A 70,229-nucleotide genomic window follows, 5' to 3' on the forward strand; every position below is an offset into this window, starting at 1 on the left:
GCAATGGGGGGAAACACGCACCCAGCTGATCGGCAATGGGAGGAAGCACACACCCAGCTGATCGGCAATGCGGGGAAGCACACTCCCAGCTGATCGGCAATGGGGGGAAGGACACACCCAGCTGATCGGCAATGGGGGGAAGCACACGCCCAGCTGATCGGCAATGGGGGGAAGCACACACCCAGCTGATCGGCAATGGGGGGAAGCACACACCCAGCTCATCGGCAATGGGGGAAAGCACACACCCAGCTGATCGGCAATGCAGGGAAGCACACACCCAGCTGATCGGCAATGCGGGGAAGGACACACCCAGCTGATCGGCAATGGGGGAAGGACACTCCCAGCTGATCGGCAATGGGGGGAAGGACACTCCCAGCTGTTCGGCAATGGGGGGAAGCACACACCCAGCTGATCGGCAATGAGGGGAAGGACACTCCCAGCTGATCGGCAATGCGGGGAAGGACACTCCCAGCTGATCGGCAATGGGGGGAAGGACACTCCCAGCTGATCGGCAATGGGGGGAAGGACGCTCCCAGCTGATCGGCAATGGGGGGAAGCACACACCCAGCTGATCGGCAATGGGGGGAAGCACACTCCCAGCTGATCGGAAATGGGGGGAAGGACACAGCCAGATGATCGGCAATGGGGGAAGCACACACCCAGCTGATCGGGAATGGGGGGAAGCACACTCCCAGCTGACCGGCAATGGGGGGAAGGACACTCCCAGCTGATCGGCAATGGGGGGAAGCACACACCTAGCTGATCGGCAATGGGGGGAAGCACACTCCCAGCTGATCGGAAATGGGGGGAAGGACACACCCAGCTGATCGGCAATGGGGGAAGCACACACCCAGCTGATCGGCAATTGGGGGAAGCACACTCCCAGCTGATCGGCAATGGGGGGAAGGACACTCCCAGCTGATCGGCAATGGGGGGAATCACACTCCCAGCTGATCGGAAATGGGGGGAAACACACACCCAGCTGATCGGCAATGGGGGGAAGCACACGCCCAGCTGATCGGCAATGGGGGGAAGCACACGCCCAGCTGATCGGCAATGGAGGGACGCACACACCCAGCTGATCGGCAATGCGGGGAAGGACAGACCCAGCTGATCGGCAATGGGGAGAAGCACACGCCCAGCTGATCGGCAATGGGGGGAAGGACACACTCAGCTGATCGGCAATGGTGTGAAGCACACACCCAGCTGATCGGCAATGCGGGGAAGGACAGGCCCAGCTGATCGGCAATGGGGGAATCACACACACCCAGCTGATCGGCAATGGGGGAATCACACACACCCAGCTGATCGGCAATGCGGGGAAGGACAGGCCCAGCTGATCGGCAATGGGGGAATCACACACACCCAGCTGATCGGCAATGGAGGGGAAGGACACACCCAGCTGATCGGCAATGGGGGGAAGCACAGGCCCAGCTGATCGGCAATGGGGGGAAGCACACACCCAGCTGATCGACAATGGAGGGGAAGGACAGGCCCAGCTGATCGGCAATGGGGGGAAGCACACACCCAGCTGATCGGCAATGGGGGGAAGCACACACCCAGCTGCTCGGCAATGGGGGAGTCACACACTCCCAGCTGATCGGCAATGGGGGGAATCACACTCCCAGCTGATCGGAAATGGGGGAAAACACACACCCAGCTGATCGGCAATGGGGGGAAGCACACGCCCAGCTGATCGGCAATGGGGGGAAGCACACGCCCAGCTGATCGGCAATGCAGGGAAGCACACACCCAGCTGATCGGCAATGCGGGGAAGGACAGACCCAGCTGATCGGCAATGGGGAGAAGCACACGCCCAGCTGATCGGCAATGGGGGGAAGGACACACCCAGCTGATCGGCAATGGGGTGAAGCACACACCCAGCTGATCGGCAATGGGGGGAAGGACAGACCCAGCTGATCGGCAATGGGGGAATCACACACACCCAGCTGATCGGCAATGCGGGGAAGGACAGGCCCAGCTGATCGGCAATGGGGGAATCACACACACCCAGCTGATCGGCAATGGAGGGGAAGGACACACCCAGCTGATCGGCAATGGGGGGAAGCACAGGCCCAGCTGATCGGCAATGGGGGGAAGCACACACCCAGCTGATCGACAATGGAGGGGAAGGACAGGCCCATCTGATCGGCAATGGGGGGAAGCACACACCCAGCTGATCGGCGATGGGGGGAAGCACACACCCAGCTGATCGGCATTGGGGGAGTCACACAGACCCACCTCATTGGCCATGGGGGAGTCACACTGTCCCAGCTGATCGGCCATTGGGGAATCACACACACCCAGCTGATCAGCATTGGGTGAGTCACACTGACCCAGCTGATCGGCAATGGGGGAGTCACACTGACCCAGCTGATCGGCCATGGGGGAGTCACACTGACCCAGCTGATCGGCCATGGGGGAGTCACACTGACCCAGCTGATCGGCCATGGGGGAGTCACACTGATCCAGCTGATCGGCCATGGGGGAGTCACACTGATCCAGCTGATCGGCCATGGGGGAGTCACACTGACCCAGCTGATCGGCCATGGGGGAGTCACACCCACCCACCGACAGTCTCTCCTGGTAATGCAGAATGGTAAATCTCTGCCTGTGTCTCTGCCTGTATCTGTCCAATTCTCTCTCACTGTCTGTGTTTCTGTCTGTGTCTCTGTCTGTGTCTCTGTGTCGGTCTGTATCTCTCTCTGTGTCTCCGTCTCTGTCTGTGTCCCTGTCTGTGTCTCTCTGTGTCTGTGTCCCTGTTGAGGCTGTGTCAGTGTCTCTGTCTGTGTCTGTGTCAGTTTCTCTGTCTGTGTCTCTGTCTGTGCCTCTGTGTCGGTCTGTATTTCTCTCTGTGTCTCCGTCTCTGTCTGTGTCTCTGTCTGTGTCTCTGTCTGTGTCTGTGTCTGTGTCTCTCTGTGTCTGTGTCCCTGTTGAGGCTGTGTCAGTGTCTCTCCCTGTGTCTCTATCTGTGTCTCTATCTGTATCTCTGTCTGTGTTTCTGTCTGTGTCTCTGGCAGTGTCTCTTTCTCTGTCCGTGTCTGTCTCTGTATCTCTGTCTGTGTCTCTGTCTGTGTCATTGCCTCTGTCTCTGTCTGTGTCTCTGTCTCTGTCTGTTTCTGTGTTTGTGTCTCTATCTGCGTCTATGCCTCTGTCTGTGTCTGTGTGTCTGCCTCTGTCTGTGTCTCTGTACCTCTGTCTGTGTCTCTGTCTGTGTCTGTGTCTCTGTCTGTGTCTCTGTCTGTGTCACTGCCTCTGTCGCTGTCTGTTTCTGTGAGTTTGCCTCTGTCTGTGTCTGTGTCTGTCTCTGTGTCTCTGCCTGTGTCACTGCCTCTGTCTCTGTCTGTGTCTGTCTGTGTCTCTGTCTGTGTCTCTGTCTGTGTCTCTCTGTACCTCTGTCTGTGCCTCTGTCTGTGTCTCCCTGTACCTCTGTCTGTGTCTCTGTCTGTGTCTCTGTCTGTGTCTCTGTCTGTGTCTCTGTCTGTGACTCTCTGTATCTCTGTCTGTATCTCTGTCTGTGTCACTGCCCCTGTCTCTGTCTGTTTCTGTGTGTTTGTCTCTATCTGTGTCTCTGTCTGTGTCTCTGTCTCTGTCTCTGCCTCTGTCTGTGTCTATGTCTCTGCCTGTGTCTCTGTCTGTGTATCTGTCTGTGTCTCTGTCTCTGTCTGTGTCTCTGTCTGTGTCCCTGTTTCTGTCTGTGTCTCCCTGTACCTCTGTCTGTGTCTCTGTGTCTGTCTGTGTCTCTGTCTGTGTCTCTGTATGTCTCTCTGTCTCTGCCTCTGTCTGTGTCTATGTCTCTGTCTGTGTCTCTGTCTGTGTCCCTGTTTCTGTCTGTGTCTCCCTGTACCTCTGTCTGTGTCTCTGTGTCTGTCTGTGTCTCTGTCTGTGTCTCTGTCTGTGTCTCTCTATACCTCTGTCTGTGTCTCTGTCTGTGTCTCTGTCTGTGTCTCTGTCTCTGCCTCAGTCTGTGTCTCTGTCTCTGCCTGTGTCTCTGTCTGTGTCCCTGTTTCTGTCTGTGTCTCCCTGTACCTCTTTCTGTGTCTCTGTCTGTGTCTGTCTGTGTCTCTGTCTGTGTCTCTGTCTGTGTCTCTCTGTACCTCTGTCTGTGACTCTGTCTGTGTCTCTCTGTACCTCTGTCTGTGTCTCTGTATGTGTCTCTGTCTGTGTCTCTGTCTCTGCCTCAGTCTGTGTCTCTGTCTCTGCCTGTGTCTCTGTCTGTGTCCCTGTTTCTGTCTGTGTCTCCCTGTACCTCTGTCTGTGTCTCTGTGTGTGTCTGTCTGTGTCTCTGTCTGTGTCTCTGTCTGTGTCTCTCTGTACCGCTGTCTGTGTCTCTGTCTGTGTCTCCCTGTACCTCAGTCTGTGTCTCTGTCTGTGTCTCTGTCTATGTCTCTGTCTGTGTCTCTGTCTGTGTCTCTCTGTATCTCTGTCTGTATCTCTGTCTGTGTCACTGCCTCTGTCTCTGTCTGTTTCTGTGTGTTTGTCTCTATCTGTGTCTCTGTCTGTGTCTCTGTCTCTGTCTCTGCCTCTGTCTGTGTCTATGTCTCTGCCTGTGTCTCTGTCTGTGTCTCTGTCTCTGCCTCTGTCTGTGTCTGTGTCTCTGTCTGTGTCTCTGTCTGTTTCTGTGTGTTTGTCTCTGTCTGGGTCTCTGTCTGTGTCTCTGTCTCTTTGTCTCTGTCTCTGCCTCTGTCTGTGTCTGTGTCTCTGTCTGTGTCTCTGTCTCTGCCTCTGTCTGTGTCTCTGTCTCTGTCTGTGTCTCTGTCTGTGTCTCTGTCTGTGTCTCTGTCTGTGACTCTCTGTATCTCTGTCTGTATCTCTGTCTGTGTCACTGCCTCTGTCTCTGTCTGTTTCTGTGTGTTTGTCTCTATCTGTGTCTCTGTCTGTGTCTCTGTCTCTGTCTCTGCCTCTGTCTGTGTCTATGTCTCTGCCTGTGTCTCTGTCTGTGTATCTGTCTGTGTCTCTGTCTCTGTCTGTGTCTCTGTCTGTGTCCCTGTTTCTGTCTGTGTCTCCCTGTACCTCTGTCTGTGTCTCTGTGTCTGTCTGTGTCTCTGTCTGTGTCTCTGTATGTCTCTCTGTCTCTGCCTCTGTCTGTGTCTATGTCTCTGTCTGTGTCTCTGTCTGTGTCCCTGTTTCTGTCTGTGTCTCCCTGTACCTCTGTCTGTGTCTCTGTGTCTGTCTGTGTCTCTGTCTGTGTCTCTGTCTGTGTCTCTCTATACCTCTGTCTGTGTCTCTGTCTGTGTCTCTGTCTGTGTCTCTGTCTCTGCCTCAGTCTGTGTCTCTGTCTCTGCCTGTGTCTCTGTCTGTGTCCCTGTTTCTGTCTGTGTCTCCCTGTACCTCTTTCTGTGTCTCTGTCTGTGTCTGTCTGTGTCTCTGTCTGTGTCTCTGTCTGTGTCTCTCTGTACCTCTGTCTGTGACTCTGTCTGTGTCTCTCTGTACCTCTGTCTGTGTCTCTGTATGTGTCTCTGTCTGTGTCTCTGTCTCTGCCTCAGTCTGTGTCTCTGTCTCTGCCTGTGTCTCTGTCTGTGTCCCTGTTTCTGTCTGTGTCTCCCTGTACCTCTGTCTGTGTCTCTGTGTGTGTCTGTCTGTGTCTCTGTCTGTGTCTCTGTCTGTGTCTCTCTGTACCGCTGTCTGTGTCTCTGTCTGTGTCTCCCTGTACCTCAGTCTGTGTCTCTGTCTGTGTCTCTGTCTATGTCTCTGTCTGTGTCTCTGTCTGTGTCTCTCTGTATCTCTGTCTGTATCTCTGTCTGTGTCACTGCCTCTGTCTCTGTCTGTTTCTGTGTGTTTGTCTCTATCTGTGTCTCTGTCTGTGTCTCTGTCTCTGTCTCTGTCTCTGCCTCTGTCTGTGTCTATGTCTCTGCCTGTGTCTCTGTCTGTGTCTCTGTCTCTGCCTCTGTCTGTGTCTGTGTCTCTGTCTGTGTCTCTGTCTGTTTCTGTGTGTTTGTCTCTGTCTGGGTCTCTGTCTGTGTCTCTGTCTCTGTGTCTCTGTCTCTGCCTCTGTCTGTGTCTGTGTCTCTGTCTGTGTCTCTGTCTCTGCCTCTGTCTGTGTCTCTGTCTCTGTCTGTGTCTCTGTCTGTGTCTCTGTCTGTGTCTCTGTCTGTGACTCTCTGTATCTCTGTCTGTATCTCTGTCTGTGTCACTGCCTCTGTCTCTGTCTGTTTCTGTGTGTTTGTCTCTATCTGTGTCTCTGTCTGTGTCTCTGTCTCTGTCTCTGCCTCTGTCTGTGTCTATGTCTCTGCCTGTGTCTCTGTCTGTGTATCTGTCTGTGTCTCTGTCTCTGTCTGTGTCTCTGTCTGTGTCCCTGTTTCTGTCTGTGTCTCCCTGTACCTCTGTCTGTGTCTCTGTGTCTGTCTGTGTCTCTGTCTGTGTCTCTGTATGTCTCTCTGTCTCTGCCTCTGTCTGTGTCTATGTCTCTGTCTGTGTCTCTGTCTGTGTCCCTGTTTCTGTCTGTGTCTCCCTGTACCTCTGTCTGTGTCTCTGTGTCTGTCTGTGTCTCTGTCTGTGTCTCTGTCTGTGTCTCTCTATACCTCTGTCTGTGTCTCTGTCTGTGTCTCTGTCTGTGTCTCTGTCTCTGCCTCAGTCTGTGTCTCTGTCTCTGCCTGTGTCTCTGTCTGTGTCCCTGTTTCTGTCTGTGTCTCCCTGTACCTCTTTCTGTGTCTCTGTCTGTGTCTGTCTGTGTCTCTGTCTGTGTCTCTGTCTGTGTCTCTCTGTACCTCTGTCTGTGACTCTGTCTGTGTCTCTCTGTACCTCTGTCTGTGTCTCTGTATGTGTCTCTGTCTGTGTCTCTGTCTCTGCCTCAGTCTGTGTCTCTGTCTCTGCCTGTGTCTCTGTCTGTGTCCCTGTTTCTGTCTGTGTCTCCCTGTACCTCTGTCTGTGTCTCTGTGTGTGTCTGTCTGTGTCTCTGTCTGTGTCTCTGTCTGTGTCTCTCTGTACCGCTGTCTGTGTCTCTGTCTGTGTCTCCCTGTACCTCAGTCTGTGTCTCTGTCTGTGTCTCTGTCTATGTCTCTGTCTGTGTCTCTGTCTGTGTCTCTCTGTATCTCTGTCTGTATCTCTGTCTGTGTCACTGCCTCTGTCTCTGTCTGTTTCTGTGTGTTTGTCTCTATCTGTGTCTCTGTCTGTGTCTCTGTCTCTGTCTCTGTCTCTGCCTCTGTCTGTGTCTATGTCTCTGCCTGTGTCTCTGTCTGTGTCTCTGTCTCTGCCTCTGTCTGTGTCTGTGTCTCTGTCTGTGTCTCTGTCTGTTTCTGTGTGTTTGTCTCTGTCTGGGTCTCTGTCTGTGTCTCTGTCTCTGTGTCTCTGTCTCTGCCTCTGTCTGTGTCTGTGTCTCTGTCTGTGTCTCTGTCTCTGCCTCTGTCTGTGTCTCTGTCTCTGTCTGTATCTCTGTCTGTTTCTGTGTGTTTGTCTCTGTCTGTGTCTCTGTGTCTATGTCTCTGTCTCTGCCTCTGTCTGTGTCTGTGTCTCTGTCTGTGTCTCTGTGTCTGTCTGTGTCTCTGCCTGTGTCTCTCTGTACCTCTGTCTGTGTCTCTGTCTGTGTCACTGCCTCTGTCTCTGTCTGTGTCTCTGTCTGTGTCTGTGTCTCTGTGTCTGTCTGTGTCTCTGTCTGTTTCTGTGTGTTTGTCTCTGTCTGTGTCTCTGTCTGTGTCTCTGTCTGTGTCCCTGTTTCTGTCTGTGTCTCCCTGTACCTCTGTCTGTGTCTCTGTGTCTGTCTGTGTCTCTGTCTGTGTCTCTGTCTCTGTCTGTGTCTCTGTCTGTGTCCCTGTTTCTGTCTGTGTCTCCCTGTGCCTCTGTCTGTGTCTCTGTGTCTGTCTGTGTCTCTGTCTGTGTCTCTCTGTACCTCTGTCTGTGTCTCTGTCTGTGTCACTTCCTCTGTCTCTGTCTCTGCCTCAGTCTGTGTCTATGTCTCTATCTGTGTCTCTGTCTGTGTCTCTGTCTGTGTCTCTGTCTGTGTCCCTGTTTCTGCCTGTGTCTCCCTGTACCTCTGTCTGTGTCTCTGTGTCTGTCTGTGTCTCTGTCTGTGTCTCTGTCTCTGTCTGTGTCTCTGTCTGTGTCCCTGTTTCAGTCTGTGTCTCCCTGTGCCTCTGTCTGTGTCTCTGTGTCTGTCTGTGTCTCTGTCTGTGTCTCTCTGTACCTCTGTCTGTGTCTCTGTCTGTGTCACTTCCTCTGTCTCTGTCTCTGCCTCAGTCTGTGTCTATGTCTCTACCTGTGTCTCTGTCTGTGTCTCTGTGTGTGTCTCTGTCTGTGTCCCTGTTTCTGTCTGTGTCTCCCTGTACCTCTGTCTGTGTCTCTGTGTCTGTCTGTGTCTCTGTCTGTGTCTCTCTGTACCTCTGTCTGTGTCTCTGTCTGTGTCACTGCCTCTGTCTCTGTCTGTTACTCTGTCTCTGTATCTCTGTCTGTGTCTCTGTCTGTGTCACTGCCTCTGTCTCTGTCTGTTACTGTGTGTTTGTCTCTATCTGTGTCTCTGTCTGTGTCTCTGTCTGTGTCTCTCTGTACCTCTGTCTGTGTCTCTGTCTGTGTCTCTGTCTCTGTCTGTGTCTCTGTCTATGTCCCTGTTTCTGTCTGTGTCTCCCTGTACCTCTGTCTGTGTCTCTGTGTCTGTCTGTGTCTCTGTCTGTGTCTCTGTCTGTGTCTCTCTGTACTTCTGTCTGTGTCTGTCTGTGTCTATCTGTACCTCTGTCTGTGTCTCTGTCTGTGTCACTGCCTCTGTCTCTGTCTGTGTCTCTGTCTGTTTCTGTGTGTTTGTCTCTATCTGTGTCTCTGTCTGTGTCCCTGTTTCTGTCTGTGTCTCCCTGTACCTCTGTCTGTGTCTCTGTCTGTGTCTCTGTCTGTGTCTCTGTCTCTGCCTCTGTTTCTGTCTCTGTACCTCTGTACCTCTGTCTGTGTCTCTGTCTGTGTCACTGCCTCTGTCTCTGTCTGTGTCTCTGTCTGTTTCTGTGTGTTTGTCTCTATCTGTGTCTCTGTCTGTGTCTCTGTCTGTGTCTCTGCCTGTGTCCCTGTTTCTGTCTGTGTCTCCCTGTACCTCTGTCTGTGTCTCTGTGTCTGTCTGTGTCTCTGTCTGTGTCTCTGTCTGTTTCTGTGTGTTTGTCTCTATCTGTGTCTCTGTCTGTGTCTCTGTCTGTGTCCCTGTCTCTGTCTGTGTGTCTGTGTCTCTGTCTGTGTCTCTGTGTCTGTCTGTGTCCCAGTCTCTGTCTCTGCCTTTGGCACATTTTGCTGCACAGACTGTGTTTAGGTGTGAGGCACCCACCCAGCTGATCGGCATTGGGAGAGTCACACACCCCAGCTGATCGGCCATGGTGGGGGCACACACCCAGCTGATCGGCAATGCGGGGAAGCACACACCCAGCTGATCGGCAATGGTGGAGGCACCCACCCAGCTGATCGGCATTGGGGGAGTCACACACACCCAGCTGATCGGCAATGGTGGGGCACACACCCAGCTGATCGGCAATGCGGGGAAGGGCACACCCAGCTGATCGGCAATGGGGGGAAGCACACACCCAGCTGATCGGCAATGGGGGGAAGCACACCCCCAGCTGATCGGCAATGCGGGGAAGGACACACCCAGCTGTTCGGCCATGGGGGGAAGCACACACCCAGCTGATCGGCAATGCGGGGAAGGAAACACCCAGCTGATCGGCAATGGGGGGGATGCACACACCCAGCTGATCGGCAATGGGGGGAAGGACACACCCAGCTGATCGGCAATGGGGGGAGCCACACACCCAGCTGATCGGCAATGGGGGGAAGCACACACCCAGCTGATCGGCAATGGGGGGAAGCACACACCCAGCTGATCGGCAATGGGGGGAAGCACACACCCAGCTGATCGGCAATGCGGGGAAGGATAGACCCAGCTGATCGGCAATGGGGGGAAGGACACACCCAGCTGATCGGCAATGGGGGGAAGGACACACCCAGCTGATCGGCAATGCGGGGAAGCACACTCCCAGCTGATCGGCAATGCGGGGAAGGACACACCCAGCTGATCGGCAATGGGTGGAAGCACACACCCAGCTGATCGGCAATGGGGGGAAGGACACACCCAGCTGATCAGCAATGCGGGGAAGCACACTCCCAGCTGATCGGCAATGGGGGGAAGGACACACCCAGCTGATCGGCAATGCGGGGCAGCACTCACCCAGCTGTTCGGCAATGCGGGGAAAGACACACCCAGCTGATCAGCAATGCGGGGAAGCACACTCCCAGCTGATCGGCAATGCGGGGAAGGACACACCTAGCTGATCGGCAATGGGGGGAAGGACACACCCAGCTGATCGGCAATGCGGGGAAGCACACACCCAGCTGATCGGCAATGGGGGGAAGCACACACCCAGCTGATCGGCAATGCGGGGCAGCACACACCCAGCTGTTCGGCAATGCGGGGAAGGACACACCCAGCTGATCAGCAATGGGGGGAAGCACAGACCCAGCTGATCGGCAATGCGGGGAAGGACACACCCAGCTGATCGGCAATGGGGGGAAGCACACACCCAGCTGATCGGCAATGCGGGGAAGGACACACCCAGCTGATCGGCAATGGGGGGAAGCACAGACCCAGCTGATCGGCAATGCGGGGAAGCACACACACAGCTGATCGGCAATGGGGGGAAGGACAGACCCAGCTGATCGGCAATGCGGGGAAGCACTCACCCAGCTGATCGGCAATGGGGGGAAGGACAGACCCAGCTGATCGGCAATGCGGGGAAGCACTCACCCAGCTGATCGGCAATGGGGGGAAGGAAACACCCAGCTGATCGGCAATGGGGGGAAGCACACACCCAGCTGATCGGCAATGGGGGGAAGGAAACACCCAGCTGATCGGCAATGGGGGGAAGGAAACACCCAGCTGATCGGCAATGGGGGGAAGCACACACCCAGCAGATCGGCAATGGGGGGAAGGACAGACACAGCTGATCGGCAATGCGGGGAAGGACACACCCAGCTGATCGGCAATGGGGGGAAGGAAACACCCAGCTGATCGGCAATGGGGGGAAGCACACACCCAGCTGATCGGCAATGGGGGGAAGGACAGACCCAGCTGATCGGCAATGGGGGGAAGCACACACTCAGCTGATCGGCAATGGGGGGAAGCACACACCCAGCTGATCGGCAATGGGGGGAAGCACACACCCAGCTGATCGGCAATGCGGGGAAGTACACTCCCAGCTGATCGGCAATGGGGGGGAGGAAACACCCAGCTGATCGGCAATGGGGGGAAGGACAGACCCAGCTGATCGGCAATGGGGGGAAGCACACTCCCAGCTGATCGGCAATGGGGGGAAGCACACTCCCAGCTGATCGGCAATGGGGGGAAGCACACACCCAGCTGATCGGCAATGCGGGGAAGGACAGACCTAGCTGATCGGCAATGGGGGAAAGCACACACCCAGCTGATCGGCAATGGGGGGAAGGACACACCCAGCTGATCGGCAATGGGGGGAAGCACACACCCAGCTGATCGGCAATGGGGGAGGCACACACCCAGCTGATCGGCAATGCTGGGAAGGACACACCCAGCTGATCGGCAATGCGGGGAAGGACAGACCCAGCTGATCGGCAATGGGGGGAAGCACACAGCCAGCTGATCGGCAATGGGGGGAAGCACACACCCAGCTGATCGGCAATGGGGGGAAGCACACACCCAGCTGATCGGCAATGCGGGGAAGGACACACCCAGCTGATCGGCAATGGGGGGAAGCACACTCCCAGCTGATCGGCAATGCGGGGAAGGAAACACCCAGCTGATCGGCAATGGGGGGAAGCACACACCCAGCTGATCGGCAATGGGGGGAAGCACAGACCCAGCTGATCGGCAATGCGGGGAAGCACACACCCAGCTGATCGGCAATGGGGGGAAGCACACACCCAGCTGATCGGCAATGGGGGGAAGCACACACCCAGCTGATCGGCAATGGGGGGAAGCACACACCCAGCTGATCGGCAATGCGGGGAAGGACACACCCAGCTGATCGGCAATGGGGGGAAGCACACAACCAGCTGATCGGCAATGGGGGGAAGCACACACCGAGCTGATCGGCAATGCGGGGAAGCACACACCCAGCTGATCGGCAATGGGGGGAAGCACACACCCAGCTGATCGGCAATGGGGGGAAGCACACTCCCAGCTGATCGGCAATGCGGGGAAACACACACCCAGCTGATCGGCATTGGGGGAGTCACACACCCAGCTGATCGGCAATGGGGGGAAGGACTCTCCCAGCTGATCGGCAATGGGGGGAAGCACACTCCCAGCTGCCCGGCAATGGGGGGAAGCACACTCCCAGCTGATCGGCAATGGGGGGAAGGACACTCCCAGCTGATCGGCAATGGGGGGAGTCCCATTGGAAAAGAGTAAAAACAACAGGGTTGTGGTGATGGGAGACTTCAACTTCCCCAATATTGACTGGGACTCACTTAGTGCCAGGGGCTTAGACGGGGCAGAGTTTGTAAGGAGCATCCAGGAGGGCTTCTTAAAACAATATGTAAACAGTCCAACTAGGGAAGAGGCGGTACTGGACCTGTTATTGGGGAATGAGCCCGGCCAGGTGGTAGATGTTTCAGTAGGGGAGCATTTCGGTAACAGTGACCACAATTCAGTAAGTTTTAAAGTACTGGTGGACAAGGATAAGAGTGGTCCGAGGATGAATGTGCTAAATTGGGGGAAGGCTAATTATAACAATATTAGGCGGGAACTGAAGAGCATAGATTGGGGGCGGATGTTTGAGGGCAAATCAACATCTGACATGTGGGAGGCTTTCAAGTGTCAGTTGATAGGAATACAGGACAGGCATGTTCCTGTGAGGAAGAAAGACAAATACGGCAATTTTCGGGAACCTTGGATGACGAATGATATTGTAGGCCTCGTCAAAAAGAAAAAGGAGGCATTTGTCAGGGCTAAAAGGCTGGGAACAGACGAAGCCTGTGTGGCATATAAGGAAAGTAGGAAGGAACTTAAGCAGGGAGTCAGGAGGGCTAGAAGGGGTCACGAAAAGTCATTGGCAAATAGGGTTAAGGAAAATCCCAAGGCTTTTTACACTTACATAAAAAGCAACAGGGTAGCCAGGGAAAGGGTTGGCCCACTGAAGGATAGGCAAGGGAATCTATGTGTGGAGCCAGAGGAAATGGGCGAGGTACTAAATGAATACTTTGCATCAGTATTCACCAAAGAGAAGGAATTGGTAGATGTTGAGTCTGGAGAAGGGGGTGTAGATAGCCTGGGTCACATTGTGATCCAAAAAGACGAGGTGTTGGGTGTCTTAAAAAATATTAAGGTAGATAAGTCCCCAGGGCCGGATGGGATCTACCCCAGAATACTGAAGGAGGCTGGAGAGCAAATTGCTGAGGCCTTGACAGAAATCTTTGGATCCTCGCTGTCTTCAGGGGATGTCCCGGAGGACTGGAGAATAGCCAATGTTGTTCCTCTGTTTAAGAAGGGTGGCAGGGATAATCCCGGGAACTACAGGCCGGTGAGCCTTACTTCAGTGGTAGGGAAATTACTGGAGAGAATTCTTCGAGACAGGATCTACTCCCATTTGGAAGCAAATGGACGTATTAGTGAGAGGCAGCACGGTTTTGTGAAGGGGAGGTCGTGTCTCACTAACTTGATAGAGTTTTTCGAGGAGGTCACTAAGATGATTGATGCAGGTAGGGCAGTAGATGTTGTCTATATGGACTTCAGTAAGGCCTTTGACAAGGTCCCTCATGGTAGACTAGTACAAAAGGTGAAGTCACACGGGATCAGGGGTGAACTGGCAAGGTGGATACAGAACTGGCTAGGCCATAGAAGGCAGAGGGTAGCAATGGAGGGATGCTTTTCTAATTGGAGGGCTGTGACCAGTGGTGTTCCACAGGGATCAGTGCTGGGACCTTTGCTCTTTGTAGTATATATAAATGATTTGGAGGAAAATGTAACTGGTCTGATTAGTAAGTTTGCAGACGACACAAAGGTTGGTGGAATTGCGGATAGCGATGAGGACTGTCTGAGGATACAGCAGGATTTAGATTGTCTGGAGACTTGGGCGGAGAGATGGCAGATGGAGTTTAACCTGGACAAATGTGAGGTAATGCATTTTGGAAGGGCTAATGCAGGTAGGGAATATACAGTGAATGGTAGAACCCTCAAGAGTATTGAAAGTCAAAGAGATCTAGGAGTACAGGTCCACAGATCACTGAAAGGGGCTACACAGGTGGAGAAGGTAGTCAAGAAGGCATACGGCATGCTTGCCTTCATTGGCCGGGGCATTGAGTATAAGAATTGGCAAGTCATGTTGCAGCTGTATAGAACCTTAGTTAGGCCACACTTGGAGTATAGTGTTCAATTCTGGTCGCCACACTACCAGAAGGATGTGGAGGCTTTAGAGAGGGTGCAGAAGAGATTTACCAGAATGTTGCCTGGTATGGAGGGCATAAGCTATGAGGAGCGATTGAATAAACTCGGTTTGTTCTCACTGGAACGAAGGAGGTTGAGGGGCGACCTGATAGAGGTATACAAAATTATGAGGGGCATAGACAGAGTGGATAGTCAGAGGCTTTTCCCCAGGGTAGAGGGGTCAATTACTAGGGGGCATAGGTTTAAGGTGAGAGGGGCAAAGTTTAGAGTAGATGTACGAGGCAAGTTTTTTACGCAGAGGGTAGTGGGTGCCTGGAACTCACTACCGGAGGAGGTAGTGGAGGCAGGGACGATAGGGACATTTAAGGGGCATCTTGACAAATATATGAATAGGATGGGAATAGAAGGATACGGACCCAGGAAGTGTAGAAGATTGTAGTTTAGTCGGGCAGTATGGTCGGCACGGGCTTGGAGGGCCGAAGGGCCTGTTCCTGTGCTGTACATTTCTTTGTTCTTTGTTCTTTGTTTGTTCACCCACCGATAGTCCTGGTCATGCAGAATGGTAAGTCAGGGTGAGGCTGGCTGGGGAGGGTCAGTTTTACCGGCAGTGCGAGGAAGAGATGCCGAGTGGGTGGGGTTTCCTCTCAGGATTTAATAAATTGAAGAATTGAACGAAAGGGAACTTTCAGCACATTTTTCAACTGCTGCCTGAACTGAGTCTGTGTCACGGCGTAAATCGCAGTGTTTGTGCAGCAACTCAGGAGCTGCAGCATGAAGCCCAATTCCTGAACATAATGATCTAACCATACAGAGTCATACCCCAGAAACCACATCCGGCGGCATATAGAATAAACCATTAACGTTGACCATAACAGGATGAAGTTGGCGGAGATAATGAAGAGTAAGATGATGGATTTGCTGCGACTCTCCATCTCGGGGTCTCTGGCACTGTGCCCACTGCTGTGAGCCCGGAGTCTCCTGCGGGCCCTGCTGCTCAGGACAATGTGTCTGACGGTGAGAACATTGAGCAGCAGAATCAGGGCGAATGGAACACCCGGGGTTAGAATGTGGTGGAGGAACTCGATTGTTCCCCAGACCGGAGAGTACACAGCACCCTTTGTGACAACACAAAACCAGGGGTCGTTCCACAGCTGATACCCACCGGACAGCATCACCCCCCAGGAAATGTCCTTCAGACAGCTCAGCACAGCCACTGATCCCAGAACCACAGCCGCAGTTTTCTCGCTGCAATATTTACTTTTCAGCCTCGGGCAACAAATGGCCACAAATCGATCAAAGGTGAAAGTGACGGTGAACCAGACAGAACAGTCAGTGGCTGCATAAAGCAGGACGGCGTGGATATTACACACGGGGATGGACCACAGGAAATAAAACTGTTCCCTAAAAACAATGGGAATGTGTCTGAATATCAGGTCGAGAATCACGACCAGGAGATCCCCCACTGCCATGGCCAACAGGTAACAAGTCACACATTTGGACAGCCCACAGTTTCTTCTCTTCAGGACCACAATTGTGATGAGGTTCACTGTGAGGAAGGGAAATACACAATGAAATTATACATCAGCCTGGGAAAGACATCACAAGTATGGTCAGCGTGGTGTGGAGGGAGTGAAATAAATATATACTAATACACACACACACATACAGAGACAGTAACACACACTCACACACACACAGACACAGTAACACACACTCACACACACACACTCACACATACAGAGACAGTAACACACTCACACACACACACAGTAATACACTCACACACACACAGACAGTAATACACACACACACTCACACACAGACAAACTAACACACTCACACTCACACACACAGACAGTAACACACACTCACATACAGAGACAGTAACACACACTCACACACACACACACAGACAGTAACACACACTCACACAGACACTGACACACAAACACATACATACAGAGACAGTATCACACTCACACACACACAGAGACAGTAACACACACTCACACACACACACACAGACAGTAACACACACTCACACACACAGACATACATACAGAGACAGTAACACACACACACACAGACACTGACACACAAACACACACATACAGAGACAGTAACACACACACACACACAGACACTGACACACAAACACATACATACAGAGACAGTAACACACACACACACACGCACATACATACAGAGACAGTAACACACTCACACACACACACATACATACAGAGACAGTAACACGTACACAGACACTGACACACTCACACACACACACAGTAATACACTGACACACACACAGACACTAACACACACACACACACAGTAATACACTCACACACACAGACAAAAACACACTCACACATACAGACACTGACACACACTCACACACACACATACAGTAATACACTTGCACACACACAGACAGAGACAGTAACACACACACACTGACAAACACACACAAAGACAGTAACACACACACACGCACACTCACAGAGACAGTAACACACACACGCACACAGACACTGACACACAAACACGCACATAAAGAGACAGTGACACACACACACAGTAATACACTCACACACACGCACACAGACACTAACACAAACACAGACACTGACACACACTCACACACACACACAGTAATACACTTACACACACAGACAGAGACAGTAATACACTCACACACACACAGACACTAACACACACACACACACTGTAATCCACACACAGACACTCAGTGGTGTGCGGTGTGCTGGGTGTCTGATGGGGGTGTGGTACATTGTGTACTGTCAGTGGTGTGTGGTGTGCTGGGTGTCTGATGTGGGTGTGGTACATTGTGTACTGTCAGTGGTGTGCAGTGTGCTGAGTGTCTGATGGGGGTGTGGTACATTGTGTACTGTCAGTGATGTGCGGTGTGCTGGGTGTCTGATGGGGGTGTGGTACATTGTGTACTGTCAGTGGTGTGCGGTGTGCTGGGTGTCTGATGGGGGTGTGGTACTTTGTGTACTGTCAGTGGTGTGTGGTGTTCTGAGTGTCTGATGGGGCTGTGGTACATTGTGTACTGTCAGTGGTGTGTGGTGTGCTGGGTGTCTGATGGGGGTGTGGTACATTGTGTACTGTCAGTGGTGTGCAGTGTGCTGGGTGTCTGATGGGGCTGTGGTACATTGTGTACTGTCAGTGGTGTGCGGTGTGCTGGCTGTCTGATGGGGGTGTGGTACATTGTGTACTGTCAGTGGTGTACGGTGAGCTGGGTGCCTGATGGGGGTGTGGTACATTGTGTACTGTCAGTGGTGTGTGGTGTGCTGGGTGTCTGATGGGAGTGTGGTACATTGTGTGCTGTCAGTGGTGTGTGGTGTGCTGGGTGTCTGATGGGGGTGTGGTACATTGTGTACTGTCAGTGGTGTGTGGTGTGCTGTGTCCCTGATGGGGGTGTGGTACATTGTGTACTGTCAGTGGTGTGTGGTGTGCTGGGTGTCTGATGGGGGTGTGGTACATTGTGTACTGTCAGTGGTGTGCGGTGTGCTGGGTGTCTGATGGGGGTGTGGTAGATTGAGTACTGTCAGTGGTGTGCGGCGTGCTGGGTGTCTGATGGGGCTGTGGTACATTGTGTACTGTCAGTGGTGTGTGGTGTGCTGGGTCCCTGATGGAGGTGTGGTACATTGTGTACTGTCAGCGGTGTGCTGTGTGCTGGGTGTCTGATGGGGGTGTGGTACATTGTGTACTGTCAGTGGTGTGCAGTGTGCTGGGTGTCTGATGGGACTGTGGTACATTGTGTACTGTCAGTGGTGTGTGGTGTGCTGGGTGTCTGATGTGGGTGTGGGACATTGTGTACTGTCAGTGGTGTGTGGTGTGCTGGGTGTCTGATGTGGGTGTGGGACATTGTGTACTGTCAGTGGTGTGTGCTGTGCTGGGTGTCTGATGTGGGTGTGGGACATTGTGTACTGTCAGTGGTGTGCGGTGTGCTGGGTGTCTGATGGGGGTGTGGTACATTGTGTACTGTCAGTGGTGTGCGGTGAGCTGGGTGCCTGATGGGGGTGTGGTACATTGTGTACTGTCAGTGGTGTGTGGTGTGCTGGGTGTCTGATGGGGCTGTGGAACATTGTGTACTGTCAGTGGTGTGCGGTGTGCTGGGTGTCTGATGGGGGTGTGGTACAATGTGTACTGTCAGTGTAGTGTGGTGTGCTGGGTGTCTGATGGGGGTGTGGTACATTGTGTACTGTCAGTGGTGTGTGGTGTGCTGGGTGTCTGATGTGGGTGTGGTACATTGTGTACTGTCAGTGGTGTGCGGTGAGCTGGGTGCCCGATGGGGGTGTGGTACATTGTGTACTGTCAGTGGTGTGTGGTGTGCTGGGTGTCTGATGGGGCTGTGGCACATTGTGTATTGTCAGTGGTGTGCGGTGTGCTGGGTGTCTGATGGGGGTGTGGTACAACGTGTACTGTCAGTGGTGTGTGGTGTGCTGGGTGTCTGATGGGGTTGTGGTACATTCTGTACTGTCAGTGGTGTGTGGTTTACTGGGTGTCTGATGGGTGTGTGGTACATTGTGTAGTGTCAGTGGTGTGCGGTGTGCTGGGTGTCTGATGGGGGTGTGGTACATTGTGTGCTGTCAGTGGTGTGCAGTGTGCTGGGTGCCTGATGGGGGTGTGGTACATTGTGTACTGTCAGTGGTGTGTGGTGTGCCTGGTGTCTGATGGGGCTGTGGCACATTGTGTACTGTCAGTGGTGTGCGGTGTGCTGGGTGACTGATGGGGGTGTGGTACATTGTGCACTGTCAGTGGTGTGCGGTGGGCTGGGTGTCTGATGGGGGTGTGGTACATTGTGTACTCTCAGTGGTGTGCGGTGTGCTGGGTGCCTGATGGGGGTGTGGTACATTGTGCACTGTCAGTGGTGTGTGGTGTGCTGGGTGTCTGATGGGGCTGTCGTACATTGTGTACTGTCAGTGGAGTGTGGTGTGCTGGGTGCCTGATGGGGGTGTGGTACATTGTGTACTGTCAGTGGTGTGTGGTGTGCTGGGTGTCTGATGGGGCTGTCGTACATTGTGTACTGTCAGTGGTGTGTGGTGAGCTGTGTGCGTGATGGGGATGTGGTACATTGTGTACTGTCAGTGGTGTGCGGTGTTCTGGGTGTCTGATGGGGGTGTGGTACATTGTGTACTGTCAGTGGTGTGTGGTGTGCTGGGTGTCTGATGGGGGTGTGGTACATTGTGGACTGTCAGTGGTGTGCGGTGTTCTGGGTGTCTGATGGGGGTGTGGTACATTGTGTACTGTCAGTGGTGTGTGGTGTGCTGGGTGCCTGATGGGGGTGTGGTACATTGTGTACTGTCAGTGGTGTGTGGTGTGCTGGGTGTCTGATGGGGTTGTGGTACATTGTGTACTGTCAGTGGTGTGTGGTGTGCTGTGTGCCTGATGGGGGTGTGGTACATTGTGTACTGTCAGTGGTGTGCTGTGTGCTGGGTGTCTGATGGGGGTGTGGTACATTGTGTACTGTCTGTGGTGTGCGGTGTGCTGGGTGTCTGATGGGACTGTGGTACATTGTGTACTGTCAGTGGTGTGTGGTGTGCTGGGTGTCTGATGTGGGTGTGGTACATTGTGTACTGTCAGTGGTGTGTGGTGTGCTGGGTGTCTGATGTGGGTGTGGTACATTGTGTACTGTCAGTGGTGTGTGGTGTGCTGGGTCCCTGATGGAGGTGTGGTACATTGTGTACTGTCAGCGGTGTGCTGTGTGCTGGGTGTCTGATGGGGGTGTGGTACATTGTGTACTGTCAGTGGTGTGCGGTGTGCTGGGTGTCTGATGGGGCTGTGGTACATTGTGTACTGTCAGTGGTGTGTGGTGTGCTGGGTGTCTGATGTGGGTGTGGGACATTGTGTAATGTCAGTCGTGTGCGGTGTGCTGGGTGCCTGATGGGGGTGTGGTACATTGTGTACTGTCAGTGGTGTGTGGTGTGCTGGGTGTCTGATGTGGGTGTGGGACATTGTGTACTGTCAGTGGTGTGTGGTGTGCTGGGTGTCTGATGTGGGTGTGGGACATTGTGTACTGTCAGTGGTGTGTGGTGTGCTGTGTGCCTGATGGGTGTGTGGTACATTGTGTACTGTCAGTGGTGTGTGGTGTGCTGTGTGTCTGATGGGGGTGTGGTACATTGTGTACTGTCAGTGGTGTGCGGTGAGCTGGGTGCCTGATGGGGGTGTGGTACATTGTGTACTGTCAGTGGTGTGCGGTGTGCTGGGTGTCTGATGGGGCTGTGGCACATTGTGTACTGTCAGTGGTGTGCGGTGTGCTGGGTTTCTGATGGGGGTGTGGTACAATGTGTACTGTCAGTGGTGTGTGGTGTGCTGGGTGTCTGATGGGGGTGTGGTACATTGTGTACTGTCAGTGGTGTGTGGTGTGCTGGGTGTCTGATGTGGGTGTGGTACATTGTGTACTGTCAGTGGTGTGCGGTGAGCTGGGTGCCTGATGGGGGTGTGGTACATTGTGTACTGTCAGTGGTGTGTGGTGTGCTGGGTGTCTAATGGGGCTGTGGCACATTGTGTACTGACAGTGGTGTGCGGTGTGCTGGGTGTCTGATGGGGGTGTGGTACAATGTGTACTGTCAGTGGTGTGTGGTGTGCTGGGTGTCTGATGGGGGTGTGGTACATTGTGTACTGTCAGTGGTGTGTGGTGTGCTGGGTGTCTGATGTGGGTGTGGTACATTGTGTACTGTCAGTGGTGTGCGGTGAGCTGGGTGCCTGATAGGGGTGTGGTACATTGTGTACTGTCAGTGGTGTGTGGTGTGCTGGGTGTCTGATGGGGCTGTGGCACATTGTGTACTGTCAGTGGTGTGCGGTGTGCTGGGTGTCTGATGGGGGTGTCGTACAATGTGTACTGTCAGTGGTGTGTGGTGTGCTGGGTGTCTGATGGGGGTGTGGTACATTGTGTACTGTCAGTGGTGTGTGGTGTGCTGGGTGTCTGATGGGTGTGTGGTACATTGTGTACTGTCAGTGGTGTGTGGTGTGCTGGGTGTCTGATGGGGGTGTGGTACATTGTGTACTGTCAGTGGTGTGTGGTGTGCTGGGTGTCTGATGGGTGTGTGGTACATTGTGTACTGTCAGTGGTGTGTGGTGTGCTGGGTGTCTGATGGGGGTGTGGTACATTGTGTACTGTCAGTGGTGTGCGGTGTGCTGGGTCCCGGATGGGGGTGTGGTACATTGTGTAGTGTCAGTGGTGTGCGGTGTGCTGGGTGTCTGATGGGGGTGTGGTACATTGTGTGCTGTCAGTGGTGTGCGGTGTGCTGGGTGCCTGATGGGGGTGTGGTACATTGTGTACTGTCAGTGGTGTGTGGTGTGCTGGGTGTCTGATGGGGCTGTGGTACATTGTGTACTGTCAGTGCTGTGCGGTGTGCTGGGTGCCTGATGGGGGTGTGGTACATTGTGTACTGTCAGTGGTGTGCGGTGTGCTGGTTGCCTGATGGGGCTGTGGTACATTGTGTACTGTCAGTGGTGTGTGGTGTGCTGGGTGTCTGATGGGGGTGTGGTACATTGTGTACTGTCAGTGGTGTGCGGTGTGCTGGGTGTCTGATGGGGTTGTGGGACATTGTGTACTGTCAGTGGTGTGCGGTGTGCTGGGTGCCTGATGGGGGTGTGGTACATTGTGTACTGTCAGTGGTGTGCGGTGTGCTGGGTGTCTAATGGGAGTGAGGTACATTGTGTACTGTCAGTGGTGTGCGGTGTGCTGGATGTCTGATGGGGATGTGGTACATTGTGTACTGTCAGTGGTGTGCGGTGTGCTGGGTGTCTAATGGGGCTGTGGTACATTGTGTACTGTCAGTGGTGTGTGGTGTGCTGGGTGTCTGATGGGGATGTGGAACATTGTGTACTGTCAGTGGTGTGCGGTGTGCTGGGTGTCTAATGGGGCTGTGGTACATTGTGTACTGTCAGTGGTGTGCGGTGTGCTGGGTGTCTGATGGGGGTGTGGTACAGTGTGCACTGTCAGTGGTGTGCGGTGTGCTGGGTGTCTGATGGGGGTGTGGTACATTGTGTACTGTCAGTGGTGTGCGGTGTGCTGGGTGTCTGATGGGGTTGTGGTACAGTGTGTACTGTCAGTCGTGTGCGGTGTGCTGGGTGTCTGATGGGGGTGTGGTATATTGTGTACTGTCAGTGGTGTGCGGTGTGCTGGGTGTCTGATGGGGGTGTGGTACAGTGTGTACTGTCAGTGGTGTGCGGTGTGCTGGGTGTCTGATGGGGGTGAGGTACATTGTGTACTGTCAGTGGTGTGCGGTGTGCTGGGTGTCTGATGGGGCTGTGGTACATTGTGTACTGTCAGTGATGTGTGGTGAGCTGGGTGCCGGATGGGGGTGTGGGACATTGTGTACTGTCAGTGGTGTGTGGTGTGCAGGGTATCTGATGGGGGTGTGGTACATTGTGTACTGTCAGTGGTGTGCGGTGTGCTGGGTGCCTGATGGGGGTGTGGTACATTGTGTACTGTCAGTGGTGTGCGGTGTGCTGGGTGTCTGATGGGGATATGGTACATTGTGTACTGTCAGTGGTGTGTGGTGTGCAGTGTGTCTGCTGGGGGTGTGGTACATTGTGTACTGTCAGTGGTGTGCTGGGTGTCTGATAGGGGTGTGGTACATTGTGTACTGTCAGTGGTGTGCGGCGTACTGGGTGCCTGATGGGGGTGTGGAACATTGTGTACTGTCAGTGGTGTGTGGTGTGCTGAGTGTCTGATGGGGGTGTGGTACATTGTGTACTGTCAGTGGTGTGCGGTGTGCTGGGTGTCTGATGGGTGTGTGGTACATTGTGTACTGTCAGTGGTGTGTGGTGTGCTGGGTGCCTGATGGAGGTGTGGTACATTGTGTACTGTCAGTGGTGTGCGGTGAGCTGGGTGTCTGATGGGGGTGTGGTACATTGTGTACTGTCAGTGGTGTGCGGTGTGCTGGGTGCCTGATGGGGGTGTGGTACATTGTGTACTGTCAGTGGTGTGTGGTGTGCTGGGTGCCTGATGGGGGTGTGGTACATTGTGTACTGTCAGTGGTGTGTGGTGTGCTGGGTGCCTGATGGGGGTGTGGTACATTGTGTACTGTCAGTGGTGTGTGGTGTGCTGGGTGCCTGATGGGGATATGGTACATTGTGTACTGTCAGTGGTGCGCGGCGTACTGGGTGCCTGATGGGGGTGTGGTACATTGTGTGCTGTCAGTGGTGTGCGGTGTGCTGGGTGTCTGATGGGGGTGTGGTACATTGTGTACTGTCAGTGGTGTGCGGTGTGCTGGGTGTCTGATGGGGGTGTGGTACATTGTGTACTGTCAGTGGTGTGTGGTGTGCAGTGTGTCTGATGGGGGTGTGGTACATTGTGTACTGTCAGTGGTGTGTGGTGTGCTGGGTGCCTGATGGGGGTGTGTTACATTGTGTGCTGTCAGTGGTGTGTGGTGTGCTGGGTGCCTGATGGGGCTGTGGTACATTGTGTACTGTCAGTGGTGTGTGGTGTGCAGTGTGTCTGATGGGGGTGTGGTACATTGTGTACTGTCAGTGGTGTGTGGTGTGCTGGGTGTCTGATGGGGGTGTGGTACATTGTGTACTGTCAGTGGTGTGCGGTGCGCTGGGTGTCTGATGGGGGTGTGGTACATTGTGTACTGTCAGTGGTGTGTGGTGAGCTAGGTGCCTGATGGGGCTGTGGTACATTGTGTGCTGTCAGTGGCGTGTGGTGTGCTGGGTGTCTGATGGGGGTGTGGTACATTGTGTACTGTCAGTGGTGTGCGGTGTGCAGTGTGTCTGATGGGGGTGTGGTACATTGTGTACTGTCAGTGGTGTGCTGGGTGTCTGATGGGGGTGTGGTACATTGTGTACTGTCAGTGGTGTGTGGTGAGCTAGGTGCCTGATGGGGCTGTGGTACATTGTGTACTGTCAGTGGTGTGCGGTGTGCTGGGTGTCTGATGGGGGTGTGGTACATTGTGTACTGTCAGTGGTGTGCGGGGTGCTGGGTGCCTGATGGGGGTGTTGTACATTGTGTACTGTCAGTGGTGTGTCGTGTGCTGGGTGTCTGATGGGGGTGTGGTACATTGTGTGCTGTCAGTGGCGTGTGCTGTGCAGTGTGTCTGATGGGGGTGTGGTACATTGTGTACTGTCAGTGGTGTGCTGGGTGTCTGATGGGGGTGTGGTACATTGTGTACTGTCAGTGGTGTGCGGTGTGCTGGGTGTCTGATGGGGCTGTGGTACATTGTGTACTGTCAGTGGTGTGCGGTGTGCGGGGTGTCTGATGGGGCTGTGGTACATTGTGTACTGTCAGTGGTGTGCGGTGTGCTGGGTGCCTGATGGGGCTGTGGTACATTGTGTACTGTCAGTGGTGTGCGGTGTGCTGGGTGTCTGATGGGGCTGTGGTACATTGTGTACTGCCAGTGGTGTGCGGTGTGCTGGGCGCCTGATGGGGCTGTGGTGCATTGTGTACTGTCAGTGGTGTGCGGTGTGCTGGGTGTCTGATGGGGCTCTGGTACATTGTGTACTGTCAGTGGTGTGCGGTGTGCTGGGTTTCTGATGGGGGTGTGGTACATTGTGTGCTGTCAGTGGTGTGTGGTGTGCTGGGTGTCTGATGGGGGTGTGGTACATTGTGTACTGTCAGTGGTGTGCGGTGTGCTGTGTGCCTGATGGGGGGTGTGGTACATTGTGTACTGTCAGTGGTGTACGGTGTGCTGGGTGCCTGATGGGGGTGTGGTACATTGTGTACTGTCAATGGTGTGCGGTGTGCTGGGTGTCTGATCTGGCTGTGGTACATTGTGTACTGTCAGTGGTGTGCGGTGTGCTGGGTGTCTGATGAGGCTGTGGTACATTGTGTACTGTCAGTGGTGTGCGGTGTGCTGGATGTCTGATGGGTGTGTGGTACATTGTTTACTGTCAGTGGTGTGCGTTGTGCTGGGTGCCTGATGGGGGTGTGGTACATTGTGTACTGTCAGTGGAGTTTGGTGTGCTGGGTGTCTGATGGGGCTGTGGTACATTGTGTACTGTCAGTGGTGTGCGGTGTGCTGTGTGTCTGATGGGGCTGTGGTACATTGTGTACTGTCAGTGGAGTTTGGTGTGCTGGGTGTCTGATGGGGCTGTGGTACATTGTGTACTGTCAGTGGTGTGAGGTGTGCTGGGTGTCTGATGGGGGTGTGGTACATTGTGTACTGTCAGTGGTGTGCTGTGTGCTGGGTGCCTGACGGGGGTGTGGTACAGTGTGTACTGTCAGTGGTGTGCGGTGTGCTGGGTGTCTGAAGAGGCTGTGGTACATTGTGTACTGTCAGTGGTGTGCGGTGTGCTGTGTGTCTGATGGGGGTGTGGTACATTGTGTACTGTCAGTGGTGTGCGGTGTGCTGGGTGTCTGATGGGAGTGCGGTACATTGTGTACTGTCAGTGGTGTGCGGTGTGCTGTGTGTCTGATGGGGCTGTGGTACATTGTGTACTGTCAGTGGTGTGCGGTGTGCTGGGTGCCTGATGGGGGTGTGGTACATTGTGTACTGTCAGTGGTGTGCGGTGTGCTGGGTGTCTGATGGGGGTGTGGTACATTGTGTACTGTCAGTGGTGTTTGGTGTGCTGGGTGTCTGATGGGGCTGTGGTACATTGTGTACTGTCAGTGGTGTGCGGTGTGCTGGGTGTCTGATGGGGCTGTGGTACATTGTGTACTGTCAGTGGTGTGCATTGTGCTGGGTGCCTGATGGGGGTGTGGTACATTGTGTACTCTCAGTGGTGTGCGGTGTGCTGGGTGCCTGATGGGGGTGTGGTACATTGTGTACTGTCAGTGGTGTGCGGTGTGCTGGGTGTCTGATGGGGGTGTGGTACATTGTGTACTGTCAGTGGTGTGCGGTGTGCTGGGTGCCTGATGGGGGTGTGGTACATTGTGTACTGTCAGTGGTGTGCGGTGTGCTGGGTGTCTGATGGGGGTGTGGTACATTGTGTACTGTCAGTGGTGTGCGGTGTGCTGGGTGTCTGATGGGTGTGTGGTACATTGTGTACTGTCAGTGGCGTTTGGTGTGCTGGGTGTCTGATGGGGCTGTGGTACATTGTGTACTGTCAGTGGTGTGCGGTGTGCTGGGTGCCTGATGGGGGTGTGGTACATTGTGTACTGTCAGTGGTGTACGGTGTGCTGGGTGTCTGATGGGGCTGTGGTACATTGTGTACTGTCAGTGGTGTGCGGTGTGCTGGATGTCTGATGGGGCTGTGGTACATTGTGTACTGTCAGTGGTGTGAGGTTTGCTGGGTGTCTGATGGGGGTGTGGTACATTGTGTACTGTCAGTGGTGTGCGGTGTGCTGAGTGTCTGATGGGGGTGTGGTACCTTGTGTACTGTCAGTGGTGGGCGGTGTGCTGGGTGTCTGATGGGGCTGTGGTACATTGTGTACTGTCAGTGGTGTGCGGTGTGCTGGGTGTCTGATGGGGGTGTGGTACATTGTGTACTGTCAGTGGTGTGCGGTGTGCTGGGTGTCTGATGGGGCTGTGGTACATTGTGTACTGTCAGTGGTGTGCGGTGTGCTGGGTGTCTGATGGGGGTGTGGTACATTGTGTACTGTCAGTGGTGTGCGGTGTGCGGTGTGCTGGGTGTCTGATGGGACTGTGGTACATTGTGTACTGTCAGTGGTGTGCGGTGTGCTGAGTGTCTGATGGGGGTGTGGTACATTGTGTATTGTCAGTGGTGTGCGGTGTGCTGGGTGTCTGATGGGGATATGGTACATTGTGTACTGTCAGTGGTGTGTGGTGTGCTGGGTGTCTGATGGGGGTGTGGTACATTGTGTACTGTCAGTGGTGTGCGGTGTGCTGGGTGTCTGATGGGAGTGCGGTACATTGTGTACTGTCAGTGGTGTGCGGTGTGCTGTGTGTCTGATGGGGCTGTGGTACATTGTGTACTGTCAGTGGTGTGCGGTGTGCTGGGTGCCTGATGGGGGTGTGGTACATTGTGTACTGTCAGTGGTGTGCGGTGTGCTGGGTGTCTGATGGGGGTGTTGGACATTGTGTACTGTCAGTGGTGTTTGGTGTGCTGGGTGTCTGATGGGGCTGTGGTACATTGTGTACTGTCAGTGGTGTGCGGTGTGCTGGGTGTCTGATGGGGCTGTGGTACATTGTGTACTGTCAGTGGTGTTCATTGTGCTGGGTGCCTGATGGGGGTGTGGTACATTGTGTACTCTCAGTGGTGTGCGGTGTGCTGGGTGCCTGATGGGGGTGTGGTACATTCTGTGCTGTCAGTGGTGTGCGGTGTGCTGGGTGTCTGATGGGGGTGTGGTACATTGTGTACTGTCAGTGGTGTGCGGTGTGCTGGGTGTCTGATGGGTGTGTGGTACATTGTGTACTGTCAGTGGCGTTTGGTGTGCTGGGTGTCTGATGGGGCTGTGGTACATTGTGTACTGTCAGTGGTGTGCGGTGTGCTGGGTGCCTGATGGGGGTGTGGTACATTGTGTACTGTCAGTGGTGTACGGTGTGCTGGGTGTCTGAAGGGGCTGTGGTACATTGTGTACTGTCAGTGGTGTGCGGTGTGCTGGATGTCTGATGGGGCTGTGGTACATTGTGTACTGTCAGTGGTGTGAGGTGTGCTGGGTGTCTGATGGGGGTGTGGTACATTGTGTACTGTCAGTGGTGTGCGGTGTGCTGAGTGTCTGATGGGGATGTGGTACCTTGTGTACTGTCAGTGGTGTGCGGTGTGCTGGGTGTCTGATGGGGCTGTGGTACATTGTGTACTGTCAGTGGTGTGCGGTGTGCTGGGTGTCTGATGGGGGTGTGGTACATTGTGTACTGTCAGTGGTGTGCGGTGTGCTGGGTGTCTGATGGGGCTGTGGTACATTGTTTACTGTCAGTGGTGTGCGGTGTGCTGGGTGTCTGATGGGGGTGTGGTACATTGTGTACTGTCAGTGGTGTGCGGTGTGCGGTGTGCTGGGTGTCTGATGGGACTGTGGTACATTGTGTACTGTCAGTGGTGTGCGGTGTGCTGAGTGTCTGATGGGGGTGTGGTACATTGTGTACTGTCAGTGGTGTGCGGTGTGCTGGGTGTCTGATGGGACTGTGGTACATTGTGTACTGTCAGTGGTGTGCGGTGTGCTGGGTGTCTGATGGGACTGTGGTACATTGTATACTGTCAGTGGTGTGTGGTGTGCTGGGTGTCTGATGGGGGTGTGGTACATTGTGTACTGTCAGTGGTGTGTGGCGTGCTGGGTGTCTGATGGGGATATGGTACATTGTGTACTGTCAGTGGTGTGTGGTGTGCTGGGTGTCTGATGGGGGTGTGGTACATTGTGTACTGTCAGTGTTGTGCGGTGTGCTGGGTGCCTGATGGGGCTGTGGAACATTGTGGACTGTCAGTGGTGTGCGGTGTGCTGGGTGCCTGATGGGGATGTGGTACATTGTGTACTGTCAGTGTTGTGCGGTGTGCTGGGTGTCTAATGTGGGTGTGGTACATTGTGTACTGTCAGTGGTGTACGGTGTGATGGGTGTCTGATGGGGGTGTGGTACATTATGTACTGTCAGTGGTGTGCGGTGTGATGGGTGTCTGATGGGGGTGTGGTACATTATGTACTGTCAGTGGTGTGCGGTGTGCTGGGTGCCTGATGGGGATGTGGTACATTGTGTACTGTCAGTGTTGTGCGGTGTGCTGGGTGTCTGATGGGGGTGTGGTACATTGTGTACTGTCAGTGGTGTACGGTGTGATGGGTGTCTGATGGGGGTGTGGTACATTATGTACTGTCAGTGGTGTGCGATGTGCTGGGTGTCTGATGGGGGTGTGGTACATTGTGTACTGTCAGTGGTGTGCGGTGTGCTGTGTCTCTGATGGGGGTGTGGTACATTGTGTACTGTCAGTGGTGTGCGGTGTGCTGTGTGCCTGATGGGGGTGTGGTACACTGTGTACTGTCAGTGGTGTGTGGTGTGCTGGGTGTCTGATGGGGGTGTGGTACATTGTGTACTGTCAGTGGTGTGCGGTGTTCTGGGTGTCTGATGGGGGTGTGGTACATTGTGTACTGTCAGTGGTGTGTGGTGTGCTGGGTGTCTGATGGGGTGTGGTACATTGTGTACTGTCAGTGGTGTGCGGTGTGCTGTGTGTCTGATGGGGGTGTGGTACATTGTGTACTGTCAGTGGTGTGTGGTGTGCTGGGTGTCTGATGGGGTTGTGGTTCATTGTGTACTGTCAGTGGTGTGCGGTGTTCTGGGTGTGTGATGGGGTGTGGTACATTATGTACTGTCAGTGGTGTGCGGTGTGCTGGGTGTCTGATGGGGGTGTGGTACATTGTGTACTGTCAGTGGAGTGCGGTGAGCTGGGTATCTGATGGGGCTGTGGTACATTGTGTACGGACAGTGGTGTGCGGTGTGCTGGGTGTCTGATGGGGGTGTGGTACATTGTGTACTGTCAGTGGAGTGCGGTGAGCTGGGTATCTGATGGGGGTGTGGTACATTGTGTACTGTCAGTGGAGTGCGGTGAGCTGGGTATCTGTTGGGGGTGCGGTACATTGTGTACTGTCAGTGGTGTGAGGTGTGCTGGGTGCCTGATGGGGGTGTGGTACATTGTGTACTGTCAGTGGTGTGCGGTGTGCTGGGTGTCTGATGGGGGTGTGGTACATTGTGTAATGTCAGTGGTGTGTGGTGTGCTGGGTGTCTGATGGGGGTGTGGTACATTGTGTACTGTCAGTGGAGTGCGGTGAGCTGGGTATCTGATGGGGGTGTGGTACATTGTGTACTGTCAGTGGTGTGAGATGTGCTGGGTGCCTGATGGGGGTGTGGTACATTGTGTACTGTCAGTGGTGTGCGGTGTGCTGGGTGTCTGATGGGGGTGTGGTACATTGTGTACTGTCAGTGGTGTGTGGTGTGCTGGGTGCCTGATGGGGATGTGGTACATTGTGTACTCTCAGTGGTGTGCGGTGTGCTGGGTGCCTGATGGGGCTGTGGTACATTGTGTACTGTCAGTGGTGTGCGGTGTGCTGGGTGTCTGATGGGGGTGTGGTACATTGTGTACTGTCAGTGGTGTGCGGTGTGCTGGGTGCCTGATGGGGCTGTGGTACATTGTGTACTGTCAGTGGTGTGCGGTGTGCTGTGTCCCTGATGGGGGTGTGGTACATTGTGTACTGTCAGTGGTGTGCGGTGTGCTGGGTGCCTGATGGGGGTGTGGTACATTGTGTACTGTCAGTGGTGTGCGGTGTGCTGGGTGTCTGATGGGGGGTGTGGTAAATTGTGTACTGTCAGTGGTGTGCGGTGTGCTGTGTGTCTGATGGGGGTGTGGTACATTGTGTACTGTCAGTGGTGTGCGGTGTGCTGGGTGCCTGATGGGGGTGTGGTACATTGTGTACTGTCAGTGGTGTGCGGTGTGCTGGGTGTCTGATGGGGGTGTGGTACATTGTGTACTGTCAGTGGTGTTCGGTGTGCTGGGTGCCTGATGGGGGTGTGGTACATTGTGTACTGTCAGTGGTGTGCGGTGTGCTGGGTGTCTGATGGGGGTGTGGTACATTGTGTGCTGTCAGTGGTGTGCGGTGTGCTGGGTGTCCGATGGGGGTGTGGTACATTGTGTACTGTCAGTGGTGTACGGTCTGCTGGGTGCGTGATGGGGGTGTGGTACATTGTGTCCTGTCAGTGGTGTGCGGTGTGCTGGGTGCCTGATGGGGGTGTGGTACATTGTGTACTGTCAGTGGTGTGCGGTGAGCTGGGTGTCTGATGGGGGTGTGGTACATTGTGTACTGTCAGTGGTGTGCGGTGTGCTGGGTGTCTGATGGGGCTGTGGTACATTGTGTACTGTCAGTGGTGTGTGGTGTGCTGGGTGGCTGTGGTACATTGTGTCCTGTAAGTGGTGTGTGGTGTGCTGATGTGTCTGATGGGGGTGTGGTACATTGTGTACTGTCAGTGGTGTGCGGTGTGCTGGGTGTCTGATGTGGCTGTGGTACATTGTGTACTGTCAGTGGTGTGTGGTGTGCTGGGTGCCTGATGGGGGTGTGGTACATTGTGTACTGTCAGTGGTGTGTGGTGTGCTGGGTGTCTGATGGGGCTGTGGTACATTGTGTCCTGTAAGTGGTGTGTGGTGTGCTGGGTGTCTGATGGGGGTGTGGTACATTGTGTACTGTCAGTGGTGTGCGGTGTGCTGGGTGTCTGTTGGGGCTGTGGTACATTGTGTACTGTCAGTGGTGTGCGGTGTGCTGGGTGCCTGATGGGGGTGTGGTACATTGTGTACTGTCAGTGGTGTGTGGTGTGCTGGGTGACTGATGGGTGTGAGGTACATTGTGTACTGTCAGTGGTGTGCGGTGTGCTGGGTGTCTGATGGGGGTGTGGTACATTGTGTACTGTCAGTGGTGTGCGATGTGCTGGGTGTCTGATGTGGGTGTGGTACATTGTGTACTGTCAGTGGTGTGTGGTGTGCTGGGTGTCTGATGGGGGTGTGGTACATTGTGTACTGTCAGTGGTGTGTGGTGTGCTGGGTGTCTGATGGGGGTGTGGTACATTGTGTACTGTCAGTGGTGTGCGGTGTGCTGGGTGTCTGATGGGGGTGTGGTACATTGTGTACTGTCAGTGGTGTGCGATGTGCTGGGTGTCTGATGTGGGTGTGGTACATTGTGTACTGTCAGTGGTGTGTGGTGTGCTGGGTGTCTGATGGGGGTGTGGTACATTGTGTACTGTCAGTGGTGTGCGGTGTGCTGGTTGTCTGATGGGGGTGTGGTACATTGTGTACTGTCAGTGGTGTATGGTGTTCTGGGTGTCTGATGGGTGTGTGGTACACTGTGTACAGTCAGTGGTGTGCGGTGTGCTGTTTGCCTGATGGGGATGTGGTACATTGTGTACTGTCAGTGGTGTGTGGCGTGCTGGGTGCCTGATGGGGCAGTGGTACATTGTGTACTGTCAGTGGTGTGTGGTGTGCTGGGTGCCTGATGGGGCAGTGGTACATTGTGTACTGTCAGTGGTGTGTGGTGTGCTGGGTGCCTGATGGGGCAGTGGTACATTGTGTACTGTCAGTGGTGTGCGGGGTGCTGGGTGTCTGATGGGACTGTGGTACATTGTGTACTGTCAGTGGTGTGTGATGTGCTGGGTGTCTGATGGGACTGTGGTACATTGTGTACTGTCAGTGGTGTGTGGTGTGCTGGGTGCCTGATGGGGCAGTGGTACATTGTGTACTGTCAGTGGTGTGCGGGGTGCTGGGTGTCTGATGGGACTGTGGTACATTGTGTACTGTCAGTGGTGTGCGGTGTGCTGGGTGTCTGATGTGGGTGTGGTACATTGTGTACTGTCAGTGGTGTGCGGTGTGCTGGGTGTCTGATGGGGGTGTGGTACATTGTGTACTGTCAGTGGTGTGCGGTGTACTGGGTGTCTGATGGGGGTGTGGTACATTGTGTACTGTAAGTGGTGTGCGCTGTGCTGGGTGCCTGATGGGTCTGTGGTACATTGTGTACTGTCAGTGGTGTGCGGTGTGCTGGGTGTCTGATGGGGGTGTGGTACATTGTGTACTGTCAGTGGTGTGCGGTGTGCTGGGTGTCTGATGGGGGTGTGGTACATTGTGTACTGTCAGTGGTGTGTGGTGTGCTGGGTGTCTGATGGGGGTGTGGTACATTGTGTACTGTCAGTGGTGTGCGGTGTGCTGGGTGTCTGATGGGGGTGTGGTACATTGTGTACTGTCAGTGGTGTGCGGTGTGCTGTGTCCCTGATGGGGGTGTGGTACATTGTGTACTGTCAGTGGTGTGCGGTGTGCTGTTTGTCTGATGGGGGTGTGGTACATTGTGTACTGTCAGTGGTGTGTGGTGTGCTGGGTGTCTGATGGGGGTGTGGTACATTGTGTACTGTCAGTGGTGTGCGGTGTTCTGGGTGTCTGATGGGGGTGTGGTACATTGTGTACTGTCAGTGGTGTGTGGTGTGCTGGGTGTCTGATGGGGGTGTGGTACATTGTGTACTGTCAGTGGTGTGCGGTGTGCTGTGTGTCTGATGGGGGTGTGGTACATTGTGTACTGTCAGTGGTGTGTGGTGTGCTGGGTGTCTGATGGGGGTGTGGTACATTGTGTACTGTCAGTGGTGTGCGGTGTTCTGGGTGTCTGATGGGGTGTGGTACATTATGTACTGTCAGTGTTGTGCGGTGTGCTGGGTGTCTGATGGGGGTGTGGTACATTGTGTACTGTCAGTGGTGTGCGGTGAGCTGGGTATCTGATGGGGCTGTGGTACATTGTGTACTGTCAGTGGTGTGCGGTGTGCTGGGTGTCTGATGGGGGTGTGGTACATTGTGTACTGTCAGTGGTGTGCGGTGTTCTGGGTGTCTGATGGGGGTATGGTACATTGTGTACTGTCAGTGGTGTGTGGTGTGCTGGGTGTCTGATGGGGGTGTGGTACATTGTGTACTGTCAGTGGTGTGCGGTGTGCTGTGTGTCTGATGGGGGTGTGGTACATTGTGTACTGTCAGTGGTGTGTGGTGTGCTGGGTGTCTGATATGGGTGTGGTACATTGTGTACTGTCAGTGGTGTGCGGTGTTCTGGGTGTCTGATGGGGTGTGGTACATTATGTACTGTCAGTGGTGTGCGGTGTGCTGGGTGTCTGATGGGGGTGTGGTACATTGTGTACTGTCAGTGGAGTGCGGTGAGCTGGGTATCTGATGGGGCTGTGGTACATTGTGTACTGTCAGTGGTGTGCGGTGTGCTGGGTGCCTGATGGGGCTGTGGTACATTGTGTACTGTCAGTGGTGTGAGGTGTGCTGGGTGCCTGATGAGGGTGTGGTACATTGTGTACTGTCAGTGGAGTGCGGTGAGCTGGGTATCTGATGGGGGTGTGGTACATTGTGTACTGTCAGTGGAGTGCGGTGAGCTGGGTATCTGTTGGGGGTGTGGTACATTGTGTACTGTCAGTGGTGTGAGGTGTGCTGGGTGCCTGATGGGGGTGTGGTACATTGTGTACTGTCAGTGGTGTGCGGTGTGCTGGGTGTCTGATGGGGGTGTGGTACATTGTGTAATGTCAGTGGTGTGTGGTGTGCTGGGTGTCTGATGGGGGTGTGGTACATTGTGTACTGTCAGTGGAGTGCGGTGAGCTGGGTATCTGATGGGGGTGTGGTACATTGTGTACTGTCAGTGGTGTGAGGTGTGCTGGGTGCCTGATGGGGGTGTGGTACATTGTGTACTGTCAGTGGTGTGCGGTGTGCTGGGTGTCTGATGGGGGTGTGGTACATTGTGTACTGTCAGTGGTGTGTGGTGTGCTGGGTGCCTGATGGGGATGTGGTACATTGTGTACTGTCAGTGGTGTGCGGTGTGCTGGGTGCCTGATGGGGGTGTGGTACATTGTGTACTGTCAGTGGTGTGCGGTGTGCTGGGTGTCTGATGGGGGTGTGGTACATTTTGTACTGTCAGTGGTGTGCGGTGTGCTGGGTGTCTGACGGGGGTGAGGTACATTGTGTACTGTCAGTGGTGTGTGGTGTGCTGGGTGCCTGATGGGACTGTGGTATATTGTGTACTGTCAGTGGTGTGCGGTGTGCTGGGTGCCTGATGTGGGTGTGGTACATTGTGTACTGTCAGTGGTGTGCGGTGTGCTGGGTGCCTGATGGGGCTGTGGTACATTGTGTACTGTCAGTGATGTGTGGTGTGCTGGGTGTCTGATGGGGCTGTGGTACATTGTGTACTGTCAGTGGTGTGCGGTGAGCTGGGTGTCTGATGGGGGTGTGGTACATTGTGTACTGTCAGTGGTGTGCGGTGTGCTGGGTGTCTGATGGGGGTGTGGTACATTGTGTAATGTCAGTGGTGTGCGGTGTGCTGTGTCCCTGATGGGGCTGTGGTACATTGTGTACTGTCAGTGGTGTGCGGTGTGCTGGGTGCCTGATGGGGGTGTGGTACATTGTGTACTGTCAGTGGTGTGCGGTGTGCTGGGTGTCTGATGGGGGGTGTGGTAAATTGTGTACTGTCAGTGGTGTGCGGTGTGCTGTGTGTCTGATGGGGGTGTGGTACATTGTGTACTGTCAGTGGTGTGCGGTGTGCTGGGTGCCTGATGGGGGTGTGGTACATTGTGTACTGTCAGTGGTGTGCGGTGTGCTGGGTGTCTGATGGGGGTGTGGTACATTGTGTACTGTCAGTGGTGTTCGGTGTGCTGGGTGCCTGATGGGGGTGTGGTACATTGTGTACTGTCAGTGGTGTGCGGTGTGCTGGGTGTCTGATGGGGGTGTGGTACATTGTGTGCTGTCAGTGGTGTGCGGTGTGCTGGGTGTCCGATGGGGGTGTGGTACATTGTGTACTGTCAGTGGTGTACGGTCTGCTGGGTGCGTGATGGGGGTGTGGTACATTGTGTACTGTCAGTGGTGTGCGGTGTGCTGGGTGCCTGATGGGGGTGTGGTACATTGTGTACTGTCAGTGGTGTGCGGTGAGCTGGGTGTCTGATGGGGGTGTGGTACATTGTGTACTGTCAGTGGTGTGCGGTGTGCTGGGTGTCTGATGGGGCTGTGGTACATTGTGTACTGTCAGTGGTGTGTGGTGTGCTGGGTGGCTGTGGTACATTGTGTCCTGTAAGTGGTGTGTGGTGTGCTGATGTGTCTGATGGGGGTGTTGTACATTGTGTACTGTCAGTGGTGTGCGGTGTGCTGGGTGTCTGATGTGGCTGTGGTACATTGTGTACTGTCAGTGGTGTGTGGTGTGCTGGGTGCCTGATGGGGGTGTGGTACATTGTGTACTGTCAGTGGTGTGTGGTGTGCTGGGTGTCTGATGGGGCTGTGGTACATTGTGTCCTGTAAGTGGTGTGTGGTGTGCTGGGTGTCTGATGGGGGTGTGGTACATTGTGTACTGTCAGTGGTGTGCGGTGTGCTGGGTGTCTGTTGGGGCTGTGGTACATTGTGTACTGTCAGTGGTGTGTGGTGTGCTGGGTGTCTGATGGGTGTGAGGTACATTGTGTACTGTCAGTGGTGTGCGGTGTGCTGGGTGCCTGATGGGGGTGTGGTACATTGTGTACTGTCAGTGGTGTGTGGTGTGCTGGGTGTCTGATGGGTGTGAGGTACATTGTGTACTGTCAGTGGTGTGCGGTGTGCTGGGTGTCTGATGGGGGTGTGGTACATTGTGTACTGTCAGTGGTGTGCGATGTGCTGGGTGTCTGATGTGGGTGTGGTACATTGTGTACTGTCAGTGGTGTGCGGTGTGCTGGGTGCCTGATGGGGGTGTGGTACATTGTGTACTGTCAGTGGTGTGTGGTGTGCTGTTTGCCTGATGGGGATGTGGTACATTGTGTACTGTCAGTGGTGTGTGGCGTGCTGGGTGCCTGATGGGGCAGTGGTACATTGTGTACTGTCAGTGGTGTGTGGTGTGCTGGGTGCCTGATGGGGCAGTGGTACATTGTGTACTGTCAGTGGTGTGTGGTGTGCTGGGTGCCTGATGGGGCAGTGGTACATTGTGTACTGTCAGTGGTCTGCGGTGTGCTGTGTGCCTGATGGGGATGTGGTACATTGTGTACTGTCAGTGGTGTGTGGTGTGCTGGGTGCCTGATGGGGCAGTGGTACATTGTGTACTGTCAGTGGTGTGCGGGGTGCTGGGTGTCTGATGGGACTGTGGTACATTGTGTACTGTCAGTGGTGTGTGATGTGCTGGGTGTCTGATGGGAGTGTGGTACAATGTGTACTGTCAGTGGTGTGCGGTGTGCTGGGTGTCTGATGTGGGTGTGGTACATTGTGTACTGTCAGTGGTGTGCGGTGTGCTGGGTGTCTGATGGGGGTGTGGTACATTGTGTACTGTAAGTGGTGTGCGCTGTGCTGGGTGCCTGATGGGTCTGTGGTACATTGTGTACTGTCAGTGGTGTGCGGTGTGCTGGGTGTCTGATGGGGGTGTGGTACATTGTGTACTGTCAGTGGTGTGTGGCGAGCTGGGTGCCTGATGGGGGTGTCGGACATTGTGTACTGTCAGTGGTGTGTGGTGTGCTGGGTGTCTGATGGGGGTGTGGTACATTGTGTACTGTCAGTGGTTTGTGGCGAGCTGGGTGCCTGATGGGGGTGTGGGACATTGTGTACTGTCAGTGGTGTGCGGTGTGCTGGGTGTCTGATGGGAGTGTGGTACATTGTGTACTGTCAGTGGTGTGCTGTGTGCTGGGTGTCTGATGGGGCTGTGGTACATTGTGTACTGTCAGTGGTGTGCGGTGTGCTGGGGGTCTGATGGGGCTGTGGTACATTGTGTACTGTCAGTGGTGTGCGGTGTGCTGGGTGTCTGATGGGGGTGTGGTACATTATGTACTGTCAGTGTTGTGCGGTGTGCTGGGTGTCTAATGTGGGTGTGGTACATTGTGTACTGTACGTGGTGTGCGGTGTGCTGGGTGTCTGATGGGGGTGTGGTACATTGTGTCCTGTCAGTGGTGTGCGGTGTGCTGGGTATCTGATGGGGGTGTGGCACATTGTGTACTGTCAGTGGTGTACGGTGTGATGGGTGTCTGATGGGGGTGTGGTACATTATGTACTGTCAGTGGTGTGCGGTGTGCTGGGTGTCTGATGGGGGTGTGGTACATTGTGTACTGTCAGTGGTGTGTGGTGTGCTGGGTGCCTGATGGGACTGTGGTATATTGTGTACTGTCAGTGGTGTGCGGTGTGCTGGGTGCCTGATGTGGGTGTGGTACATTGTGTACTGTCAGTGGTGTGCGGTGTGCTGGGTGCCTGATGGGGCTGTGGTACATTGTGTACTGTCAGTGATGTGTGGTGTGCTGGGTGTCTGATGGGGCTGTGGTACATTGTGTACTGTCAGTGGTGTGCGGTGAGCTGGGTGTCTGATGGGGGTGTGGTACATTGTGTACTGTCAGTGGTGTGCGGTGTGCTGGGTGTCTGATGGGGGTGTGGTACATTGTGTAATGTCAGTGGTGTGCGGTGTGCTGTGTCCCTGATGGGGCTGTGGTACATTGTGTACTGTCAGTGGTGTGCGGTGTGCTGGGTGCATGATGGGGGTGTGGTACATTGTGTACTGTCAGTGGTGTGCGGTGTGCTGGGTGTCTGATGGGGGGTGTGGTAAATTGTGTACTGTCAGTGGTGTGCGGTGTGCTGTGTGTCTGATGGGGGTGTGGTACATTGTGTACTGTCAGTGGTGTGCGGTGTGCTGGGTGCCTGATGGGGGTGTGGTACATTGTGTACTGTCAGTGGTGTGCGGTGTGCTGGGTGTCTGATGGGGGTGTGGTACATTGTGTACTGTCAGTGGTGTTCGGTGTGCTGGGTGCCTGATGGGGGTGTGGTACATTGTGTACTGTCAGTGGTGTGCGGTGTGCTGGGTGTCTGATGGGGGTGTGGTACATTGCGTGCTGTCAGTGGTGTGCGGTGTGCTGGGTGTCCGATGGGGGTGTGGTACATTGTGTACTGTCAGTGGTGTACGGTCTGCTGGGTGCGTGATGGGGGTGTGGTACATTGTGTACTGTCAGTGGTGTGCGGTGTGCTGGGTGCCTGATGGGGGTGTGGTACATTGTGTACTGTCAGTGGTGTGCGGTGAGCTGGGTGTCTGATGGGGGTGTGGTACATTGTGTACTGTCAGTGGTGTGCGGTGTGCTGGGTGTCTGATGGGGCTGTGGTACATTGTGTACTGTCAGTGGTGTGTGGTGTGCTGGGTGGCTGTGGTACATTGTGTCCTGTAAGTGGTGTGTGGTGTGCTGATGTGTCTGATGGGGGTGTTGTACATTGTGTACTGTCAGTGGTGTGCGGTGTGCTGGGTGTCTGATGTGGCTGTGGTACATTGTGTACTGTCAGTGGTGTGTGGTGTGCTGGGTGCCTGATGGGGGTGTGGTACATTGTGTACTGTCAGTGGTGTGTGGTGTGCTGGGTGTCTGATGGGGCTGTGGTACATTGTGTCCTGTAAGTGGTGTGTGGTGTGCTGGGTGTCTGATGGGGGTGTGGTACATTGTGTACTGTCAGTGGTGTGCGGTGTGCTGGGTGTCTGTTGGGGCTGTGGTACATTGTGTACTGTCAGTGGTGTGTGGTGTGCTGGGTGTCTGATGGGTGTGAGGTACATTGTGTACTGTCAGTGGTGTGCGGTGTGCTGGGTGCCTGATGGGGGTGTGGTACATTGTGTACTGTCAGTGGTGTGTGGTGTGCTGGGTGTCTGATGGGTGTGAGGTACATTGTGTACTGTCAGTGGTGTGCGGTGTGCTGGGTGTCTGATGGGGGTGTGGTACATTGTGTACTGTCAGTGGTGTGCGATGTGCTGGGTGTCTGATGTGGGTGTGGTACATTGTGTACTGTCAGTGGTGTGCGGTGTGCTGGGTGCCTGATGGGGGTGTGGTACATTGTGTACTGTCAGTGGTGTGTGGTGTGCTGTTTGCCTGATGGGGATGTGGTACATTGTGTACTGTCAGTGGTGTGTGGCGTGCTGGGTGCCTGATGGGGCAGTGGTACATTGTGTACTGTCAGTGGTGTGTGGTGTGCTGGGTGCCTGATGGGGCAGTGGTACATTGTGTACTGTCAGTGGTGTGTGGTGTGCTGGGTGCCTGATGGGGCAGTGGTACATTGTGTACTGTCAGTGGTCTGCGGTGTGCTGTGTGCCTGATGGGGATGTGGTACATTGTGTACTGTCAGTGGTGTGTGGTGTGCTGGGTGCCTGATGGGGCAGTGGTACATTGTGTACTGTCAGTGGTGTGCGGGGTGCTGGGTGTCTGATGGGACTGTGGTACATTGTGTACTGTCAGTGGTGTGTGATGTGCTGGGTGTCTGATGGGAGTGTGGTACAATGTGTACTGTCAGTGGTGTGCGGTGTGCTGGGTGTCTGATGTGGGTGTGGTACATTGTGTACTGTCAGTGGTGTGCGGTGTGCTGGGTGTCTGATGGGGGTGTGGTACATTGTGTACTGTAAGTGGTGTGCGCTGTGCTGGGTGCCTGATGGGTCTGTGGTACATTGTGTACTGTCAGTGGTGTGCGGTTTGCTGGGTGTCTGATGGGGGTGTGGTACATTGTGTACTGTCAGTGGTGTGTGGCGAGCTGGGTGCCTGATGGGGGTGTCGGACATTGTGTACTGTCAGTGGTGTGTGGTGTGCTGGGTGTCTGATGGGGGTGTGGTACATTGTGTACTGTCAGTGGTTTGTGGCGAGCTGGGTGCCTGATGGGGGTGTGGGACATTGTGTACTGTCAGTGGTGTGCGGTGTGCTGGGTGTCTGATGGGAGTGTGGTACATTGTGTACTGTCAGTGGTGTGCTGTGTGCTGGGTGTCTGATGGGGCTGTGGTACATTGTGTACTGTCAGTGGTGTGCGGTGTGCTGGGGGTCTGATGGGGCTGTGGTACATTGTGTACTGTCAGTGGTGTGCGGTGTGCTGGGTGTCTGATGGGGGTGTGGTACATTATGTACTGTCAGTGTTGTGCGGTGTGCTGGGTGTCTAATGTGGGTGTGGTACATTGTGTACTGTACGTGGTGTGCGGTGTGCTGGGTGTCTGATGGGGGTGTGGTACATTGTGTCCTGTCAGTGGTGTGCGGTGTGCTGGGTATCTGATGGGGGTGTGGCACATTGTGTACTGTCAGTGGTGTACGGTGTGATGGGTGTCTGATGGGGGTGTGGTACATTATGTACTGTCAGTGGTGTGCGGTGTGCTGGGTGTCTGATGGGGGTGTGGTACATTGTGTACTGTCAGTGGTGTGCGGTGTGCTGTGTCCCTGATGGGGGTGTGGTACATTGTGTACTGTCAGTGGTGTGCGGTGTGCTGTGTGTCTGATGGGGGTGTGGTACATTGTGTACTGTCAGTGGTGTGTGGTGTGCTGGGTGTCTGATGGGGGTGTGGTACATTGTGTACTGTCAGTGGTGTGCGGTGTTCTGGGTGTCTGATGGGGGTGTGGTACATTGTGTACTGTCAGTGGTGTGTAGTGTGCTGGGTGTCTGATGGGGGTGTGGTACATTGTGTACTGTCAGTGGTGTGCGGTGTGCTGTGTGTCTGATGGGGGTGTGGTACATTGTGTACTGTCAGTGGTGTGCGGTGTTCTGGGTGTCTGATGGGGTGTGGTACATTGTGTACTGTCAGTGGTGTGCGGTGTGCTGGGTGCCTGATGGGGCTGTGGTACATTGTGTACTGTCAGTGGTGTGAGGTGTGCTGGGTGCCTGATGAGGGTGTGGTACATTGTGCACTGTCAGTGGTGTGCGGTGAGCTGGGTATCTGATGGCGGTGTGGTACATTGTGTACTGTCAGTGATGTGAGGTGTGCTGGGTGCCTGATGAGGGTGTGGTACATTGTGTACTGTCAGTGGAGTGCGGTGAGCTGGGTATCTGTTGGGGGTGTGGTACATTGTGTACTGTCAGTGGTGTGAGGTGTGCTGGGTGCCTGATGGGGGTGTGGTACATTGTGTACTGTCAGTGGTGTGCGGTGTGCTGGGTGTCTGATGGGGGTGTGGTACATTGTGTACTGTCAGTGGTGTGTGGCGTGCTGGGTGCCTGATGGGGCAGTGGTACATTGTGTACTGTCAGTGGTGTGTGGTGTGCTGGGTGCCTGATGGGGCAGTGGTACATTGTGTACTGTCAGTGGTGTGTGGTGTGCTGGGTGCCTGATGGGGCAGTGGTACATTGTGTACTGTCAGTGGTCTGCGGTGTGCTGTGTGCCTGATGGGGATGTGGTACATTGTGTACTGTCAGTGGTGTGTGGTGTGCTGGGTGCCTGATGGGGCAGTGGTACATTGTGTAGTGTCAGTGGTGTGCGGGGTGCTGGGTGTCTGATGGGACTGTGGTACATTGTGTACTGTCAGTGGTGTGTGATGTGCTGGGTGTCTGATGGGAGTGTGGTACAATGTGTACTGTCAGTGGTGTGCGGTGTGCTGGGTGTCTGATGTGGGTGTGGTACATTGTGTACTGTCAGTGGTGTGCGGTGTGCTGAGTGTCTGATGGGGGTGTGGTACATTGTGTACTGTAAGTGGTGTGCGCTGTGCTGGGTGCCTGATGGGTCTGTGGTACATTGTGTACTGTCAGTGGTGTGCGGTGTGCTGGGTGTCTGATGGGGGTGTGGTACATTGTGTACTGTCAGTGGTGTGTGGCGAGCTGGGTGCCTGATGGGGGTGTCGGACATTGTGTACTGTCAGTGGTGTGTGGTGTGCTGGGTGTCTGATGGGGGTGTGGTACATTGTGTACTGTCAGTGGTTTGTGGCGAGCTGGGTGGCTGTGGTACATTGTGTCCTGTAAGTGGTGTGTGGTGTGCTGATGTGTCTGATGGGGGTGTTGTACATTGTGTACTGTCAGTGGTGTGCGGTGTGCTGGGTGTCTGATGTGGCTGTGGTACATTGTGTACTGTCAGTGGTGTGTGGTGTGCTGGGTGCCTGATGGGGGTGTGGTACATTGTGTACTGTCAGTGGTGTGTGGTGTGCTGGGTGTCTGATGGGGCTGTGGTACATTGTGTCCTGTAAGTGGTGTGTGGTGTGCTGGGTGTCTGATGGGGGTGTGGTACATTGTGTACTGTCAGTGGTGTGCGGTGTGCTGGGTGTCTGTTGGGGCTGTGGTACATTGTGTACTGTCAGTGGTGTGTGGTGTGCTGGGTGTCTGATGGGTGTGAGGTACATTGTGTACTGTCAGTGGTGTGCGGTGTGCTGGGTGCCTGATGGGGGTGTGGTACATTGTGTACTGTCAGTGGTGTGTGGTGTGCTGGGTGTCTGATGGGTGTGAGGTACATTGTGTACTGTCAGTGGTGTGCGGTGTGCTGGGTGTCTGATGGGGGTGTGGTACATTGTGTACTGTCAGTGGTGTGCGATGTGCTGGGTGTCTGATGTGGGTGTGGTACATTGTGTACTGTCAGTGGTGTGCGGTGTGCTGGGTGCCTGATGGGGGTGTGGTACATTGTGTACTGTCAGTGGTGTGTGGTGTGCTGTTTGCCTGATGGGGATGTGGTACATTGTGTACTGTCAGTGGTGTGTGGCGTGCTGGGTGCCTGATGGGGCAGTGGTACATTGTGTACTGTCAGTGGTGTGTGGTGTGCTGGGTGCCTGATGGGGCAGTGGTACATTGTGTACTGTCAGTGGTGTGTGGTGTGCTGGGTGCCTGATGGGGCAGTGGTACATTGTGTACTGTCAGTGGTCTGCGGTGTGCTGTGTGCCTGATGGGGATGTGGTACATTGTGTACTGTCAGTGGTGTGTGGTGTGCTGGGTGCCTGATGGGGCAGTGGTACATTGTGTACTGTCAGTGGTGTGCGGGGTGCTGGGTGTCTGATGGGACTGTGGTACATTGTGTACTGTCAGTGGTGTGTGATGTGCTGGGTGTCTGATGGGAGTGTGGTACAATGTGTACTGTCAGTGGTGTGCGGTGTGCTGGGTGTCTGATGTGGGTGTGGTACATTGTGTACTGTCAGTGGTGTGCGGTGTGCTGGGTGTCTGATGGGGGTGTGGTACATTGTGTACTGTAAGTGGTGTGCGCTGTGCTGGGTGCCTGATGGGTCTGTGGTACATTGTGTACTGTCAGTGGTGTGCGGTGTGCTGGGTGTCTGATGGGGGTGTGGTACATTGTGTACTGTCAGTGGTGTGTGGCGAGCTGGGTGCCTGATGGGGGTGTCGGACATTGTGTACTGTCAGTGGTGTGTGATGTGCTGGGTGTCTGATGGGGGTGTGGTACATTGTGTACTGTCAGTGGTTTGTGGCGAGCTGGGTGCCTGATGGGGGTGTGGGACATTGTGTACTGTCAGTGGTGTGCGGTGTGCTGGGTCTCTGATGGGAGTGTGGTACATTGTGTACTGTCAGTGGTGTGCTGTGTGCTGGGTGTCTGATGGGGCTGTGGTACATTGTGTACTGTCAGTGGTGTGCGGTGTGCTGGGGGTCTGATGGGGCTGTGGTACATTGTGTACTGTCAGTGGTGTGCGGTGTGCTGGGTGTCTGATGGGGGTGTGGTACATTATGTACTGTCAGTGTTGTGCGGTGTGCTGGGTGTCTAATGTGGGTGTGGTACATTGTGTACTGTACGTGGTGTGCGGTGTGCTGGGTGTCTGATGGGGGTGTGGTACATTGTGTACTGTACGTGGTGTGCGGTGTGCTGGGTATCTGATGGGGGTGTGGCACATTGTGTACTGTCAGTGGTGTACGGTGTGATGGGTGTCTGATGGGGGTGTGGTACATTATGTACTGTCAGTGGTGTGCGGTGTGCTGGGTGTCTGATGGGGGTGTGGTACATTGTGTACTGTCAGTGGTGTGCGGTGTGCTGTGTCCCTGATGGGGGTGTGGTACATTGTGTACTGTCAGTGGTGTGCGGTGTGCTGTGTGTCTGATGGGGGTGTGGTACATTGTGTACTGTCAGTGGAGTGTGGTGTGCTGGGTGTCTGATGGGGGTGTGGTACATTGTGTACTGTCAGTGGTGTGCGGTGTTCTGGGTGTCTGATCGGGGTGTGGTACATTGTGTACTGTCAGTGGTGTGTAGTGTGCTGGGTGTCTGATGGGGGTGTGGTACATTGTGTACTGTCAGTGGTGTGCGGTGTGCTGTGTGTCTGATGGGGGTGTGGTACATTGTGTACTGTCAGTGGTGTGCGGTGTTCTGGGTGTCTGATGGGGTGTGGTACATTGTGTACTGTCAGTGGTGTGCGGTGTGCTGGGTGCCTGATGGGGCTGTGGTACATTGTGTACTGTCAGTGGTGTGAGGTGTGCTGGGTGCCTGATGAGGGTGTGGTACATTGTGTACTGTCAGTGGTGTGCGGTGAGCTGGGTATCTGATGGCGGTGTGGTACATTGTGTACTGTCAGTGATGTGAGGTGTGCTGGGTGCCTGATGAGGGTGTGGTACATTGTGTACTGTCAGTGGAGTGCGGTGAGCTGGGTATCTGTTGGGGGTGTGGTACATTGTGTACTGTCAGTGGTGTGAGGTGTGCTGGGTGCCTGATGTGGGTGTGGTACATTGTGTACTGTCAGTGGTGTGCGGTGTGCTGGGTGTCTGATGGGGGTGTGGTACATTGTGTACTGTCAGTGGTGTGAGGTGTGCTGGGTGCCTGATGGGGGTGTGGTACATTGTGTACTGTCAGTGGTGTGAGGTGTGCTGGGTGCCTGATGGGGGTGTGGTACATTGTGTACTGTCAGTGGTGTGCGGTGTGCTGGGTGTCTGATGGAGGTGTGGTACATTCTGTACTGTCAGTGGTGTGTGGTGTGCTGGGTGCCTGATGGGGATGTGGTACATTGTGTACTGTCAGTGGTGTGCGGTGTGCTGGGTGCCTGATGGGGCTGTGGTACATTGTGTACTGTCAGTGGTGTGCGGTGTGCTGGGTGTCTGATGGGGGTGTGGTACATTGTGTACTGTCAGTGGTGTGCGGTGTGCTGGGTGTCTGATGGGGGTGAGGTACATTGTGTACTGTCAGTGGTGTGTGGTGTGCTGGGTGCCTGATGGGACTGTGGTACATTGTGTACTGTCAGTGGTGTGCGGTGTGCTGGGTGCCTGATGGGGGTGTGGTACATTGTGTACTGTCAGTGGTGTGCGGTGTGCTGGGTGCCTGATGGGGCTGTGGTACATTGTGTACTGTCAGTGGTGTGCGGTGTGCTGTGTCCCTGATGGGGGTGTGGTACATTGTGTACTGTCAGTGGTGTGCGGTGTGCTGGGTGCCTGATGGGGTTGTGGTACATTGTGTGCTGTCAGTGGCGTGCGGTGTGCTGGGTGTCTGATGGGGGGTGTGGTAAATTGTGTACTGTCAGTGGTGTGCGGTGTGCTGTGTGTCTGATGGGGGTGTGGTACATTGTGTACTGTCAGTGGTGTGCGGTGTGCTGGGTGCCTGATGGGGCAGTGGTACATTGTGTACTGTCAGTGGTCTGCGGTGTGCTGTGTGCCTGATGGGGATGTGGTACATTGTGTACTGTCAGTGGTGTGTGGTGTGCTGGGTGCCTGATGGGGCAGTGGTACATTGTGTCCTGTCAGTGGTGTGCGGGGTGCTGGGTGTCTGATGGGACTGTGGTACATTGTGTACTGTCAGTGGTGTGTGATGTGCTGGGTGTCTGATGGGGGTGTGGTACGTTGTGTACTGTCAGTGTTGTGCGGTGTGCTGGGTGTCTGATGTGGGTGTGGTACATTGTGTACTGTCAGTGGTGTGCGGTGTGCTGGGTGTCTGATGGGGGTGTGGTACATTGTGTACTGTCAGTGGTGTGCGCTGTGCTGGGTGCCTGATGGGTCTGTGGTACATTGTGTACTGTCAGTGGTGTGCGGTGTGCTGGGTGTCTGATGGGGGTGTGGTACATTGTGTACTGTCAGTGGTGTGTGGCGAGCTGGGTGCCTGATGGGGGTGTGGGACATTGTGTACTGTCAGTGGTGTGTGGTGTGTTGGGTGTCTGATGGGGGTGTGGTACATTGTGTACTGTCAGTGGTGTGCGGTGTGCTGGGGGTCTGATGGGGCTGTGGTACATTGTGTACTGTCAGTGGTGTGCGGTGTGCTGGGTGTCTGATGGGGGTGTGGTACATTATGTACTGTCAGTGTTGTGCGGTGTGCTGGGTGTCTAATGTGGGTGTGGTACATTGTGTACTGTACGTGGTGTGCGGTGTGCTGGGTGTCTGATGGGGGTGTGGTACATTGTGTCCTGTCAGTGGTGTGCGGTGTGCTGGGTATCTGATGGGGGTGTGGCACATTGTGTACTGTCAGTGGTGTACGGTGTGATGGGTGTCTGATGGGGGTGTGGTACATTATGTACTGTCAGTGGTGTGCGGTGTGCTGGGTGTCTGATGGGGGTGTGGTACATTGTGTACTGTCAGTGGTGTGCGGTGTGCTGTGTCCCTGATGGGGGTGTGGTACATTGTGTACTGTCAGTGGTGTGCGGTGTGCTGTGTGTCTGATGGGGGTGTGGTACATTGTGTACTGTCAGTGGTGTGTGGTGTGCTGGGTGTCTGATGGGGGTGTGGTACATTGTGTACTGTCAGTGGTGTGCGGTGTTCTGGGTGTCTGATGGGGGTGTGGTACATTGTGTACTGTCAGTGGTGTGTAGTGTGCTGGGTGTCTGATGGGGGTGTGGTACATTGTGTACTGTCAGTGGTGTGCGGTGTGCTGTGTGTCTGATGGGGGTGTGGTACATTGTGTACTGTCAGTGGTGTGCGGTGTTCTGGGTGTCTGATGGGGTGTGGTACATTGTGTACTGTCAGTGGTGTGCGGTGTGCTGGGTGCCTGATGGGGGTGTGGTACGTTGTGTACTGTCAGTGTTGTGCGGTGTGCTGGGTGTCTGATGTGGGTGTGGTACATTGTGTACTGTCAGTGGTGTGCGGTGTGCTGGGTGTCTGATGGGGGTGTGGTACATTGTGTACTGTCAGTGGTGTGCGCTGTGCTGGGTGCCTGATGGGTCTGTGGTACATTGTGTACTGTCAGTGGTGTGCGGTGTGCTGGGTGTCTGATGGGGGTGTGGTACATTGTGTACTGTCAGTGGTGTGTGGTGTGCTGGGTGCCTGATGGGGCAGTGGTACATTGTGTCCTGTCAGTGGTGTGCGGGGTGCTGGGTGTCTGATGGGACTGTGGTACATTGTGTACTGTCAGTGGTGTGTGATGTGCTGGGTGTCTGATGGGGGTGTGGTACGTTGTGTACTGTCAGTGTTGTGCGGTGTGCTGGGTGTCTGATGTGGGTGTGGTACATTGTGTACTGTCAGTGGTGTGCTGTGTGCTGGGTGTCTGATGGGGGTGTGGTACATTGTGTACTGTCAGTGGTGTGCGCTGTGCTGGGTGCCTGATGGGTCTGTGGTACATTGTGTACTGTCAGTGGTGTGCGGTGTGCTGGGTGTCTGATGGGGGTGTGGTACATTGTGTACTGTCAGTGGTGTGTGGCGAGCTGGGTGCCTGATGGGGGTGTGGGACATTGTGTACTGTCAGTGGTGTGTGGTGTGTTGGGTGTCTGATGGGGGTGTGGTACATTGTGTACTGTCAGTGGTGTGCGGTGTGCTGGGGGTCTGATGGGGCTGTGGTACATTGTGTACTGTCAGTGGTGTGCGGTGTGCTGGGTGTCTGATGGGGGTGTGGTACATTATGTACTGTCAGTGTTGTGCGGTGTGCTGGGTGTCTAATGTGGGTGTGGTACATTGTGTACTGTACGTGGTGTGCGGTGTGCTGGGTGTCTGATGGGGGTGTGGTACATTGTGTCCTGTCAGTGGTGTGCGGTGTGCTGGGTATCTGATGGGGGTGTGGCACATTGTGTACTGTCAGTGGTGTACGGTGTGATGGGTGTCTGATGGGGGTGTGGTACATTATGTACTGTCAGTGGTGTGCGGTGTGCTGGGTGTCTGATGGGGGTGTGGTACATTGTGTACTGTCAGTGGTGTGCGGTGTGCTGTGTCCCTGATGGGGGTGTGGTACATTGTGTACTGTCAGTGGTGTGCGGTGTGCTGTGTGTCTGATGGGTGTGTGGTACATTGTGTACTGTCAGTGGTGTGTGGTGTGCTGGGTGTCTGATGGGGGTGTGGTACATTGTGTACTGTCAGTGGTGTGCGGTGTTCTGGGTGTCTGATGGGGGTGTGGTACATTGTGTACTGTCAGTGGTGTGTAGTGTGCTGGGTGTCTGATGGGGGTGTGGTACATTGTGTACTGTCAGTGGTGTGCGGTGTGCTGTGTGTCTGATGGGGGTGTGGTACATTGTGTACTGTCAGTGGTGTGCGGTGTTCTGGGTGTCTGATGGGGTGTGGTACATTGTGTACTGTCAGTGGTGTGCGGTGTGCTGGGTGCCTGATGGGGGTGTGGTACGTTGTGTACTGTCAGTGTTGTGCGGTGTGCTGGGTGTCTGATGTGGGTGTGGTACATTGTGTACTGTCAGTGGTGTGCGGTGTGCTGGGTGTCTGATGGGGGTGTGGTACATTGTGTACTGTCAGTGGTGTGCGCTGTGCTGGGTGCCTGATGGGTCTGTGGTACATTGTGTACTGTCAGTGGTGTGCGGTGTGCTGGGTGTCTGATGGGGGTGTGGTACATTGTGTACTGTCAGTGGTGTGTGGCGAGCTGGGTGCCTGATGGGGGTGTGGGACATTGTGTACTGTCAGTGGTGTGTGGTGTGTTGGGTGTCTGATGGGGGTGTGGTACATTGTGTACTGTCAGTGGTGTGCGGTGTGCTGGGGGTCTGATGGGGCTGTGGTACATTGTGTACTGTCAGTGGTGTGCGGTGTGCTGGGTGTCTGATGGGGTTGTGGTACATTATGTACTGTCAGTGGTGTGCGCTGTGCTGGGTGCCTGATGGGTCTGTGGTACATTGTGTACTGTCAGTGGTGTGCGGTGTGCTGGGTGTCTGATGGGGGTGTGGTACATTGTGTACTGTCAGTGGTGTGCGGCGAGCTGGGTGCCTGATGGGGGTGTGGGACATTGTGTACTGTCAGTGGTGTGTGGTGTGTTGGGTGTCTGATGGGGGTGTGGTACATTGTGTACTGTCAGTGGTGTGCGGTGTGCTGGGGGTCTGATGGGGCTGTGGTACATTGTGTACTGTCAGTGGTGTGCGGTGTGCTGGGTGTCTGATGGGGGTGTGGTACATTATGTACTGTCAGTGTTGTGCGGTGTGCTGGGTGTCTAATGTGGGTGTGGTACATTGTGTACTGTACGTGGTGTGCGGTGTGCTGGGTGTCTGATGGGGGTGTGGTACATTGTGTCCTGTCAGTGGTGTGCGGTGTGCTGGGTATCTGATGGGGGTGTGGCACATTGTGTACTGTCAGTGGTGTACGGTGTGATGGGTGTCTGATGGGGGTGTGGTACATTATGTACTGTCAGTGGTGTGCGGTGTGCTGGGTGTCTGATGGGGGTGTGGTACATTGTGTACTGTCAGTGGTGTGCGGTGTGCTGTGTCCCTGATGGGGGTGTGGTACATTGTGTACTGTCAGTGGTGTGCGGTGTGCTGTGTGTCTGATGGGGGTGTGGTACATTGTGTACTGTCAGTGGTGTGTGGTGTGCTGGGTGTCTGATGGGGGTGTGGTACATTGTGTACTGTCAGTGGTGTGCGGTGTTCTGGGTGTCTGATGGGGGTGTGGTACATTGTGTACTGTCAGTGGTGTGTAGTGTGCTGGGTGTCTGATGGGGGTGTGGTACATTGTGTACTGTCAGTGGTGTGCGGTGTGCTGTGTGTCTGATGGGGGTGTCGTACATTGTGTACTGTCAGTGGTGTGCGGTGTTCTGGGTGTCTGATGGGGTGTGGTACATTGTGTACTGTCAGTGGTGTGCGGTGTGCTGGGTGCCTGATGGGGCTGTGGTACATTGTGTACTATCAGTGGTGTGAGGTCTGCTGGGTGCCTGATGAGGGTGTGGTACATTGTGTACTGTCAGTGGTGTGCGGTGAGCTGGGTATCTGATGGCGGTGTGGTACATTGTGTACTGTCAGTGATGTGAGGTGTGCTGGGTGCCTGATGAGGGTGTGGTACATTGTGTACTGTCAGTGGAGTGCGGTGAGCTGGGTATCTGTTGGGGGTGTGGTACATTGTGTACTGTCAGTGGTGTGAGGTGTGCTGGGTGCCTGATGGGGGTGTGGTACATTGTGTACTGTCAGTGGTGTGCGGTGTGCTGGGTGTCTGATGGGGGTGTGGTACATTGTGTACTGTCAGTGGTGTGAGGTGTGCTGGGTGCCTGATGGGGGTGTGGTACATTGTGTACTGTCAGTGGTGTGAGGTGTGCTGGGTGCCTGATGGGGGTGTGGTACATTGTGTACTGTCAGTGGTGTGCGGTGTGCTGGGTGTCTGATGGGGGTGTGGTACATTCTGTACTGTCAGTGGTGTGTGGTGTGCTGGGTGCCTGATGGGGATGTGGTACATTGTGTACTGTCAGTGGTGTGCGGTGTGCTGGGTGCCTGATGGGGCTGTGGTACATTGTGTACTGTCAGTGGTGTGCGGTGTGCTGGGTGTCTGATGGGGGTGTGGTACATTGTGTACTGTCAGTGGTGTGCGGTGTGCTGGGTGTCTGATGGGGGTGAGGTACATTGTGTACTGTCAGTGGTGTGTGGTGTGCTGGGTGCCTGATGGGACTGTGGTACATTGTGTACTGTCAGTGGTGTGCGGTGTGCTGGGTGCCTGATGGGGGTGTGGTACATTGTGTACTGTCAGTGGTGTGCGGTGTGCTGGGTGCCTGATGGGGCTGTGGTACATTGTGTACTGTCAGTGGTGTGCGGTGTGCTGTGTCCCTGATGGGGGTGTGGTACATTGTGTACTGTCAGTGGTGTGCGGTGTGCTGGGTGCCTGTTGGGGTTGTGGTACATTGTGTGCTGTCAGTGGCGTGCGGTGTGCTGGGTGTCTGATGGGGGGTGTGGTAAATTGTGTACTGTCAGTGGTGTGCGGTGTGCTGTGTGTCTGATGGGGGTGTGGTACATTGTGTACTGTCAGTGGTGTGCGGTGTGCTGGGTGCCTGATGGGGCAGTGGTACATTGTGTACTGTCAGTGGTCTGCGGTGTGCTGTGTGCCTGATGGGGATGTGGTACATTGTGTACTGTCAGTGGTGTGTGGTGTGCTGGGTGCCTGATGGGGCAGTGGTACATTGTGTACTGTCAGTGGTGTGCGGGGTGCTGGGTGTCTGATGGGACTGTGGTACATTGTGTACTGTCAGTGGTGTGTGATGTGCTGGGTGTCTGATGGGGGTGTGGTACGTTGTGTACTGTCAGTGTTGTGCGGTGTGCTGGGTGTCTGATGTGGGTGTGGTACATTGTGTACTGTCAGTGGTGTGCGGTGTGCTGGGTGTCTGATGGGGGTGTGGTACATTGTGTACTGTCAGTGGTGTGCGCTGTGCTTGGTGCCTGATGGGTCTGTGGTACATTGTGTACTGTCAGTGGTGTGCGGTGTGCTGGGTGTCTGATGGGGGTGTGGTACATTGTGTACTGTCAGTGGTGTGTGGCGAGCTGGGTGCCTGATGGGGGTGTGGGACATTGTGTACTGTCAGTGGTGTGTGGTGTGTTGGGTGTCTGATGGGGGTGTGGTACATTGTGTACTGTCAGTGGTTTGTGGCGAGCTGGGTGCCTGATGGGGGTGTGGGACATTGTGTACTGTCAGTGGTGTGCGGTGTGCTGGGTGTCTGATGGGAGTGTGGTACATTGTGTACTGTCAGTGGTGTGCTGTGTGCTGGGTGTCTGATGGGGCTGTGGTACATTGTGTACTGTCAGTGGTGTGCAGTGTGCTGGGTGTCTGATGGGGGTGTGGTACATTGTGTCCTGTCAGTGGTGTGCGTAGTGCTGGGTATCTGATGGGGGTGTGGTACATTGTGTACTGTCAGTGGTGTACGGTGTGATGGGTGTCTGATGGGGGTGTGGTACATTGTGTACTGTCAGTGGTGTGCGGTGTGCTGGGTGTCTGATGGGGGTGTGGTACATTGTGTACTGTCAGTGGTGTGCGGTGTGCTGTGTCCCTGATGGGGGTGTGGTACATTGTGTACTGTCAGTGGTGTGAGGTGTGCTGGGTGCCTGATGGGGGTGTGGTAAATTGTGTACTGTCAGTGGTGTGCGGTGTGCTGGGTGTCTGATGGGGGTGTGGTACATTGTGTAATGTCAGTGGTGTGTGGTGTGCTGGCTGTCTGATGGGGGTGTGGTACATTGTGTACTGTCAGTGGAGTGCGGTGAGCTGGGTATCTGATGGGGGTGTGGTACATTGTGTACTGTCCGTGGTGTGAGGTGTGCTGGGTGCCTGATGGGGGTGTGGTACATTGTGTACTGTCAGTGGTGTGCGGTGTGCTGGGTGTCTGATGGGGGTGTGGTACATTCTGTACTGTCAGTGGTGTGTGGTGTGCTGGGTGCCTGATGGGGATGTGGTACATTGTGTACTGTCAGTGGTGTGCGGTGTGCTGGGTGCCTGATGGGGCTGTGGTACATTGTGTACTGTCAGTGGTGTGCGGTGTGCTGGGTGTCTGATGGGGGTGTGGTACATTGTGTACTGTCAGTGGTGTGCGGTGTGCTGGGTGTCTGATGGGGGTGAGGTACATTGTGTACTGTCAGTGGTGTGTGGTGTGCTGGGTGCCTGATGGGACTGTGGTACATTGTGTGCTGTCAGTGGTGTGCGGTGTGCTGGGTGCCTGATGGGGGTGTGGTACATTGTGTACTGTCATTGGTGTGCGGTGTGCTGGGTGCCTGATGGGGGTGTGGTACATTGTGTACTGTCAGTGGTGTGCGGTGTGCTGGGTGCCTGATGGGGGTGTGGTACATTGTGTACTGTCAGCGGTGTGCGGTGTGCTGGGTGTCTGATGGGGGGTGTGGTAAATTGTGTACTGTCAGTGGTATGCGGTGTGCTGTGTGTCTGATGGGGGTGTGGTACATTGTGTACTGTCAGTGGTGTGCGGTGTGCTGGGTGCCTGATGGGGGTGTGGTACATTGTGTACTGTCAGTGGTGTGCGGTGTGCTGGGTGTCTGATGGGGGTGTGGTACATTGTGTACTGTCAGTGGTGTTCGGTGTGCTGGGTGCCTGATGGGGGTGTGGTGCATTGTGTACTGTCAGTGGTGTGCGGTGTGCTGGGTGTCTGATGGGGGTGTGGTACATTGTGTGCTGTCAGTGGTGTGCGGTGTGCTGGGTGTCCGATGGGGGTGTGGTACATTGTGTACTGTCAGTGGTGTACGGTCTGCTGGGTGCGTGATGGGGGTGTGGTACATTGTGTACTGTCAGTGGTGTGCGGTGTGATGGGTGCCTGATGGGGTGTGGTACATTGTGTACTGTCAGTGGTGTGCGGTGAGCTGGGTGTCTGATGGGGGTGTGGTACATTGTGTACTGTCAGTGGTGTGCGGTGTGCTGGGTGTCTGATGGGGGTGTGGTACATTGTGTACTGTCAGTGGTGTGCGGTGAGCTGGGTGTCTGATGGGGCTGTGGTACATTGTGTACTGTCAGTGGTGTGTGGTGTGCTGGGTGGCTGTGGTACTTTGTGTCCTGTAAGTGGTGTGTGGTGTGCTGATGTGTCTGATGGGGGTGTGGTACATTGTGTACTGTCAGTGGTGTGTGGTGTGCTGGGTGCCTGATGGGGGTGTGGTACATTGTGTACTGTCAGTGGTGTGTGGTGTGCTGGGTGTCTGATGGGGCTGTGGTACATTGTGTCCTGTAAGTGGTGTGTGGTGTGCTGGGTGCCTGATGGGGGTGTGGTACATTGTGTACTGTCAGTGGTGTGCGGTGTGCTGGGTGTCTGTTGGGGCTGTGGTACATTGTGTACTGTCAGTGGTGTGCGGTGTGCTGGGTGCCTGATGGGGGTGTGGTACATTGTGTACTGTCAGTGGTGTGTGGTGTGCTGGGTGTCTGATGGGGGTGAGGTACATTGTGTACTGTCAGTGGTGTGCGGTGTGCTGGGTGTCTGATGGGGGTGTGGTACATTGTGTACTGTCAGTGGTGTGCGATGTGCTGGGTGTCTGATGTGGGTGTGGTACATTGTGTACTGTCAGTGGTGTGCGGTGTGCTGGGTGTCTGATGGGGGTGTGGTACATTGTGTACTGTCAGTGGTGTGCGGTGTGCTGGGTGTCTGATGGGGGTGTGGTACATTGTGTACTGTCAGTGGTGTGCGGTGTGCTGGGTGCCTGATGGGGGTGTGGTACATTGTGTACTGTCAGTGGTGTGTGGTGTGCTGGGTGTCTGATGGGGGTGAGGTACATTGTGTACTGTCAGTGGTGTGCGGTGTGCTGGGTGCCTGATGGGGGTGTGGTACATTGTGTACTGTCAGTGGTGTGTGGTGTTCTGGGTGTCTGATGGGGGTGAGGTACATTGTGTACTGTCAGTGGTGTGCGGTGTGCTGGGTGCCTGATGGGGGTGTGGTACATTGTGTACTGTCAGTGGTGTGCGGTGTGCTGGGTGCCTGATGGGGGTGTGGTACATTGTGTACTGTCAGTGGTGTGTGGTGTGCTGGGTGTCTGATGGGGGTGAGGTACATTGTGTACTGTCAGTGGTGTGCGGTGTGCTGGGTGCCTGATGGGGGTGTGGTACATTGTGTACTGTCAGTGGTGTGCGGTGTTCTGGGTGTCTGATGGGTGTGTGGTACACTGTGTACTTTCAGTGGCGTGCGGTGTGCTGTTTGCATGATGGGGATGTGGTACATTGTGTACTGTCAGTGGTGTGTGGCGTGCTGGGTGCCTGATGGGGCAGTGGTACATTGTGTACTGTCAGTGGTGTGTGGTGTGCTGGGTGCCTGATGGGGCAGTGGTACATTGTGTACTGTCAGTGGTGTGTGGTGTGCTGGGTGCCTGATGGGGCAGTGGTTCATTGTGTACTGTCAGTGGTCTGCGGTGTGCTGTGTGCCTGATGGGGATGTGGTACATTGTGTACTGTCAGTGGTGTGTGGTGTGCTGGGTGCCTGATGGGGCAGTGGTACATTGTGTACTGTCAGTGGTGTGCGGGGTGCTGGGTGTCTGATGGGACTGTGGAACATTGTGTACTGTCAGTGGTGTGTGATGTGCTGGGTGTCTGATGGGGGTGTGGTACAATGTGTACTGTCAGTGGTGTGCGGTGTGCTGGGTGTCTGATGTGGGTGTGGTACATTCTGTACTGTCAGTGGTGTGTGGTGTGCTGGGTGCCTGATGGGGATGTGGCACATTGTGTACTGTCAGTGGTGTGCGGTGTGCTGGGTGCCTGATGGGGCTGTGGTACATTGTGTACTGTCAGTGGTGTGCGGTGTGCTGGGTGTCTGATGGGGGTGTGGTACATTGTGTACTGTCAGTGGTGTGCGGTGTGCTGGGTGTCTGATGGGGGTGAGGTACATTGTGTACTGTCAGTGGTGTGTGGTGTGCTGGGTGCCTGATGGGACTGTGGTACATTGTGTGCTGTCAGTGGTGTGCGGTGTGCTGGGTGCCTGATGGGGGTGTGGTACATTGTGTACTGTCAGTGGTGTGCGGTGTGCTGGGTGCCTGATGGGGGTGTGGTACATTGTGTACTGTCAGTGGTGTGCGGTGTGCTGGGTGCCTGATGGGGGTGTGGTACATTGTGTACTGTCAGCGGTGTGCGGTGTGCTGGGTGTCTGATGGGGGGTGTGGTAAATTGTGTACTGTCAGTGGTATGCGGTGTGCTGTGTGTCTGATGGGGGTGTGGTACATTGTGTACTGTCAGTGGTGTGCGGTGTGCTGGGTGCCTGATGGGGGTGTGGTACATTGTGTACTGTCAGTGGTGTGCGGTGTGCTGGGTGTCTGATGGGGGTGTGGTACATTGTGTACTGTCAGTGGTGTTCGGTGTGCTGGGTGCCTGATGGGGGTGTGGTGCATTGTGTACTGTCAGTGGTGTGCGGTGTGCTGGGTGTCTGATGGGGGTGTGGTACATTGTGTGCTGTCAGTGGTGTGCGGTGTGCTGGGTGTCCGATGGGGGTGTGGTACATTGTGTACTGTCAGTGGTGTACGGTCTGCTGGGTGCGTGATGGGGGTGTGGTACATTGTGTACTGTCAGTGGTGTGCGGTGTGCTGGGTGCCTGATGGGGTGTGGTACATTGTGTACTGTCAGTGGTGTGCGGTGAGCTGGGTGTCTGATGGGGGTGTGGTACATTGTGTACTGTCAGTGGTGTGCGGTGTGCTGGGTGTCTGATGGGGGTGTGGTACATTGTGTACTGTCAGTGGTGTGCGGTGAGCTGGGTGTCTGATGGGGCTGTGGTACATTGTGTACTGTCAGTGGTGTGTGGTGTGCTGGGTGGCTGTGGTACTTTGTGTCCTGTAAGTGGTGTGTGGTGTGCTGATGTGTCTGATGGGGGTGTGGTACATTGTGTACTGTCAGTGGTGTGTGGTGTGCTGGGTGCCTGATGGGGGTGTGGTACATTGTGTACTGTCAGTGGTGTGTGGTGTGCTGGGTGTCTGATGGGGCTGTGGTACATTGTGTCCTGTAAGTGGTGTGTGGTGTGCTGGGTGCCTGATGGGGGTGTGGTACATTGTGTACTGTCAGTGGTGTGCGGTGTGCTGGGTGTCTGTTGGGGCTGTGGTACATTGTGTACTGTCAGTGGTGTGCGGTGTGCTGGGTGCCTGATGGGGGTGTGGTACATTGTGTACTGTCAGTGGTGTGTGGTGTGCTGGGTGTCTGATGGGGGTGAGGTACATTGTGTACTGTCAGTGGTGTGCGGTGTGCTGGGTGTCTGATGGGGGTGTGGTACATTGTGTACTGTCAGTGGTGTGCGATGTGCTGGGTGTCTGATGTGGGTGTGGTACATTGTGTAATGTCAGTGGTGTGTGGTGTGCTGGGTGTCTGATGGGGGTGAGGTACATTGTGTACTGTCAGTGGTGTGCGGTGTGCTGGGTGCCTGATGGGGGTGTGGTACATTGTGTACTGTCAGTGGTGTGTGGTGTGCTGGGTGTCTGATGGGGGTGAGGTACATTGTGTACTGTCAGTGGTGTGCGGTGTGCTGGGTGTCTGATGGGGGTGTGGTACATTGTGTACTGTCAGTGGTGTGCGATGTGCTGGGTGTCTGATGTGGGTGTGGTACATTGTGTACTGTCAGTGGTGTGCGGTGTGCTGTGTGTCTGATGGGTGTGTGGTACATTGTGTACTGTCAGTGGTGTGTGGTGTGCTGAGTGTCTGATGGGGGTGTGGTACATTGTGTACTGTCAGTGGTGTGCAGTGTGCTGGGTCCCTGATGGGGGTGTGGTACATTGTGTACTGTCAGTGGTGTGCGGTGTGCTGGGTGTCTGATGGGGGTGTGGTACATTGTGTACTGTCAGTGGTGTGCGGTGTGCTGGGTGTCTGATGGGGGTGTGGTACATTGTGTACTGTCAGTGGTGTGTGGTTTGCTGGGTGTCTGATGGGGATGTGGTACATTGTGTACTGTCAGTGATGTGCGGTGTGCTGGGTGTCTGATGGGGGTGTGGTACATTGTGTACTGTCAGTGGTGTGTGGTGTGCTGGGTGTCTGATGGGGGTGTGGTACATTGTGTACTGTCAGTGGTGTGTGGTGTGCTGGGTGTCCGATGGGGATGTGGTACATTGTGTACTGTCAGTGGTGTGCGGTGTGCTGGGTGTCTGATGGGGGTGTGGTACATTGTATACTGTCAGTGGTGTGTGGTGTGCTGGGTGCCTGATGGGGGTGTGGTACATTGTGTACTGTCAGTGGTGTGCGGTGTGCTGGGTGTTTGATGGGGATGTGGTACATTGTGTACTGCCAGTGGTGTGCGATGTGCTGGGTGTCTGATGGGGGTGTGGTACATTGTCTACTGCCAGTGGTGTGTGGTGTGCTGGGTCCCTGATGGGGGTGTGGTACATTGTTTACTGTCAGTGGTGTGTGGTGAGCTGGGTGCCTGATGGGGGTGTGGTACATTGTGTACTGTCAGTGGTGTGCTGGGTGCCTGATGGGGGTGTGGTACATTGTGTACTGTCAGTGGTGTGCGGTGTGCCGGGTATCTGATGGGGGTGTGGTACATTGTGTACAGTCAGTGGTGTGCGGGGTGCTGGGTGTCTGATGGGACTGTGGTACATTGTGTACTGTCAGTGGTGTGTGATGTGCTGGGTGTCTGATGGGGGTGTGGTACATTGTGTACTGTCAGTGGTGTGCGGTGTGCTGGGTGCTTGATGAGGGTGTGGTACATTGTGTACTGTCAGTGGTGTGTGATGTGCTGGGTGTCTGATGAGGGTGTGGTACAATGTGTACTGTCAGTGGTGTGTGGTGTGCTGGGTGCCTGATGGGGGTGTGGTACATTGTGTACTGCCAGTGGTGTGCGGTGTGCTTGGTGCCTGATGAGGGTGTGGTACATTGTGTACTGTCAGTGGTGTGCGGTGTGCTGGGTGCCTGATGGGGGTGTGGTACATTGTGTACTGTCAGTGATGTGCGGTGTGCTGGGTGTCTGATGGGGGTGTGGCAAATTGTGTACTGTCAGTGGTGTGTGGTGAGCTGGGTGCCTGATGGGGCTGTGGTACATTGTGTACTGTCAGTGGTGTGCGGTGTGCTGGGTGTCTGGTGGGGCTGTGGTACATTGTGTACTGTCAGTGGTGTGCGGTGTGCTGGGTGTCTGATGGGGCTGAGGTACATTGTGTGCTGTCAGTGGTGTGCAGTGTGCTGGGTGCCTGATGGGGCTGTGGTACATTGTGTACTGTCAGTGGTGTGCGGTGTGCAGGGTGTCTGATGGGGGTGTGGTACATTGTGTACTGTCAGCGGTGTGTGGTGTGCTGGGTCCCTGATGGGGGTGTGGTACATTGTGTACTGTCAGTGGTGTGCGGTGTGCTGGGTGTCTGATGGGGCTGTGGTACATTGTGTACTGTCAGTGGTGTGCGGTGTGCTGGGTGTCTGATGGGGGTGTGGTACATTGTGTACTGTCAGTGGTGTGCGGTGTGCTGGGTGTCTGATGGGGCTGTGGTACATTGTGTACTGTCAGTGGTGTGCGGTGTGCTGTGTGCCTGATGGGACTGTGGTACATTGTGTACTGTCAGTGGTGTGCGGTGTGCTGAGTGTCTGATGGGGCTGTGGTACAGTGTGTACTGTCAGTGGTGTGCGGTGTGCTGGGTGCCTGATGGGGGTGTGGTACATTGTGTACTGTCAGTGGTGTGCGGTGTGCTGGGTGCCTGATGGGGGTGTGGTACATTGTGTACTGTCAGTTGTGTGCGGTGAGCTGGGTGTCTGATGGGGGTGTGGTACATTGTGTACTGTCAGTGGTGTGCGGTGTACTGGGTGTCTGATGGGGCTGTGGTACATTGTGTACTGTCAGTGGTGTGCGGTGTGCTGGGTGTCTGTTGGGGCTGTGGTACATTGTGTACTGTCAGTGGTGTGTGGTGTGCTGGGTGGCTGTGGTACATTGTGTCCTGTAAGTGGTGTGTGGTGTGCTGGGTGTCTGATGGGGGTGTGGTACATTGTGTACTGTCAGTGGTGTGCGGTGTGCTGGGTGTCTGATGTGGCTGTGGTACATTGTGTACTGTCAGTGGTGTGTGGTGTGCTGGGTGCCTGATGTGGGTGTGGTACATTGTGTACTGTCAGTAGTGTGTGGTGTGCTGGGTGTCTGATGGGGCTGTGGTACATTGTGTCCTGTAAGTGGTGTGTGGTGTGCTGGGTGTCTGATGGGGGTGTGGTACATTGTGTACTGTCAGTGGTGTGCGGTGTGCTGGGTGTCTGATGGGGCTGTGGTACATTGTGTACTGTCAGTGGTGTGCGGTGTGCTGGGTGCCTGATGGGGGTGCGGTACAGTGTGTACTGTCAGTGGTGTGTGGTGTGCTGGGTGTCTGATGGGGGTGAGGTAAATTGTGTACTGTCAGTGGTGTGCGGTGTGCTGGGTGTCTGATGGGGGTGTGGTACATTGTGTACTGTCAGTGGTGTGCGATGTGCTGGGTGTCTGATGTGGGTGTGGTACATTGTGTATTGTCAGTGGTGTGCGGTGTGCTGGGTGCCTGATGGGGGTGTGGTACATTGTGTACTATCAGTGGTGTGCGATGTGCTGGGTGTCTGATGTGGGTGTGGTACATTGTGTATTGTCAGTGGTGTGCGGTGTGCTGGGTGCCTGATGGGGGTGTGGTACATTGTGTACTGTCAGTGGTGTGCGGTGTGCTGGGTGCCTGATGGGTGTGTGGTACATTGTGTACTGTCAGTGGTGTGTGGTGTTCTGGGTGTCTGATGGGGGTGTGGTACATTGTGTACTGTCAGTGGTGTGCGGTGTGCTGTGTGCCTGATGGGGATGTGGTACATTGTGTACTGTCAGTGGTGTGTGGCGTGCTGGGTGCCTGATGGGGCAGTGGTGCATTGTGTACTGTCAGTGGTGTGTGGTGTGCTGTGTGCCTGATGGGGCAGTGGTACATTGTGTACTGTCAGTGGTGTGTGGTGTGCTGGGTGCCTGATGGGGCAGTGGTACATTGTGTACTGTCAGTGGTCTGCGGTGTGCTGTGTGCCTGATGGGGATGTGGTACATTGTGTACTGTCAGTGGTGTGTGGTGTGCTGGGTGCCTGATGGGGCAGTGGTACATTGTGTACTGTCAGTGGTGTGTGGTGTGCTGGGTGTCTGATGGGGGTGTGGTACATTGTGTACTGTCAGTGGTGTGCGGTGTGCTGGGTGCCTGATGGGGGTGTGGTCCATTGTGTACTGTCAGTGGTGTGCGGTGTGCTGGGTGTCTGATGGGGATGTGGTACATTGTGTACTGTCAGTGGTGTGCGGTGTGCTGGGTGTCTGATGGTGCTGTGGTACATTGTGTACTGTCAGTGGTGTACGGTGTGCTGGGTGCCTGATGAGGGAGTGGTACATTGTGTACTGTCAGTGGTGTGCGGTGTGCTGGGTGTCTGATGGTGCTGTGGTACATTGTGTACTGTCAGTGGTGTGCGGTGTGCTGGGTGTCTGATGGGGGTGTGGTACATTGTGTACTGTCAGTGGTGTGCGGTGTGCTGGGTGCCTGATGGGTCTGTGGTACATTGTGTACTGTCAGTGGTGTGCAGTGTGCTGGGTGTCTGATGGTGCTGTGGTACATTGTGTACTGTCAGTGGTGTGCGGTGTGCTGGGTGTCTGATGGGGGTGTGGTACATTGTGTACTGTCAGTGGTGTGCGGTGTGCTGGGTGTCTGATGGGGGTGTGGTACATTGTGTACTGTCAGTGGTGTGTGGCGAGCTGGGTGCCTGATGGGGGTGTGGGACATTGTGTACTGTCAGTGGTGTGTGGTGTGCTGGGTGTCTAATGGGGGTGTGGTACATTGTGTACTGTCAGTGGTGTGTGGCGAGCTGGGTGCCTGATGGGGGTGTGGGACATTGTGTACTGTCAGTGGTGTGCGGTGTGCTGGGTGTCTGATGGTGGTGTGGTACATTGTGTACTGTCAGTGGTGTGTGGTGTGCTGGGTGTCTGATGGGAGTGTGGTACATTGTGTACTGTCAGTGGTGTGCTGTGTTCTGGGTGTCTGATGGGGCTGTGGTACATTGTGTACTGTCAGTGGTGTGTGGTGTGCTGGGTGTCTGATGCGGCTGTGGAACATTGTGTACTGTCAGTGGTGTGCGGTGTGCTGGGTGTCAGATGGGGTTGTGGTACATTGTGTACTGTCAGTGGTGTGCGGTGTGCTGGGTTTCAGATGGTGTTGTGGTACATTGTGTACTGTCAGTGGTGTGTGGTGTGCTGTGTGTCTGATGGGTGTGTGGTACATTGTGTACTGTCAGTGGTGTGCGGTGTGCTGGGTGTCTGATGGGGGTGTGGTACATTGTGTATTGTCAGTGGTGTGCAGTGTGCTGGGTGTCTGATGGGGGTGTGGTACATTGTGTACTGTCAGTGGTGTGCGGTGTGCTGGGTGACTGATGGGGCTGTGGTACATTGTGTACTGTCAGTGGTGTGCGGTGTGCTGTGTGCCTGATGGGGATGTGGTACATTGTGTACTGTCAGTGGTGTGTGGCGTGCTGGGTGCCTGATGGGGCAGTGGTGCATTGTGTACTGTCAGTGGTGTGTGGTGTGCTGTGTGCCTGATGGGGCAGTGGTACATTGTGTACTGTCAGTGGTGTGTGGTGTGCTGGGTGCCTGATGGGGCAGTGGTACATTGTGTACTGTCAGTGGTCTGCGGTGTGCTGTGTGCCTGATGGGGATGTGGTACATTGTGTACTGTCAGTGGTGTGTGGTGTGCTGGGTGCCTGATGGGGCAGTGGTACATTGTGTACTGTCAGTGGTGTGTGGTGTGCTGGGTGTCTGATGGGGGTGTGGTACATTGTGTACTGTCAGTGGTGTGCGGTGTGCTGGGTGCCTGATGGGGGTGTGGTCCATTGTGTACTGTCAGTGGTGTGCGGTGTGCTGGGTGTCTGATGGGGATGTGGTACATTGTGTACTGTCAGTGGTGTGCGGTGTGCTGGGTGTCTGATGGTGCTGTGGTACATTGTGTACTGTCAGTGGTGTACGGTGTGCTGGGTGCCTGATGAGGGAGTGGTACATTGTGTACTGTCAGTGGTGTGCGGTGTGCTGGGTGTCTGATGGTGCTGTGGTACATTGTGTACTGTCAGTGGTGTGCGGTGTGCTGGGTGTCTGATGGGGGTGTGGTACATTGTGTACTGTCAGTGGTGTGCGGTGTGCTGGGTGCCTGATGGGTCTGTGGTACATTGTGTACTGTCAGTGGTGTGCGGTGTGCTGGGTGTCTGATGGTGCTGTGGTACATTGTGTACTGTCAGTGGTGTGCGGTGTGCTGGGTGTCTGATGGGGGTGTGGTACATTGTGTACTGTCAGTGGTGTGCGGTGTGCTGGGTGTCTGATGGGGGTGTGGTACATTGTGTACTGTCAGTGGTGTGTGGCGAGCTGGGTGCCTGATGGGGGTGTGGGACATTGTGTACTGTCAGTGGTGTGTGGTGTGCTGGGTGTCTGATGGGGGTGTGGTACATTGTGTACTGTCAGTAGTGTGTGGCGAGCTGGGTGCCTGATGGGGGTGTGGGACATTGTGTACTGTCAGTGGTGTGCGGTGTGCTGGGTGTCTGATGGTGGTGTGGTACATTGTGTACTGTCAGTGGTGTGTGGTGTGCTGGGTGTCTGTTGGGAGTGTGGTACATTGTGTACTGTCAGTGGTGTGCTGTGTGCTGGGTGTCTGATGGGGCTGTGGTACATTGTGTACTGTCAGTGGTGTGTGGTGTGCTGGGTGTCTGATGCGGCTGTGGAACATTGTGTACTGTCAGTGGTGTGCGGTGTGCTGGGTGTCAGATGGGGTTGTGGTACATTGTGTACTGTCAGTGGTGTGCGGTGTGCTGGTTGCCTGATGGGGGTGTGGTACATTGTGTACTGTCAGTGGTGTGCGGTGTGCTGGGTTTCAGATGGTGTTGTGGTACATTGTGTACTGTCAGTGGTGTGTGGTGTGCTGTGTGTCTGATGGGTGTGTGGTACATTGTGTACTGTCAGTGGTGTGCGGTGTGCTGGGTGTCTGATGGGGGTGTGGTACATTGTGTACTGTCAGTGGTGTGCAGTGTGCTGGGTGTCTGATGGGGGTGTGGTACATTGTGTACTGTCAGTGGTGTGCGGTGTGCTGGGTGTCTGATGGGGCTGCGGTACATTGTGTACTGTCAGTGGTGTGCGGTGTGCTGGGTATCTGATGGGGATGTGGTACATTGTATACTGTCAGTGGTGTGCGGTGTGCTGGGTGTCTGATGGGGGTGTGGTACATTGTGTACTGTCAGTGGTGTGTGGTGTGCTGGGTGCCTGATGGGGGTGTTGTACATTGTGTACTGTCAATGGTGTGCGGTGTGCTGGGTGTTTGATGGGGATGTGGTACATTGTGTACTGCCAGTGGTGTGCGATGTGCTGGGTGTCTGATGGGGGTGTGGTACATTGTGTACTGCCAGTGGTGTGTGGTGTGCTGGGTCCCTGATGGGGGTGTGGTACATTGTTTACTGTCAGTGGTGTGTGGTGAGCTGGGTGCCTGATGGGGGTGTGGTACATTGTGTACTGTCAGTGGTGTGCTGGGAGCCTGATGGGGGTGTGGTACATTGTGTACTGTCAGTGGTGTGCGGTGTGCTGGGTATCTGATGGGGGTGTGGTACATTGTGTACTCTCAGTGGTGTGCGGGGTGCTGGGTGTCTGATGGGACTGTGGTACATTGTGTACTGTCAGTGGTGTGTGATGTGCTGGGTGTCTGATGGGGGTGTGGTACAATGTGTACTGTCAGTGGTGTGCGGTGTGCTGGGTGCCTGATGAGGGTGTGGTACATTGTGTACTGTCAGTGGTGTGCGGTGTGCTGGGTGCCTGATGGGGGTGTGGTACATTGTGTACTGTCAGTGGAGTGTGGTGTGCTGGGTATCTGATGGGGGTGTGGTACATTGTGTACTGTCAGTGGTGTGCGGGGAGCTGGGTGTCTGATGGGGGTGTGGTACATTGTGTACTGTCAGTGGTGTGCGGTGTGCTGGGTGTCTGATGGGGGTGTGGCACATTGTGTACTGTCAGTGGTGTGTGGTGAGCTGGGTGCCTGATGGGGCTGTGGTACATTGTGTACTGTCAGTGGTGTGCGGTGTGCTGGGTGTCTGATGGGGCTGTGGTACATTGTGTACTGTCAGTGGTGTGCGGTGTGCTGGGTGTCTGATGGGGCTGAGGTACATTGTGTACTGTCAGTGGTGTGCAGTGTGCTGGGTGCCTGATGGGGCTGTGGTACATTGTGTACTGTCAGTGGTGTGCGGTGTGCAGGGTGCCTGATGGGGGTGTGGTACATTGTGTACTGTCAGTGGTGTGCGGTGTGCTGGGTGTCTGATGGGGGTGTGGTACATTGTGTACTGTCAGTGGTGTGTGGTGTGCTGGGTGTCTGATGGGGGTATGGTACATTGTGTACTGTCAGTGGTGTGCGGTGTGCTGTGTGCCTGATGGGACTGTGATACATTGTGTACTGTCAGTGGTGTGCGGTGTGCTGGGTGTCTGATGGGGCTGTGGTACATTGTGTACTGTCAGTGGTGTGTGGTGTGCTGGGTGGCTGTGGTACATTGTGTCCTGTAAGTGGTGTGTGGTGTGCTGGGTGTCTGATGGGGGTGTGGTACATTGTGTACTGTCAGTGGTGTGCGGTGTGCTGGGTGTCTGATGTGGCTGTGGTACATTGTGTACTGTCAGTGGTGTGTGGTGTGCTGGGTGCCTGATGGGGGTGTTGTACATTGTGTACTGTCAGTGGTGTGTGGTGTGCTGGGTGTCTGATGGGGCTGTGGTACATTGTGTCCTGTAAGTGGTGTGTGGTGTGCTGGGTGTCTGATGGGGGTGTGGTACATTGTGTACTGTCAGTGGTGTGCGGTGTGCTGGGTGTCTGATGGGGCTGTGGTACATTGTGTACTGTCAGTGGTGTGCGGTGTGCTGGGTACCTGATGGGGGTGCGGTACATTGTGTACTGTCAGTGGTGTGTGGTGTGCTGGGTGTCTGATGGGGGTGAGGTACATTGTGTACTGTCAGTGGTTTGCGGTGTGCTGGGTGTCTGATGGGGGTGTGGTACATTGTGTACTGTCAGTGGTGTGCGATGTGCTGGGTGTCTGATGTGGGTGTGGTACATTGTGTATTGTCAGTGGTGTGCGGTGTGCTGGGTGCCTGATGGGGGTGTGGTACATTGTGTACTGTCAGTGGTGTGCGGTGTGCTGTGTGCCTGATGGGGATGTGGTACATTGTGTACTGTCAGTGGTGTGTGGCGTGCTGGGTGCCTGATGGGGCAGTGGTACATTGTGTACTGTCAGTGGTGTGTGGTGTGCTGTGTGCCTGATGGGGCAGTGGTACATTGTGTACTGTCAGTGGTGTGTGGTGTGCTGTGTGCCTGATGGGGCAGTGGTACATTGTGTACTGTCAGTGGTGTGTCGTGTGCTGGGTGCCTGATGGGGCAGTGGTACATTGTGTACTGTCAGTGGTCTGCGGTGTGCTGTGTGCCTGATGGGGATGTGGTACATTGTGTACTGTCAGTGGTGTGTGGTGTGCTGGGTGCCTGATGGGGCAGTGGTACATTGTGTACTGTCAGTGGTGTGTGGTGTGCTGGGTGCCTTATGGGGCTGTGGTACATTGTGTACTGTCAGTGGTGTGCGGTGTGCTGGGTGCCTGATGGGGGTGTGGTCCATTGTGTACTGTCAGTGGTGTGCGGTGTGCTGGGGTTCTGATGTGGGTGTAGTACATTGTGTACTGTCAGTGGTGTGCGGTGTGCTGGGTGTCTGATGGGGGTGTGGTACATTGTGTACTGTCAGTAGTGTGCGGTGTGCTGGGTGCCTGATGGGTCTGTGGTACATTGTGTACTGTCAGTGGTGTGAGGTGTGCTGGGTGTCTGATGGGGGTGTGGTACATTGTGTACTGTCAGTGGTGTGACGAGCTGGGTGCCTGATGGGGGTGTGGGACATTGTGTACTGTCAGTGGTGTGTGGTGTGCTGGGTGTCTGATGGGGGTGTGGTACATTGTGTACTGTCAGTGGTGTGTGGTGTGCTGGGTGTCTGATGGGGGTGTGGTACATTGTGTACTGTCAGTGGTGTGTGGCGAGCTGGGTGCCTGTTGGGGGTGTGGGACATTGTGTACTGTCAGTGGTGTGCGGTGTGCTGGGTGTCTGATGGGAGTGTGGTACATTGTGTACTGTCAGTGGTGTGCTGTGTGCTGGGTGTCTGATGGGGCTGTGGTACATTGTGTACTGTCAGTGGTGTGTGGTGTGCTGGGTGTCTGATGGGGCTGTGGAACATTGTGTACTGTCAGTGGTGTGCGGTGTGCTGGGTGTCAGATGGGGTTGTGGTACATTGTGTACTGTCAGTGGTGTGCGGTGTGCTGGGTGTCTGATGGGGGTGTGGTACATTGTGTACTGTCAGTGGTGTGCAGTGTGCTGGGTGTCTGATGGGGGTGGTGTACATTGTGTACTGTCAGTGGTGTGCGGTGTGCTGGGTGTCTGATGGGAGTGTGGTACATTGTGTACTGTCAGTGGTGTGCGGTGTGCTGGGTGTCTGATGGGGCTGTGGTACATTGTGTACTGTCAGTGGTGTGTGGTGTGCTGGGTGTCTGATGGGGGTGTGGTACATTGTGTACTGTCAGTGGTGTGCAGTGTGCTGGGTGTCTGATGGGGGTGTGGTACATTGTGTACTGTCAGTGGTGTATGGTGTGCTGGGTGCCTGATGGGGGTGTGGTACATTGTGTACTGTCAGTGGTGTGCAGCGTGCTGGGTGCCTGATGAGGGTGTGGTACATTGTGTACTGTCAGTGGTGTGTGGTGTGCTGGGTGTCTGATGGGTGTGTGGTACATTGTGTACTGTCAGTGGTGTGCGGTGTGCTGGGTGTCTGATGGGTGTGTGGTACATTGTGTACTGTCAGTGGTGTGCGGTGTGCTGGGTGTCTGATGGGGATGTGGTACATTGTGTACTGTCAGTGGTGTGCGGTGTGCTGGGTGTCTGATGGGTGTGTGGTACATTGTGTACTGTCAGTGGTGTGTGGTGTGCTGGGTGCCTGATGAGGGTGTTGTACATTGTGTACTGTCAATGTTGTGCGGTGTGCTGGGTGTTTGATGGGGATGTGGTACATTGTGTACTGCCAGTGGTGTGCGATGTGCTGGGTGTCTGATGGGGGTGTGGTACATTGTGTACTGCCAGTGGTGTGTGGTGTGCTGGGTCCCTGATGGGGGTGTGGTACATTGTTTACTGTCAGTGGTGTGTGGTGAGCTGGGTGCCTGATGGGGGTGTGGTACATTGTGTACTGTCAGTGGTGTGCTTGGAGCCTGATGGGGGTGTGGTACATTGTGTACTGTCAGTGGTGTGCGGTGTGCTGGGTATCTGATGGGGGTGTGGTACATTGTGTACTGTCAGTGGTGTGCGGGGTGCTGGGTGTCTGATGGGACTGTGGTACATTGTGAACTGTCAGTGGTGTGTGATGTGCTGGGTGTCTGATGGGGGTGTGGTACAATGTGTACTGTCAGTGGTGTGCGGTGTGCTGGGTGCCTGATGAGGGTGTGGTACATTGTGTACTGTCAGTGGTGTGCGGTGTGCGGGGTGTCTGATGGGGGTGTGGTACATGGTGTACTGTCAGTGGTGTGCGGTGTGCTGGGTGCCTGATGGGGGTGTGGTACATTGTGTACTGTCAGTGGAGTGTGGTGTGTTGGGTATCTGATGGGGGTGTGGTACATTGTGTACTGTCAGTGGTGTGCGGGGAGCTGGGTGTCTGATGGGGGTGTGTTACATTGTGTACTGTCAGTGGTGTGTGGTGAGCTGGGTGCCTGATGGGGCTGTGGTACATTGTGTACTGTCAGTGGTGTGCGGTGTGCTGGGTGTCTGATGGGGCTGTGGTACATTGTGTACTGTCAGTGGTGTGCAGTGTGCTGGGTGTCTGATGGGGCTGAGGTACATTGTGTACTGTCAGTGGTGTGCAGTGTGCTGGGTGCTTGATGGGGCTGTGGTACATTGTGTACTGTCAGTGGTGTGCGGTGTGCAGGGTGCCTGATGGGGGTGTGGTACATTGTGTACTGTCAGTGGTGTGCGGTGTGCTGGGTGTCTGATGGGGGTGTGGTACATTGAGTACTGTCAGTGGTGTGTGGTGTGCTGGGTGTCTGATGGGGGTGTGGTACATTGTGTACTATCAGTGGTGTGCGGTGTGCTGTGTCCCTGATGGGGGTGTGGTACATTGTGTACTGTCAGTGGTGTGCGGTGTGCTGTGTGCCTGATGGGACTGTGGTACATTGTGTACTGTCAGTGGTGTGCGGTGTGCTGGGTGTCTGATGGGGCTGTGGTACATTGTGTACGGTCAGTGGTGTGCGGTGTGCTGGGTTTCTGATGGGGCTGTGGTACATTGTGTACTGTCAGTGGTGTGCGGTGTGCTGGGTGTCTGATGGGGGTGTGGTACATTGTGTACTGTCAGTGGTGTGCGGTGTGCTGGGTGTCTGATGGGGGTGTGGTACATTGTGTGCTGTCAGTGGTGTACGGTGCGCAGGGTGCCTGATGGGGGTGTGGTACATTGTGTACTGTCAGTGGTGTGTGGTGTGCTGGGTGCCTGATGGGGGTGTGGTACATTGTGTACTGTCAGTGGTGTGCGGTGTGCTGTGTGCCTGATGGGACTGTCGTACATTGTGTACTGTCAGTGGTGTGCGGTGTGCTGGGTGTCAGATGGGGCTGTGGTACATTGTGTACTCTCAGTGGTGTGCGGTGTGCTGGATGTCTGATGGGGCTGTGGTACATTGTGTACTGTCAGTGGTGTGCGGTGTGCTGGGTGCCTGATGGGTGTGTGGTACATTGTTTACTGTCAGTGGTGTGCGGTGTGCTGGGTGTCTGATGGGGATGTGGTACATTGTGTACTGTCAGTGGTGTGCGGTGTGCTGGGTGTCTGATGGGGGTGTGGTACATTGTGTGCTGTCAGTGGTGTGCGGTGCGCAGGGTGCCTGATGAGGGTGTGGTACATTGTGTACTGTGAGTGGTGTGCGGTGTGCTGGGTGTCTGATGGGGCTGTGGTACATTGTGTCCTGTAAGTGGTGTGTGGTGTGCTGGGTGTCTGATGGGGGTGTGGTACATTGTGTACTGTCAGTGGTGTGCGGTGTGCTGGGTGTCTGATGGGGCTGTGGTACATTGTGTACTGTCATTGGTGTGCGGTGTGCTGGTTGCCTGATGGGGGTGCGGTACATTGTGTACTGTCAGTGGTGTGTGGTGTGCTGGGTGTCTGATGGGGGTGAGGTACATTGTGTACTGTCAGTGGTGTGCGGTGTGCTGGATGTCTGATGGGGGTGTGGTACATTGTGTACTGTCAGTGGTGTGCGATGTGCTGGGTGTCTGATGTGGGTGTGGTACATTGTGTACTGTCAGTGGTGTGCGGTGTGCTGGGTGCCTGATGGGGATGTGGTACATTGTGTACTGTCAGTGGTGTGTGGCGTGCTGGGTGCCTGATGGGGCAGTGGTACATTGTGTACTGTCAGTGGTGTGTGGCGTGC

The sequence above is a fragment of the Scyliorhinus torazame genome, chromosome 5 (assembly GCF_047496885.1).
Source record: "Scyliorhinus torazame isolate Kashiwa2021f chromosome 5, sScyTor2.1, whole genome shotgun sequence".
Lineage (NCBI taxonomy): Eukaryota > Metazoa > Chordata > Chondrichthyes > Carcharhiniformes > Scyliorhinidae > Scyliorhinus > Scyliorhinus torazame.